The following is a 59,036-nucleotide window of genomic DNA, read 5'->3' as shown; positions in this document are numbered from 1 at the left end:
AAAAAAATTGCTCTTTAGTTTGGAAAATGCACTTGACAAAGGGGTTGCTAAAAGATATGTTCATAAGCACTTCTAACTTAAACCTAACTTTAATACGAACACAAACAAAAACAGAAATGTAATATTAAGGGGAGCTACAGTACATGATGTAACTGTTTCTCGACAAACAACAACAAATACGTCCATTTCCCAAAATATTTCTCTAAAATAACTTCTAGCACCTGTTTAGGATGTTTGATCAATGTATGATAAGATAGGGTTCAGTCATTATATTTAAACATTTGGTCCTTGGTGGGGATACTTTTTCTTTTTAATACAAAGTGCAGGTTTATTCCGATCATTCCGATCTTGAAGAACACACAGTTAATTAAGAGGCCACTGATTGCACCTGCAGGAAATCACTTGAATGAATCCGATCCTGGCTATTTTTTCCCCCCTTAAATCATAAAGAGTGTTGAAACATTTGCCGACGAACCTCCAAGTCAAAAAGCATAGGAAACAATACGACGTGTCAGATCACCCGCCGACTATCAACTGCTGGAAACAAGACATTTGGTCGAGCGAACGATGGACTCATTTTCTCCCGAGGTTCGGTTGCCACGGCAACTACACAAGAGCCTCGATTAATGAGGGCACAGGTGCGATCGTATTGAAGTGTGTGACGGCGAGCTCTTTGGTGACGCCACGCTATAGACAGACAGACGGAGGAGTCGTGGAGTTAAAACATCCACCCGGAAACAGAGAGCATGTTACATTCTCACGGAGGAGATAAGGGAGACAAAAACAAATTCACTGGCGCTCGGTCCGCTCGTCTGTTGACTTCCATGTGTTCCTGTTCTCCCTGGGCATTGTAAACAGCAGAATGGGGGAGGAGATGGAAGTCCCTCAAGATCAACTGCAAAATAATATCAGCAAATTACACACTTTGTCCAGCACAGCCAGCGAAAAGTGGAAGATGAGCATGAGCGCAGCCCTGCAGCCACTCTGCTTGACCCACGTTCCAGCTGGTCTGTTCATGAGCAGACTAACTGATTGCCCCCAGAGGCTGGAATTGGGAGAGAGCGGGGGATTTTGTAAAGTAGTGGATTCTTGTTTAAGACAGGGCATGCATCACCTGGAAGTAGGACATCGGAAAACGCCCGCTAGAGAAAGCTGAGATAGATTACAGAAAATGTGAGCGGAGGAAGGAGAAAGGAAGGGCGAGCCAGGAGCACTGGTAAACAAGATGTCCCAGGGTGCTGGTTTCCTGGTTGCCTCCAGTACCCAACAGGCTGCCTCTGTCCCAAAAGACTCCACTCGTGATTGCCTGAGTGAAAAGCGTGACGACGTCCCGGGTTAGATGCTTAGCACAGGAAAAAAGCGGAAAAAGCAATCTGGTCGTTGAATGGCACAGCAGATGATGGAGGCCGAGCTCTACATGACACACGGTTGTCCAGTATTATAGGGATTGATGCTTTAGAGTTTGTATGCTCTATTTTTAGGGAGTATAGGTCTGATATTGGTCTGATTTTTAAGACAGTATTTTTCTGTACGGGTACATTTTCTACTATCGTTTTAATCACGGTTGAGGTGCGCGCGGGGGCGTGAAGTGTGAAAAATCAATCAACACGACCCTGTTTTAACCCAGCGTGCCTCGCGTCTGCCCGAGCGCTGTGCCGTTTCACACTGTTCTTCATACACAGGCCCGGTTGTTAGGACTTGTCTCCCCCTCTGACTCAGAGTCATCTCTGGGTTGGTTTCAGGTTCGGTCCTGTAAAGTGTGTCTTTGTATTTACGAGGCAGGCAAGTGTGAAATCAGGCGCCGGTCTTAAGATGGCTTCCTAATTATGTCGCCTGCAAGTGGAAGGCGGTCACCAGGGAGTTGCACAGGTGACTGTGTGTGTGTGTGTGTGTGTGTGTGTGCGTGTGACCATTATCTGGCAAGGCAGAGGGCGATGAACGCATCCTAACATACTAAGAACCAGGAAAAGACCACATCAAGGAACTTGCTTTTAATCTGTGGTCGCCTCGTCTCAGCAACACCTCGTCCGTTTACCCTCCAACAATGCTCCTGGATTCACATTTATATATTTCACATTTATATATTCCACGTATCCACACAGAAGCTGACATGAAGGAACCACTAAAAACAAATTAAAAATGTTCTCTCTCCATTTTTCTCTCGAAGATGTTTTGATGGCTGAGCCGACTTATTTAGTTTCTGGTTCACAACATCTGCTTCTATTATTTATTTATCAAGTGTTCTTAGTCATTTATCATGTGTTCTTATTGATTTATTACGTGTTCTTATTAATTTATTACGTGTTCTTATTCATTTATCAAGTGTTCTAATTCATTTATCAAGTGTTCTAATTCCTTTATCAAATGTTCTTAATCATTTATCAAGTGTTCTAATTCATTCATCAAGTGTTCTTATGCATTTATCAAGTATTATGATGTATTTATCAAGTGTTCTTATGCATTTATCAAGTATTCTTATGCATTTATCAAGTGTTCTAATTCATTTATCAAGTGTTCTTATTCATTTATCAAGTGTTCTTATTCATTTATCAAGTGTTCTTAGTCATTTATCAAGTGTTCTTATTAATTTAACAAGTGTTATTATTCATTTATCAAGTGTTCTTATTCATTTATCAAGTGTTCTTATTCATTTATCAAGTGTTCTAATTCATTTAACAAGTGTTCTTATTCATTTATCAAGTGTTCTTATTCATTTATCAAGTGTTCTTAGTCATTTATCAAGTGTTCTTATTAATTTAACAAGTGTTATTATTCATTTATCAAGTGTTCTAATTAATTTATCAAGTGTTCTTAGTCATTTATCAAATGTTCTTAATCATTTATCAAGTGTTCTAATTCATTTATCAAGTGTTCTTATTCATTTATCAAGTGTTCTTATTCATTTAACAAGTGTTCTAATTAATTTATTAAGTGTTCTTATTCATTTATCAAGTGTTCTAATTCATTTAACAAGTGTTCTTATTCATTTATGAAGTGTTCTTATTCATTTATCAAGTGTTCTTAGTCATTTATCAAGTGTTCTTATTAATTTAACAAGTGTTATTATTCATTTATCAAGTGTTCTAATTAATTTATCAAGTGTTCTTAGTCATTTATCAAATGTTCTTAATCATTTATCAAGTGTTCTAATTCATTTAACAAGTGTTCTTAGTCATTTATCAAGTGTTCTAATTCATTTATCAAGTGTTCCTAATCATTTATTATGGGTTCTTATTCATTTATCAAGTGTTATTATTCATTTATCAAGTGTTCTAATTTATTTAACAAGTGTTCTTATCAAGTGTTCTAATTCATGTATCAAGTGTTCTAATTCATTTATCAAGTGTTCTAATTCCTTTATCAAATGTTCTTAATCATTTATCAAGTGTTCTAATTCATTTAACAAATGTTCTTATCAAGTGTTCTAATTTATTTATCAAGTGTTCTTATTCATTTATCAAGTGTTCTAATTCATTTAACAAGTGTTCTTATCAAGTGTTCTAATTTAGTTATCAAATGTTCTTAATCATTTATCAAGTGTTCTAATTCATTTAACAAGTGTTCTTATCAAGTGTTCTAATCTATTTATCAAGTGTTCTAATTCATTTATCAAGTGTTCTAATTCATTCATCAAGTGTAGTCCAATGTGAAAGCATTGGTACATTTATATGGAAAACTGAAGCTCAGGTAATGTCATGTATAAATGTATAAATGTGCAATATGTAAACATTCATTTAACTCTGTAAAGCATTGGACGTCACATCTGGGTCTTAATCCCTTATCCTGTGTTTTTGATTGTGTGTCTCTGTGTTTAATCTCATTTCAGTTATATTTATATGTAAAGACTTATAATGTTTAATATGATATTTTGTATTTTGTATGCTTGTTTTGTTGCTTTGGGATTTTGTTTAATGCCATCGTTCTAGTAATCAAGTTGAACATTACAACTTTTCAGCAACTCAGAAGCAAAATAGTAGACATTGCCAATGTCCATCTAACTTCTAAATCTGCATCTCCACCCAAACAGTCAGATGTGAATGTAACAATATAAAGCTGGGCCCTTTTTATCATACCTGGCTAACGTAGTTAGCAGGATAATTTTCCGGATGAGATTACACAAATCAGAGTTTTCGCTTCCATGAAGCAAATTTGGCAAAATCACCAACACAAATTTTTAACCTGCTTGCAGGCTCATTCAATCTATCTGGATAAAAAGGCCACTCCCCCGGAAGAAAATGGCAGCTCCCATCCTCAGAGATCCCATTGATGAAGGAGCGATATTAGTTAGATTAACGTTTTATAGGGAGAGAGTTCTTCGAGATCGTCAAGATCCGTTATCACGTGATGACTTCCTATACGATTCTGCCCACAAGAAATCATTTATTTATTGACTGTCTCACAGACTGTATGCAGAGCCTTGTGGAACATTGTTGTACAGTGTGGAACATTGTTGTACAGTGTCGGCGATGCAGAACTTTCGGGAAAGCCGCTGTATGCCGAGCTGTTCGTAAAGTTTATTTAGCGCTTAAGAAACTTATGGATGTGTTCATTATGTTCCCTGCCCATGTCCTAGTAAATGCAATACAAGTTCTATATGGTCTCCATATACATACATGTATATACACATACTGTATATATTATCTACTTGTTCTGAAAGAGTTGAGATAGTTATTTGAGATCTCATTGGATGATGCATGCCATTAAGCCGACTGCCAGCAGGCACATTTAAAGAAATATAATCGGATTGATTGGGGTGATGAGAACACTTATGCTGCGTTCACACCAAAAGCGTAGTAGATTTCATGAAAGTCAATGCACAGATGAATGGATGCGAATAAAGCACTTTTTCATCCAGTTATCTTGACATAGTCGGTGAAAGTTACCAAGCTGTGTGAGCCTACGGGTGATGTTATGTATAACTATATATATATATATATGATATTAATGTTATGAACCCAAACACGAGGGCATTAGATGTTTCCGACGTTTGTGGGATTTCCACAACAAGTATAAAGCAGAAATAGTGGTTATTTCTTCCATGGTGGATGGTGGAAGCTTATCTCCGTGGATGTTTCCAGGGAGATAAGCTACGCCCCCTCTCCAGCGCGAGTGAAGTGAATGAATTGATTAGATTTTGCCATGATTATGGTCTGGAATTCCTCATATACATTCATGATCACCTCCTGCTCGTCAGCGGAGAAAAAAGAGGCTCTTCCTTTGAATTTATTTGCCTTTGTGCTGTTAGAAAATCATGGATTCGGTGATCAACGCTTCCCCCTTTTGAAGTCGGACGAGCACGCGCAATTATCCTGAGTACTGACGTCTAGTTCAAATTACCGAGATAGTTTGATCAGCCTTTGAGAAACCGAGATTTCAATCATCATGTGATCATCATTAAGCTGGACAATAGGACATTTGATCGACTTAGTTGAACCACGTACGAGAAATAGGGCCCTGGTGGAGAACGTCATTCTGGGAAATGTGAAACAATACAAGTTCAGGAAAAGTGAAACAAACATGTACATTACAACGCTTTATGACACCAGAGACTGATCTGATAATATAATGGGTCATTTCTCCATTTTCAAAGTAAAAGCCTCAGCAAGGGGGTTTAATTCACATGCAGGTGCAGCACGTCCAAGACTTCCTCTTTCTACAGAGATCCAAGTGGCTCCCGACCCCGTTTTCCCCTTCTGTGTATGAAGCCAGAAACTATGTGACAAGAGACGATATAACATATATGAATGAACAGCCCGTCACATCGGCAATCCCCAGGAGCAGCAGCAGCATAAAGATTAATCTGTAGTGAAGATAATCTTGTTATTCCTGTGAGACGAGCTGATGTAACAGGTTGTCAAACGGGTGTTTCGTCAAAAAAAAGACAGGAATGCAGACGAAGGGCACATGAGTAGTAATGTAGGAAGGTAGGAGTATTTCTATGGGAATGCAATGGGATATTATATGTTTATGTTCATCAACCACACTAAAAGATTATTATGATTTTATGAAATACATCAATTGTTTGATATTTTACTTTTTTACTCTCAGTGGCAACCGAAGCAGAACCAGACATCACCTTTTTATTTTTGCACATATGTGACTTTTTGTTTGTTTGTTGTCACATGGAATCTGATCTTTTCAATTCAGGTCTCATTTATTGCAGTGGAACAATGGAATTAATGTGACTTTTACATTACATCAAGCTCCCACCACTACTGGCTCCATCTCTGCCTCCACGCACACCTACGTACAGAAGAAGCATCTATTGCTTTCTCATTATTATCCGCTCACTTATTCGCTGGCCTCCATGTGCATGCTGATGTAAACGTAAACGCTAAGTTTAGTGGCGCTGCGTGTGACATCTTTGTTATTGTTCTTTTGCGCGTTTGGATCAATGGACCCTTCACTAAGTCCCGCCCCTCGAATGCAGACCATCCATAAAAACCTTCTATGCTACGCTATCTCCATATGGTAGCTCTGAGACCATGACGGAGTAGCAGCCGAAAAAAATCAAATTGATCAGATTTGAGCTCGCTGTGTAAACATAGCCTTCGTTTTTCATGTTAGCGTGCTAACATTCGCTCGTGTCATGTCATTAAGCTATATACATATTTATCAGTAAAGCATATCCACATATATGGGACTCTATAAACATCACAGATTTATAGAGGTTAGAAGTAAATCAGTTTAACCTCATTAAAATGCTAACTTATGCAGCAAGGTGCCCGAAAATCTAATCACGCCGTCGACTCAAACGAGGGAAGCTGTGAGGAAAGTATGACCGCTCTGCCATGTACGGTTTCATGCACTCTGCGAAACTGCGGTTGTAGGACAGACAAAAAAGGGAATAGTCAGGGTATTCATTCTATTGTATATATAATGACACTGTAGGGCCATTACAGCACACACACTGTAATAGAAGACGATCCATCACACTGTGGAGTAGAAAAGATTTTGTCTACTTCAGGTACTTGAAATGAAGCTGACCTCCACAAAGCAGACTGTTGATTGTAAGCAGACGTTACTTGGGACAAAGCAGACACAAGATTAGAGAGGACAGCGTCTGAGAGTCTTCAGCGTGGAGGGGGGAGTGACGACAAAACAGAGAGACCTGGAGTTATCATGACGAGCATATACTATGCACTCCGACTGTGCATTAAACACCCACCAGCATGTGTGTACTCCCTATTGAGACGTCAAGCTGTTGTTTGAGCACTCTCTCCAGTCACCGCTTCATGTTGGAGACAAAAGGTCAAGGCAGAGCAAAACACTGGCAGGCCACCGCTCATCCTCAGCACAGCCTGGGAGAGCAACATACATCTACAATTACTATATTTGTGCACGCGCGCACACACACACACACACACACACACACACACACACACACACACACACACACACACACACAGTTGTACAACAGGACACCTGCTGACTCCAAGTGGTCTTGTAGTTGAATACACAGAGTACGAAAGTCTCATCTGGAGCAACGCTGGAGTGTTTTACAGTGTCGTAGATCGGGGGGATTAGTTTCCCTGCCAGCAGATGAAATGTTAAACAAATACGAATTGAATACAGATTTCCCCACTGAATCGGACTTAGATGGTTGTCTGCCTTGAGCACGCCAGCTCTTTGAGGCACGAGTCCGACCTTCAAATGCGAGGACAAATACCACCGAGACATCGTGTTCCCCGCTTTCAAGATTAGCATCATGAACATTCTCAATGCAAATAAATAGTTATATACTGCCAATGTGTCCATTTAAATCGTTAAATGGACGCACAACGAGAAACGGGCCTGCATGTAAATGTGAGGCCCTCTACTGGGACTGAGACAACACATTCTGAAATGATCTGTAGCAATTTAAGATGGTTGGTTGACAGAACCATCCCATCTCAAGGTCCACTCACTAGCTTTTTTTCTGGAGCTTGCAACCATATCACTCACTTCAACAGATGTATCTCCATGACAACTTAACCATCCACTGCCGATCATGGGAAGCTATTAAGTGGTCCTTGAGTTAAAATGACATTGTCCAATGTCAGGAATTAACATTGATGCTTATCTACCAGGACGAACGTGTGAACATATAGTTTGTATATAGTCGGATTGCTTTTTAGTGAACAATGCGAGTGTGTTGTCTGGCATTTAATAAAAGGTTAGATCAACTTCTCTTTGGGTGAAAACTAAAGATGTTAACCATCAGGTTGTAATACACCGCTCCAAAACATTAAGGGTACACGTAATCGGCGCAGTATAACACAGCGTTAGCGACTGTGAATCAATTTCACCTGCTTTGGTGCAAATGAAAGTGACGGGGGAGGCAACAGGAAGACCGCCCCCAAGAAGGGAATGGTTTTGCAGGTGTTGGCCACAGACCATTTCTCTTTCCTTATCCTCCCTGGCTGATTTGGCTCTAGTTTTTCATGTTGCCCTTGTCACTACTGGTAGCACGAGGCGGTAGCTGCAGTCCATTCAGGTTGCACAGGTCGTCCAGCACATCTATCGATGAGAAATGTTGCGAGAAGGTTTGCCGTGTCTCCCAGCACAGTCTCAAGAGCATGGAGGAGCAGGAGACGGGGCCACGGCCCATAGAAGGGCAACAAGCGGGGCCAGTATCTGCTCCTTTGTGCGAGGGGGAACAGGAGGAGCACTGCCAGAGCCCGACAACGTGACCTCCCTGGTTTCCTCCTGGTGCAGAACAATGGCCGGCCCCATGTGGCCAGAGTGTGGAGGCAGTTCCTGGATGAAGATAGCATTGATGCTCCTCTTTTTATTATTGCTATTGCATAATAGCTGTAGTATCAGTATAGTTTAGATTTCCTCCATGAAAAGTGAAGAGAATTCAAGTTTGACTCTTAAAAAAATAAAAAATTAAAATTAAGTTTCTAGTTCCAGACAATACAACACTGGCTGGTGATTAACACAAACAAACACATGCGCACTACGTAAGGACACTCTTAACCTCCATTGGTATGTTAGCAAGGGCACGGGCAGGGTCAGGGGTCAGGGGTCTGCTTCACTTTGATTGGTTTATTGACTCTGTCCAGGGTTTCCACTACCCTTAATTGTGGCTGTTATTAAAACGGCATCCATACTTCCAATACAGCAATCCAATAATCCTTTCAGTCCAAGTCATAAATATTTTTGGCTCATTTCATAATGGAGCAGATGGAAAAAGCCAGCAGGACGGCATGAAATATGGAGAAATACAGAAAGGGCTTTCAGGTAAAATATGAGGGAGAGTACAATCAAGCAAACGCTCAGCTTCTTCAGCAGGAGACTCATCTTTAATGTATTTATCTCTTCAAGTGACCGCTGAGGAGAAATCCGAGCAATAACTTGAGCGCTCGGCGAGTGCACCGAGTGCCATTTCACTGAAAATACACTATAATCCATTATTCAGACGTATTCTCTGAATGACGGGCAATTCAGGTTTGAGCAAAGCATCCAGGCTCTCACTGAGGACCTTTGTGTTGTCCTGTTGCCTGAATTATTTATTGCTGAGCTTGAAATATGGACCTCAAATATAGCCAACCATTTAAAGAACATAAGCTCGGTGGTGGTGGAAGAAGAAGAAGAAGGGGAAAAAAAGGGTGTTGCAGCTGAACAGAAAGCAGCTTGGTGAAGAAAACGAGGAGGTTACTTCCCTGCAGAAGGAGTCAATTAGAAGACAATTGAATAATGTGTGTGTGAGACGGAGAGGCAGACACACTCCCTGTCTTCATGTGTCCAGCAGGATTTGGTTTCCCTCCTTCATGTTCACAATCAAAGCCGTCCACAGCTGGCCGGCGTGGCAGAGATGCGGCTCAGACCCAAATGCTTTCATCAAGAAACCTCCACAACCACTTCCTGTGACTCCCCATCACGCCTGCTGAGTCTTACTCACTGCCTTTAGTTCCACTTTTACTGTCTTTATATTTGTCCCTCTGTACATCTCTCTTTTTTTAGTTGTTATTTGACAAAAACTGTTGCTTGTGTTGAAAAAAACCCGGCATGAGACAACACATGGGTTGTATGAGAGAGTCAATCTAAGTTATTTGATTCTGTGAGGATCTAAAACGCTCGGCAGCAGATTGTCCAATCTGTCAAAACTAACACTGTTCGCCTTCCCGGCCTGTCTAACCCCCAAAGGCTTTACCAAACACCATTAGTACTCAAACAATGCAGCAATAACTTTACGTTATCAACGTAATTAGTTTTTCAATTAATCATTTCGACTGAAACAAATTTAAGAAAATAGGGGGGAATGCCAGTCAACATTTCCCAGAACCCAAAGTGATGACTACAAATTGCTTGTTTTTGCAACCAACAGTCCAAAACCGAAAGAACGTAATCCAAAATACATAACAGAAGACCAGTAAATAATCACAGTTGATAAGCTGGAACCAGATGAATTGTTGATCGACAGGTTGATTATACTTGAAAACCACATTTTGGATGAAAGAAAACAAAATCCTTAGAATGTTTTTTCTAAAATGTTGTTTATAATAGTTTGACAGATAAATGGAAAGAACTACATTCTGCTCATCACGCAATATACAATATATCCTAAAGGTTTAATTATAGAGTATTTCATGTACGTTGACATTTTGATGATTCTTCCTAAGGATGGGCAGATAGACTGCCAAACAGTGACAAATATATCACGTTTGGCCCCGAGGGCGCTGGCGCACACAACAAAACACAAACGCACACCCCATCCACGCTTTGATGTGGTGCGCATGGTGAGACGTTTCCATCGGACTGCATTGAGGAGGAGTCCCTCAGGAGCGTGGGAGAAATACAGCCTCAGTGCCCGTAACTGTGTCAAGGACCTACTTCCCACATACAGCCCGTGGGTTCTGATAAAACCCGGATTCCTCTGCTCAATCGATATTTCGTGGGGCGCGTTGTGCCAAACAGCGCACGGAGCGTTGTGCTGTGCGCTGCACGGGAGGAACGCAAGCAGCCCACCCATCTATAGCATCAAACAAACACAGAGAGCGTGACATAATATATATATGCATTACCACAGTGTTTCCAGTTCGTAAGGATGTTGTTGATTATCCACGCGAAAAGGTTATGGATTGAAAATACGGTGCGTAAAAGTTGCGCTATAGCCGATAAGAAAGTTTCTTTTTTTATAAAACGGCATTTTGACGTGTGGAATTTCAGCGCATGTGCCTATCATATAGAAAATATTCAAAAGACTGAAGTTATTGCTGGACTGCATAGGTCCGCACTGCTTACCAAGCGGCTGCGCAATGTTACACTAAAATGTGTTTAGCGGACCAACAAAACATATATCGCAGAGTAAATGAAAAAAAACAAAAAACCCACTTGGATTATTTTTTGCAAAACTGCGCTCTTACCTCTTCGAGTCGGAGCCGTGCGCTCAGCCATTCACGTCCGCAGTATGTGTGCGTGTGTGTGTGTGTGTGTGTGTGTATGTTTTGATGGGAAGCGTCCCGTATGTCCCGTGGAGCCGAGAGTGGACTGCCTCTCTGCGGAGCAGCGGAGCGCATGCTCAGCAGCAGCAGCTCCACCAGGGGCCACTGACAACAAGCCCGCTCAGTGAGACGGAAGGACGGACAGCCGTCCGCAGGAAGAGCGCCTGCTGGATGCGCAGAGGACGCGGCCGCCAGGATGACTTCAACCGAGTGAGGTAGGAGGAGGAGGAGGAGGAGGAGGAGGAGGAGGAGGAGGAGGCGGCATCTATGTTTAAAGATTTAAAACTTCGAAACTTGTTTGTGCTGCGATGCTGGTTGAAACTTAAGCCCCACTCCTATTTGTTGTGTGCACTAAATGAACAGCCACAATATTAAATGCACATGTGGCTTCACAGGAAGCTGCACACAAACACGGATAGTGATCGGGGCTGGAGACTATATACACGTCTTAACTTACACTTTATTTTAAATAAATGTCACGCAGCATTCATACATAAATTAAATCTGCCCACTCCTGATCTCTGCTTAAGGCTGCTGGAGGCTACATTAGCTGCTTCCAGCCTAAACGCATATTGACGGTTGAGTTGCATTGTGGGTAATGCAGTCGCCATATTTCGACAAGGACGAAGAAGGTATGAAATGTAACAAAGAAGTCTGTATTAAATAAAAAAAACGGATCTCTCCATTTCTGCTGCATCAATTGTTGATTCTCCATCATCAGTCTGACATCATGACGAGTGTGATGGTAAAGCAGTGGACAACTCCTTTAGGAACTGAAGCCACACTTTGAATGTTTCTCAATGTTTCAACTGTCAGTTGTTTTGGAGCGACGACAGTGGGTTCCCATCTTGCTTCGTCTTTTTGGTGAAGCGAACCCTTTTGTTCACAAGTGGATCGATCGCAGGTTTACCTTTTTAATGGCTGCAGAATTTACACTAAAGCTATACATTTGACTCAAACTTCAAGGTCAACCATTAACAGCATGGTTGGGAATTTTCACTTGGTCCACCTGAACCCAGTGAAATGAAAGAAAAATCTAAACCTCTTGCCTACTCGGTTAAACAGGGCAGATGCTGTAGAACCCGATCTATATAGAGCCAATTGTATGGCTTCAATTCAACACAATAGTACCATCAGGAATACTGCGAAAACACAACACATGCAGATTAAAGCAAGAGACAGTAACCCCCGTGACTTCAGTTCAAATAAGAGCACTGACTCCGTGGTCAATCACTTTAATGTTGTTGGCGCCGTATGCAACTACTACTCATGCATTCATGAGATACAATTTAATGGAAAATAGCAAATTCTGGAGAATGTTTTGATTATCCCGTGATTCAGTATCTCATTACATTTACAACAAAATCCCTCAATACATTAGCAAACAATAAATCCACTAGTATTATGTGGGGTGTATAGTCTTTCATGTAAACGCTGACTGAATCCCAAATGATCAAATCTGTCGACGATACTATTATTTCCTGCAGACGGGACCAAAGGAAAGAAACCGGCAGCAGAGACCGGGGGAGTGAGACAACTCTTGACCTACTGATATGTACCTTACACATTAATCTTTCTCTCAGGCGGCCAATTTGGTTGAAAATCTGTCCGCTGCTTTTTGCCGCAACCTTTTACGACAAGATGGCAAAAGTGGCACTTCTGCCGCCAGCTGAAGCCATCATCTCTCTTCTCTCGCAGCATAATGGTTTGCTTCCGGCCTCTCGCCCTCTGCAGCTGCTCTTACTTCGTTCTCTTCCTCGGATTTTCTGAGGCAGGGGCCGGCTGCAGCTGACAGGACAGTGCAGACCAGGGGACAATTAGGGAAGCGTGGGAGAGACAGCTGGACCTGTTGCCAATTACACTGACTTTAACCAGGACCCCCCCCCCCACACACACACACACACACACACACGCAGCCAGCTTAATGGGCTTACACTGCACATCCAAGCTCACTTATAGACCACTGTATGTAGAAAGAAATGGATTTTTTGGGACAGGAAATAAAAGTGTTAGTTTTATTTATTCATTCAGCTCCATAGGATAAAGTTACAGTAATGAGTAAAAGTGCTTTCTGAGGAATAAGTTATGGTATCAGCTTGTACATATAGGGCAAACAAAAAAAGAAAAGTAACAGAACAAGAAAGTGACGGACTAAATTTTCCGCACAACTGCACAGGAAACTGACACTGTCACTACACTGTGTCCTAAACGTGGACGAGGTGTTTGCGCCGTCATTGGCAGCGCCATCATGAGTGGGTTATCTTTCCCAGGAGCATGCTATGCAGCTGCCTGATCCTGCTTTCCTGTGGCAGTGGCAGGTTCTTCTCTGGTCGCTCCTCCTCCTCCTCCTCCTCCAGCAGCTGCTCGATGTAGCAGGAGGATCCCAGCAGGATGTGGCCTGTGGCCTGCATGGAGAAGATGGTCCATCGCAGAGCCTCCCTGGAAGCACAGAGGGAGGGAGAGAGAGAGAGAGAGAGAGAGAGAGAGAGAAAGAAAGGGGTCATATGCAGCAACTTGAGATATTCATAGTTATGATATTACTATTTATTTATTTGTAATGAAATGTCATGTCATGAGAAATGTCATAGAAAATAACTACATGAGCTGCTGACTGACATGAAATAATCATTCCTCACATTAACCACATCTCATAAAAAAAAAACTTCTAAGAAACAAACCTCTTCTCCGTGCTCCCCTGTGAGCACAACAGAAACATATTTGACCAGTCTGCAAAATGTAATCCTCTCCGACTGAAGCTCCGATGACATAACATGAATTTAATCCCGGTAAAATCAAGCCGTTTGTTCTTCTGCAATCTGATCATTTAAGTAGATACATTTTCCTTTTTGATTGGATTAAACGCTTGAAAAGAAGAAACAAAACATCGATTCCATGACGGTTCAACACAAAAGCAGAATAATGACAGGAGGCGTCAGATATTCAGACACTCACTTCAGCATCTTTTTGGCGGCGTAACAGCGCACGTCATAGGACACGGAATAAGCGCCGTACAGGGTTGCCTTCACGTTCAGGCAGCCAATGAAATCCTTGGGGTGGTTTTTGTAGAGGTCAAAGGTCACCTTGGCCACGTCTGTCCGGTGGTGTGGCCGGCACTCGCTGAGCTGATCTCTGGAGGGGCCGTTCTGTGAGGCGACGGACCGGGCACACAGGTTGGGTCAAAGGGGGCACACGCACACACACATTTAGTTGGCGTGATGACAACAGCAAGCTCCACCAGCAGACATGACGGACTGAAGCAGCTGCTGCCAGCAATGATGGGAAAGGCACATGACAATGAAGCGAGGTCAACGTGAGGTCACCAGAGGAAACATGTCGGGGGGCGAATGCAAATCACTGCATGCCTCAATTTCTATGGAAATTAATTGCTTTTGGGAGAAACGCCATTTAAATTTAATAGCAGCTTTTGATTCTTCTCTGAAAATTCTGAAGGGGGAAACTAATCTCTGGTGTTCGCCCCAAGCTCAGCCTTTGCACAATAACTGACATATTCCTCCTCGATTTAGTTTAAGGATACGGTGGTGGAAATTAATGTTACGTTACCTTGTGAGAAGTCAAAAGTACTTTAAGCACGGTTGTCATATAACACTTTATTACCAGAACAAGTTTACAAGTAATCAACCATGAGCCAAAGTACAGACAAGTCCTGAAACATTCAGCTGAATGGAACAGGAATCTCTGAAATGTCAGAAATTACTGCTAACGTTTCAGTCCAAGATCTCCAGCCTTTATACGTTTACAGAAGCTCAGTAGACAAATAACTGATCTACATAATGATGACAAAGCTGTTTTTCTTTACCTCAACTGCCCAGGCCCTCTATAATCAATAATGTTTTGCTTGTGTCCACTAAGATGAACCCAGGACATGTCGGTCATCATTGGTGTCCTGAATTTGCAGTGAACCCTGTCCTGGTTCTTTAGACACATGCGACTTTAAATAGTATATTCAAAGAAGTTGCACAACCTACTGTTGCCCGAGGACAAGAGGGTTTTTGCCCCGACAGATACAATATTTGCTGATTAAATTTCACTTTATTACTCTTCAGTCCACAGGCCCCTGTAGCATCCATATTCATGGCGGCTTCATTGAAGAAACAGATATTCCCCTGTTTATTCAGGCAATACGTAAAAGAATCAAGCAGTCAGTCATGTGTATGTGAAACGGCACACTGCAGCGGATCAACAGTGCCACCTACTGGTTGATGTGGAAAAAGGGTCAGACACTATCATACCGTCTGTGGGGTCCACTTGTGGCCCTTCTCCAGGACCATGAGGACAGCGTTGTCAGGCAGCGTCTGGAAGAACTCCTCCGTGTCCACCCCTGTGCCGTCTTCATCCAGCACCAGGGCGCCGACACACGGCACACTCAGCGAGTCGCTGACCTGAGTAGAGCGGGCACAAGGAGGAGCGCTTCAGATAACGCACGTTACGCAAAGATAGAGCATTGTTTGTCGGGCGTGCACCTCGATCTTTAACCAGCATGAGCCTCACAGACAATAAGTGAGTCATGGGCCAATCGGTCTGTGGCCGTTTTAGTCACCGTTTCATCATCAGCTACTCTCGACTACTTCCCAATTCCCTCACAGCCCTTTTGAACACACACACACACACACACTCCTTGCCTTGTTCATCAGGTCTTCTAGCACGTCCGCCATGATGCCCTTCTTCACACTGCGGTCGGCATTTGTGACCCTGAAGGGCTTAGGCCGAGGAGCTCGACCCGACAGGAGCTGCTGGGTCATGGAGGCGCTGGCCGAGACACTGGCCGTCACACACCTGAGAAAAGACGGAAGACATACTACTGAAACTCCATGATGTTCAACCTCCTCCACTGTTAACTGCCGGTCGTTGACCATCCCATCCAGCCCACGGAGCAGTGCTCTTACTTGGAGAGGGAAGACGGAGTCAGAAGGCTGAGGGACTTCATAGCGTATTCCATCTGAGAGCACATCGACCTGCGATTGGAGGAAGCATCGGTTTAGCAGCTAGACTTTAACTGGAAGAAAACACATCACGTGCAAAGGGTAACATTCCCAACAGGGCAAAGAGAAGAAGCAGCTATGAGTGAATATTGCAGCTTGAAAGTTTAAACATTTTAAAGTCAAACGATAAAGAAGGATCTGAAGTACATTCTGGTTGTGCGTGCCCTATTTAGTGTGCATGTCTACATCTATGATATTTAACTCATCCGTAAAACCAGACCCCTTTTTGTGCTTCAATAAACTACACACATTTCACAATAATTCCCTAAGAAAAAAAAGAAAAACCAGAAACATCTGTAACATATATGACCTTATTGTTATAGAGAGGAGACGTGGTTGTCCTGGCCGTGTTTGAATGTAATCCTTATCGCTGTGGTCCTGAAGTGCTGCTCCTAACTCCACTAAACCTCTCTGACACTCTTCTGGCCGTGTCTTGCGCCACTCGGCGACTGAACTTTGTGCCGATGACCGTTGAGCTCGTTGCAAGCTGTGTTGAGTAACTCTCCATGAGCACTGCTCTGACCCTCCCCTGCGAAAGCCCCGGATTTCCTACTGAGGAAAGTGTCCCTCTCAAAATATGCCAACAGAGTGGTCTGTGAAAAGTTTCTCAGATTAACCCGGAGATTGTTATTGGAAAGATTTCTAAAGACATTACAAATCATATTTTTCAATACATGTGGAACAAACTAAATCATATTTAGCTCTATACTGTAGAAAACGATCCATCTATCTGCATGGCTAAATAGCGAGAACATGTGATTTGTATAATTTGGTGAATCAGCCCTTTAAAAGACAAAACAAAGAGGTTTGTTATATGAAAACCAGAAGTCTTGGTTAACTTAACATGTTTGCTTTGCGGCTCTTGGCGAGAGCAAATTTGTCACATTAGAGCTTGCGGGGAAATTTCTCATCTATAAAAAAAACACAATTTTCTAGTGAATCTGATTTCAAATGACATCAAGCTAGAATCAAATGATCTCAGAAAGACAACGAACAGGCGTCAGCTGCCATGTCCTAGTTGAATGTTCTACCTTCAATGCAGTCAAAGGAGGATTTGCTGATAAAAGAAAGATACAAACCTCCTCAAACTTCAACCTCTGACAAAAACTAAATGGCAATTTGCACTTTTTTCAAAGGTCGCAGAGAATATGTGACAGTTATGCAATTGCTAGAACATGAAGTATGTATTTGTTCAATGTTCAGAGTTATCTCACACATTGGCTTATGGAATACGTGTCCATACATCCCAGTGTTATCACATGATGGCACAACCCTACAGCTATAGTTAGGTAGTCTGAGGTCACAATAACTAAAACCCAGGGATTGATAAGAAAACTGTGACAAAAATCTTACCCGGGTACATTTTAAAAAATCTGCAGTTTCAGTAGGAAGAAACGCAAAGAGAGCGAGAGGGGGGGGGGGGATCAAAAGACCACATTCAACTGGTAATGTTCCTCAAATGACACACACACACAGACACGCGCACGCGCACAGAGACACGCACACACACACACACACACACACACACACACACACACACACACACAAACAGACGCGCGCACACACACGCACAATACTGAGGTTGACAACGGTACCACAGCGTAATGCTACATGTAAATGTTTAAATGTTTCTATGTGCACCTGCTTGTTTTTTTTATTTCACAGAACAAAGAGTGATACGATACCCAACCAAAGCACAACGTGGAACAACAGTAACAGATTCAGACTTACTTTCCGTCGCGCGTGCTTCCGGACGTAAAGTGCAGCCACGAGCAGCCCGTCGCTGCTCCAACGCTAATTAATAACACCTGGATGACACTGATTACCCGCTCCGGGTTGCGCCATTTTCGGCTTCTTTGTCCCCCTTCTGTGTGCGTGCTCTGTGTGCGCATTGAACCAACGCGCTGCTCAGAGAAGAAGTAGTGGATAACAAATTAATGTTGACGACGTGAGGAGCCGTCGTTTGCCAATCCGTAAACTAATAACTAATGATAGCCACAGCGAGACAATGAGGACACCATGCGGACAAACGAGGAACTGCCTCACTTTGAAAGACGTGGCCGAAGTCCATCGCAATGCTTTGCCGAGTCGTGAACATCTTTATAGTGAAAGTACCACAATATAGTAACGTTTTTCAATTTGTACTGAAGTAAAAGTACAGATGTAAACTATTAGCAACTAATTTACCCCCATATTGCCCGCATTTTGTGATATTACCCACGCCCAGATCTATATCATTTGTAGTACAATACTTGATTAAATGCAATAGCATTAAGCAGAAATACTCTTGTGGAGACCAATCCGTGAATAAAGTTTAAACTCAAACTGAAAAGAATAACTTAAAATTGTGATTTGTCAGAGAAGTGCAGTCATTACAAAAAACATTCATTGTGATAAGAGGGTTATGACGATGAGTGGAGTTTTTTTTAATTTTGTCACATTTCTACACTTTTTCAATAAGTAGCCTAAGAAAACCAGTGAGGCTTCCTTAATTAGATTATTGTTACATCATTCTGATGAAAACGTAACAAATCCTTGTGCTCTGTGAGTCCAGTTGGGGTAACAACCACATGGGTAATTTGTACATCTGCAGGGTGTGGAGGGTTTCTTTCATGCCCAGTAATGACTTCATATTGGCCTTACATATAAATATAAAGAACATCTATTTGCACTTGTGTTGGCTTTAACTACGGCGGCTTGAAATGGTACAAAGAAAACAATAATAATTCAAGGTAGCCAGGGTAAAACTGGACAAACTCCAATGTAAATCAGATGAGCAGTTTATTTCACTCTGTTGCTTCATATTTCATGCTCCCTGCAGGGGCACAGATGATTCATGCCACATATATTAGTGCAATGTAGAGCAGATAATGCATTAGACTTAAAATAGCTGCGACTTGTTTGCCAAATTCATCAAGTATCAGTGAACAAAGGTCTATAGAAAGGGTCTGTTCTATCTTCAGAGGTCAATATCCTGCCCACGTCTTTGTCCTGTTATCACATATCAGACCCTGTGACGCAGGCTCATTTAGCTCAGACCCATTCATTTGTGCTTTATGGGTTGCTGATGCTTGTAATTATACTAAGCATGGCTCATATCAATGCAGTGAGTGAAAAGAATTAGACTTGAGAAAGAAATATGATTATCATACTGGATTTAATTGAACAACTTTTTTTCTTTGAATCCAAGATTACACATGCAGACACAAGACACACATTTGGGATTTTTGAGACAAATCTTGGAGACAAAAGACCAGCTTCATCTTACTTTGTTTGACATTGTTTGCAGTGCCACCCATAGAGTGTGTTTTTGGGTGTAAAATGAGGTCATATAATCATTTAATGCAAGTACAAAAGTAAAGCAAATCTAAGCTCTAAAGGACAGATACTGACCGTAATGACGCAATTTCACCTGAACTAACGCTGTTTCTAACCAGGTGTAAGGAGTTAACTCCCCTGTGAGGTGAGATGTTGTCCATCGGGCCCCTGACAGCTCCCAGGCCCCCCACTGTGCTTCTTATTTCCTCTTGCCTATTCGTGCCATCAGTTCTGCATTGGCCGCAGCCTTGGTTCTCATGTCCTGGTTCTTAGCGAGGTCTATGAGGACACTGAGGATGCTGGTGGGAACATCGAGGGACAGGGCGAAGCGGGACCCCTGCTGGGCTCTCTTTGGCACCTGGGAGGCCGGGCCCCGTGGGGCTCGTTCTTGCCGGAGCAGTGAGTTCAACAAGCCGCTGCGGTTCAGGATGTTGACGGCCAGCTCGTCCCTCCACGTGTCCTCGTCGGGACCGCTCCTCTGGCTCTGGACGGTCCACGGCAGCAGCAGAGCCAAGCAGAAACACACTCGCACACTCCTCATGGTCAGGGCTCTGTCTGCAAGGAGAGAAGGAGAGAATTAACTGAATACTGAATTGCTCCCTGTAGCTGTGTCGACGGTGGATGAATGTAACATGATTGTAAGTCGCTTTGGATAAAAGTGTCAGCTAAATGACATGTAATGTAATGTAATGAGAAGGAGAGAAGGCACACAGATCAGCCAGCGGCTCTTGACTTCACTACTTTGACCCCGCAAGGCTTCTTTCTCTCCGTCGTCGTTCTGTACCGATTACATATGCAAATATGCTTTTAGAGGCTAATAGATGAGACAGTGATAATATTTTGTAAATATCCAGGAACATCTATAGATTAACATTTGAATAGTCCCTGTCGATGCAGAAATGGAGATAAATGATCTACTGTGCAGTAAATATAGACAAAAGACATAAAAGAATGTTGGAAAAGTACTTTGTTTATACCGTTTTCTGCACACATTCATTGTCCTATAAATACGTCTAATAATGAAAAGAAATCATGCGACGTGTTCTGACAAATAAAGGCTACAGATAAACCTGGGTATGCCTTTACAAATGTCATAATCTCCATCAATACTTACTCAGTCACCCCCGTGAAAAGTTAGTAACTGGACAAAAAGGCACTTCTCCTTCCTGTGGTCTCAAGCAGGGCTTTGGTATTGATCTCTTGTCTTAGACCCAATAATACTGTGTGCTGCCTCACAGCTTCTTCTTCTTCTTCTTCTTCTTCTTCTTCTTCTTCTTCTTCTTCCGGAGCTACAGGATGATCGACCTGTGTGACACGCAGTCGGATGTTCAAATGGACTTCTGCCTCTTCGTCCACAGAGTTTTTTTTGCAGTGGCACTACCCCTTCTTCCCCTCTCTGTTTATCTTTTTATATCTTTACACCCCATCACCCTCCCTTCCTCTCATCTCATTTCCTCTGCACTCATTGCCGTCTTTCTCTTTCTAAAAATAACACAATGTTCAATCACAATAGTTAGCCGAGAATGAATGGGAGAGTTGACCCGAGTCAAAGCACAACTGAAACCCACCACTTCTGTTCAAAAAGTTAAGTACCAACAAGCTGCAAAAAAACCAAAAAAAACAATTCCTTTCTTATCATGATGTTATGAGTTCCTGTCAATCATCCATGCAGACTGGGTGACCAAAGCCTCCTCAAGAGACAAACAATATTGAGATGGCCAATGTTCGTGCTATTGCAGATTGTTGTGATCATCTTTGTAGTTCCTGTGTGATTTTAATACCGTCTAGTTTCCAGACTCTGCTTCAAGGTAATGTGTTCACTGATTTACAAGGTGTGATACCACAAGGCCACAATAATTGGGAGCATGCTCTGTACGCTGGTTTGTTTTACTCAAATATATTTAAATCAACAGAACATTGTCTCATCAAAGATTACAGACAAATATCCAGGACGGAAAACAAGCGGCCTACGTCAAAAAGTCCTCATTTGGGAGTTCTACATGAAAGAGTAGCCACAAATTCTCCCACATTACTGTGACGGTGATTCAATTCTACAGGGAGCATTTAGTTGGGAGTAACAGCAGCTAAATGTGGTGTCATCAGTGAGAGAGTTTAGGGATGCAATTACATATCTTGAAATGGGATTAATGCGTTTCATAATAATTCAAGTGAAATAAGTGAAACTCCAAATTTGCTCCTTGGGTTCCCATTTTGAAATAATAGGCTTGCTTAAAGTCACAATAATCAGGGTGTTTTTTTTTTTTTACTCATGTTGTAGACTCAGATCGGATTTTGTGCAGTGACAGGCTATGTGCACGTGTGCACCTTTGTGCACGTGCGTTCTCGTGTGGTACCTTGAAATGTTTGGCATGACATGGAGACATTTAAATGCTGGACAATGCGCAGTTACTGTTTTTTTTTTTTTAAACGAACATTATGTACAGAAATCTCTATTTTAAGACCACAGAAGTGTGTGTGTGTTTGTGTCTGTGTGTGTGTGTGTGTGTTTGTGTGTCTGGATGACATCAAGGAGGAAGGGGCTGACCAACAAGACAAAGCCTACCTCCATTCCTGAGTCACCTCCAGTCCAGCCCATCAAGGGACTTATCCTCATCTGAGTAACGATATGGATATCACAAGAGCAGCCCCGTTACAGTTGGGCCCTTAGGGGCCTTCAGGGTTACAAGCCGTCTCAGATACCCTCCGATAAACAAACACGGGTCGCACAAATGTCATCCAGCAGCAAACAAACGTCCTGCAGGCTGAACCAATAGCGTCATCACAGATACTGTGTGACGCAGCAATACACACTATATATATACACACTATAATCTAAGACGATATATATACGTTGGATCTTGAATCACATACACACACACATTATAGTATGTGTGTATATATATATATATATATATATATATATATATATATATATATATATATATATATACACACACACATACACACACACATATATATAAATATGTGTGTGTATATATATATATATATATATATATATATATATATTTATGTTGGATCCTGAATGATAGATGACTGTCTTAGATTATAGTGTGTATGTATATACACACACATATGTACATACATATGTGTATATATATATATATATACACACACATATGTACATACACGTATATACAAATATATATGTGTAGAAATAGCACAGCAGGTCCCATTGTGTGGCTTACTTACTGACGTAGGTTCTGATCAGATAAACTCAACGTGTCAGAGCGCCTCATAACAATCACTTTGAGCAGTGACGTCAATCTGATGGTTGTGCACATTGAACTGCCATTCAAATTCTGAATAAATCTGAATTTGATTCCAAATTAGAAATTTAAAAAAACAATATAACAATTGGTTGAGTATATCGAGAATTGTATTTGTTGACATTTGTCACGTTAGTTCATCTTCTCTTAAAGTGGGCGACACCGCAGCCTCTGCATGGGTTGTACCATGCGAGGAAGTTCTCCCCTCCCAAATACAGTTGGTTCGGTCCGTAGCCCGTCTTTTCCAAAAAGTTTTCTCAGATAGGATACTGATACCTGGGCCCGCCCGACCGCAGCGATACACGTCAGGGAGGATGGACGGGAGGAAGAGGGCAGGAGGGGCTGAAAAAGCCAGGTTGAAAAAAAGAAAGGCATTGGAGGAGGAGGATGCCTAATGTGCCAAATTTACTGATTTATTTTCAAGAGGACAAACACAAGAGGCAACTGGTAAAGAGAGACAAAGGCCTAATGATTAGCAACGTAACTATTCGGCTAACGTTGTAGCCTTGATTAATAGCGTTGTAGCGTTGTCAACCTATTCCCAAGCAAAATATTAAATTGAATTAAAATATTAGCCTTTTTATATCACCCAAAATATGGCGATCCATAGACTTTGCAAATATCATGCAAATATTGATATATAATATTGATATTGAAGTATGCAGTAATATGACTTTCTTTGTAGCTTCGGAGCAGCAGATAAGACAGTATGTATACTGTACTGTGAGTTGAACTGTAAACATTAGTTCAATATGCCTCTTTGTTGAAGAGTGGAATATGTTTCAAATGTTTTATTTATTTATTTCTGCTTTTGTTAATTTATCAACCTATCCTTGTGGAATATTTTTTGTTAACTTCTCATCTTAAGTGGATTATTATTGTTGTATTTAACCGTTACATTATTTGTTGGACCATGGTAGTAATAATTTTAAAAAAAATACAGGATAGTAAGAGCTGAACTGTTGCTTCATTTATCCAATTTCCACTACCATGGAAAAAGTGGGCTGGTCTTGAGGCTAAATATAAAGGTGACATAAACATGTGTGCACATTCTCCTCTTGGACTTTCACTAAAATGGTGTAAAAGAGGTTCTAAAAGGTTTAATACAAAAACACACTGGGACAATCTTTTATAGTATTTTTATTTTTATTTTGTCGGAATGAGAGCTTCTGTTATGTACAATAGAGGACAGAAACAAATGTTACAGAAATTATAAATATACTCTTGCTCCGGACTGGTTGTATTCTGTGTGTCCAGTAGATGATTATTTACTATTCAAGTCTGCCCAAGTCTGTACCAGGTAATGAGGACCTACACAGTGCTGAATGGCTGGCTGCCCCCCCTCCCCCACACATAAGAGTGATCGGTGGGCAGGATTAGATAAGGGGACGGGGACAAGAGAGAGGATGAATGTGCCATCAAGCCAATGAGTGGACAGTCCTCAGGAGTCCGCTCTCACCGTGATGGTGGGAGGAAAACGGAGTACAGTTGAGGAGGAAGATGAGGAGCAAACGTGGGACACACGGAGCAACACAAGTACGCATCTTAAAACCTCAGCCAGTACATGGCACTGCGCATTCTGTTGTAGTCGGGTAGCTGCTCCACGGGACCTGTTGGAGGTAGCCAGGAAGGGCAGATTAGAGAGAAGTTACAAAGCTTGCTGCAAAAGGATTAAACCCCACAAAGAACTCACCGACACCTGCCACAGCAGGACACTTATCGTAGATGTATTTGGAGCAGATGTCTCGCACCATCTTGGGGGTCACGGCCTGAAAGGAAACATGCGGAGTGAAGTTAGCCCTGTTGTACGACAAGACTTCTGTTTAAATTGTACAAATGGCACGAATGGGCGAAACTCTTTTCTCAGAGCGTTAACTCACATCGATCCGAGCGTCCCACTCTGCAAGAGGAATACGGCGCCCGTAGTTCAGGGTGTGTCTGCCGATGTCGTCGCAAATTGGGGTTGTTCCTAAAAGACAAACGGGTGCCGTTGACTTGAGATCCAGGACGGGTTTGTTTGCGTGTTCGTGGAAGTGCGTAGCAACGTACCATTGAGCTGTCCGACCAGGCTGGCCTTCAGAGCGTTCTTGCCTCTGGCTACGTCGCTCTCCGTCACTGCGGTGCACAGGTTCATCCTGCACAGAAAGTGGAGGCAATGAGAAGAAATGCGTACATTGACCTACAATCCTAAACTGGCATAACATTACAGATATGTTGCGAGCGCGCGTCTCACTACTGACCAGGCATTCTGGCACAAGTGCATCATGTCTTCGATGTTGTGCTTATCGACCACAAAGTAAATGCCCAGCAGGCCGGTGTCGCAGTAGGAGGAGTGGAAGGCCTGGAAGCTGTGGCACAGGTTCTCCTCCGCTACCAGGTGAGCCAGACGGCTGCTCAGGTTCTGCAGGTGAGAGGAAGGAATGGCAGTTGATATCCGACTGGTCACATTTAAAGTGAGAGGACAAATCACACCAGCGTCAGGTAGCAAGTCATTATGAGCCAGGTCGTAGTCTATCCCTTCATAATGGCCACTGTAGAGTTGTAATCTTGACTTGCACATGTATATAAAGAATGTCTATGTTTAAATTACAATGCATAAGAAGGATATGATATTTAATAAGGGATATTATGAAGGATGGTATGAAGAATGTATTGGGAAAACATTGAAGAAAGTCACCGTTTGTTTATTGTAACTGTAAGATGATTCAGGTATGAATGGAATGTATTGATCATAGAGGGAGAGGATAGTCAAAATGGAGGCTGCACGTGGAGAGATCGTAAAAACAGCCGTTTCCCAGGAGGAACCATTTGTTGCTTCACAGGAAGTAGAGATGCTACCGGAAGTAGGACTATTTCCAAGTAGAACTGTTTACTTCAGGTGGGACTCGCAACCCGTGAAAACATTAGCATGCTGTGTCATTGACGGTTATTTGCATGTTACTGGAAACTAAGCAATGGAGAGGCCATGAGCCCAGTGGCTGAGAGGATTTAACCCACGCAAACCTTTGTTCAGGGCCATAGTTGTTCTTCCACGTGAATGCGGTAGACAGTAACTATTAGCAGAGAGATTGCTTTTAGCATGTGGACCCACAGCCACGTGGCGCCTTCGTATGAGAACCATAGATGCTGTTCATCATTTTTATTATAAATCTTTGGATTCTGAACTTTCTCCCCGCCTAAGTCGCCCAACATCAACAACCTCAAGTGGGCAAAGCTTAAAAGGGGACACAATTGCATAAAATGAATTAACTTTTATCGATGCGGTCTTTATGGTATAAACAAAATTACGCTTGTACAAATCTATTGTAACCAGCCTAGATTACATATTTAACCAACCTTTCCGCCACCGTAGGTGAGGTCATAGCTGCCGATGATGGAGTTGGCCACCATGAGTGGCACGATGTCCGGGCTGGAAGCACTGGCCCCCTCCACAGCAATGGCAATGTGGGCCAGAGGCAAAGCATCATCACGCATACGGATCTGGGAACAGATCAACAAAACAATTATCCATGAAAAAAATAAAACATATCGCCACCAATACATGCTCTTTCACAGGCCAAAATCACATATAATGCATCAAACACATCGATCTAAAATATAATATAAATAACTTAATTCTGTAACCAAGTGGACGTTTGTGGAAAATTAGAAGAAATTCCCTCAAGGTGTTCCTGAGATATCGCGGTGATGTGAATGGGATGGATGTCACGTCACAGTGACCTTTGACCCCTAAAAGCATAATTCCTAGAGTCCAACTGGATGATTGTGCCATATTTTCTCCAAATTCCCTTCAGATGTTCCTGAGACAAATGGTACGCTGTTGCCGGCGCGGAGGCATGAAAAATATTCCTGTAAAACATTCTCAACATGTCTCACCTCACTGCCTGTAAATCGGCAGGGTGACAACACGGGAACGGCATCGCCCTCGTACTCAAAAGACACGCCGCTGAAGTGAGACTTGGCCAAACCGACCAGCTCCTCGTGGTTCACACCTGCGAAGGAAGCGCATCAGATGGACGCCAAGTCATTCCAGGAAAAGTAGCAATTCACGGCTACCAGGATTCACCTCACATCACAGTGTGTGTGTGTGTGTGTGTGTGTGTGTGTGTGTGTCTGTTAGGACTAAGAGGGCCTACCTCCAGCAGCAGACAGCACCATGCGAGGGGCTTTGTAGTGGCTGTTGATGTAATCCACGAGGTCCTGGCGGGTCAGAGTCCTGGAAGAATTGCATACAATTATTGCTGGTAACTTACACGTTATATATATATAATATGGAATAAATATACTGAAAGGAAACGCAAACATTAAGTATTAAAGTGACGTCATGTTAAATTGTTGTTGTGCCTCTTTTGAAGGGAGAATTAGCATTGTCACAATAAGAGGTGCGGAAATTGATGCATCGCAATGCGGACGTGAGCGACTCTGTATCAATGGGACGTAGTGGGAGTTTGGTTACATCTCAGCTCAGTGTAAGTTGTTACTAATAATAATAATAATAATGCATTTAATTTATATAGCGCTTTTCGTGATACTCAAAGACACTTTACATAACATAATTATAACATTCTAAAAGCTACAAAAATAAGAATAACTAAAATTACAGGTAAAACAAATAGGGACTTTTTCAGTTGCTCGGATCAAGCAAACAAATCACACATTAAAAGCAGTTCTGAACAGGTGGGTTTTGATTTGAATATGGAAAGATCAGTGCAGTCCCGGATGAGTTTGCTTTCATTTGTCATGCTTCTTTCTCTCCTCGATGTGTTCCACTGAGGGCTGAGCTTATACACACACTGTGTACAGAGCAGAGACATGGCCCTCTGCGGTCTGCTAGCTTGTATATTAACTGCTCTGTTGTCAACAACGTTGGGATGAATAAAACGCGCACGCAGGCTCACATTCGCACTAACTTGAGTCAAGTGCAAGCAACAGTAGAAGAGATACAAGTAAGAAAAAGTCAGCTAGCTGCACGGCTAATTCAGTGGCGTAAAATGCCATAGTCTTAAAGATGCTCTGTGAAAACTTATTTTCCAGGTAATAGCACATTTGCGATGCAATGCAGAAGCATTTATGTTGTATTTTTGTAATGTTTATGTCCCGAGGTGGGTCACCATCAGATACTGGTATTTTCTACAGTCTATGTATATTGTAGACTCTTTAGATCAGATTTTTAAAGCTCTGAGAAAATAAAAAGGGAGTTCAGATTTATCATGCTGAATAATTCTTGAAAAAGTAGCCTTGTGCAGTATTAAAGAAATGTAATTGATGCATTGAGATGCCTCGAGAATTGTGCATTCGAATCGTTGACAGACGATTCGTAATCAAACCGAAATGAATTGCGAGGACAGTGAAGATTCAGACCTCGAATCACAACAACACGGCCCTGTTTTGACAGCCGTGTCCCTTTGATGATAGTCGTCCTGAGATTGTGACACATTTTGAAATGTGCGTGTGCGTGTGTGTGTGTGTGTGTGTGTGAGCATGTAGTTCCTCTTGCCTGGCATTTTTGGAGGGTCCCAGCACACTCTGTCCCAGAGGAGTGCCCTGGAAGGCGGTGGCATGCAGCAGGTCAAGGCAAACCTCCTGGGAGTTACCCTCGATTTCCTCGAGCTCGCGCAGCACCACACCCCTCTGCTGCTCGATCTCTGCCTCGTTCAGTGAGCAGCTCTGCACCACCTCCGACAGCAGCTCCACGGCTGAGAAAACAGAGAAGACAAAACGACTGAACTTAGCTACTGCCCCATGTAGTACAGAGCAAAGCACTAGGGGTTCTCAACTCATTAGGAATGTACATTAACGCCTTCATCTTATAAACAAGAATGGGTTTTATCGAATTAATATAAAATCTAGGGGATAATGTAATTGACTGCTTCACCAGGTCATCTCACCTTTGGGCAGGTCTTTGGCAAGAGTCTTCATGTAGTACGCAGTGTGCTCCCGAGAGGTATAAGCGCTCAGGTGAGCACCCATAGACTCAACCTGCTGCTCCAGGGCAGTCTGGGTGTGCTTCTTGGTTCCCTGGGGGGCGAAAAACAAAAGATGAGTAGAAGAAAACTGTGTCTTTGATTAATTCGTTTTATTTCAAGGGCTGCTCATCGAAATTATACGATCGCAGGAAAAGGATTGCCAATCACCAAATAGTATGCTGACAATACTTGCTGAGGTGAATAGTTCACCTTTCGCTCCGCTGCACAGTTTCATATCTAATGGCTTATTCTAAAACTGCTGTGGCCCAACCAAATGTACCAACAACGAAAGTTAATGTAGAAGGAGGTTTGATTTAATTTTTCAAAAGCTAATATGCAATCTGGAAACACAAAGCCAGTGTTAACCGTTTCTTCTTTGACGTCCAGACTGTGGTAGGGAGGCACAGTTAAGACTTTGTTTTGGCCTGCTAGGCTGAACATGACTCTCACATCAGGGTTACACTGTACATTTACTCCCACTAGGAAACCTCTAATTTCTTCTCTGCTACGGGCTTGGTCTATGTGTATGACAATGATAGACAGATGGTTCATATGCAAAATAATTTTATAAGGCGCCTGCCCTTTTCCAAGGTATCCAATGACTGCCTTTCAGATGGTTGTGTGACCAACCATCGGGCGATTCAGGGAAATGCATTCAACAGAGAACAGATCATAAACCCGAGGGATACACTCAATGTGCTACAGTGAAAAACACTCAATCCAAACCTGACTTCCATTTGTTTACAGGAAACCTCAACAGGTTACCTTTAAGGTCATAAAGTCTACTAATGTGTACCTTGAAAGCCATGTGCTCCAGGAAGAAGCCTACTCCATTGTTCTTCTCACTCTCATACCGACTACCAGCATTGATCCACAGTCCAACCTAGGACAGGGAGAAAATATGGGAAGAGTATGAGAAATGATTATCGGCAGCAACACAAACGACAGTGAAATGGCATGTCTATAAAGCGCTAAAACAACCTCATACATTGGTTCTAAATAGAGCGCCATTACTGTGTTCTTACAGTGCAAGTGGCATGTCCAGTCTCCTCAGATGCAACCCTCAAACCATTGTCTAGGGTAGTAAGGTGAGTTTCAGGGGCTCCTGCCAGGCTCTGGGCATAGCTGACAGAGGCATGGCTACGCCTCAGAGACAGCAGGATGGGCTGAAGGAGAATAGACAACAGAAGTCATTTAAAAATCCTGTACATTACAAAAAACCAACAACTTTAGAATAACATGCATTAGTGAAACTGAAAAAAACAGGCTCATATGTGCCCTGCTTGTCCAGCGATGCAGATAGAACATTTCTACAGGTTTTCTGGGAGTGCACGCCACAGATTTAAGCCATGTTTCTCTCACTAAAACCAGAGGGAAAGCTTAGAACAAACTGAATGCAGTAATAGAGTAACGAGAGGCTCGTGACAGGGTCCACTGGCTGTATGTCTGATCTGAACACTTCAAGTCGATCCGTTCACACACACACAATGTTTAGCACAGGACAACACTTTGCAGCTGTCATTGCCACCAATGACACCTTCTGCTAACTGTCAATGACTCAAATTAGAGGAAGCCAGAATACATCAGCACATATCAGTATAAATATACCAAATGTAATCAGATGTAAAACTTAAATAGCTTAAACTATCTAGTGTATCCATCACATTGCACTAGAAGGTGTTATTCTATAACCATTTTCATTTCAGACGGTAATTTATATATATGATTATTTTCTGAGAACAATCTCTGCTGATATCGACTGTAACGTTATTACAAATGTATAAAATAGCACACGCTGTGCAATGATTTAGGATCATTCTCAAAATCTGGAACGCCGCTAAAGCTAACGTTGATGTTAAAGTTGTTTCTCAATCTCCTCGTTACGTGAGTTATCTAAAAATCAGTCCGCAGAGTTAAAATGACTGTCGACATGATAACAAAACTAACGTATTCAACAATCATATCACATAACTATTGACGACCGACAAAACAGCGTTTCCAAAGTCACCGCGCTAACGCTGCTAGCAGGAGGCTTGACGAGGGCAGATGAGGGCAGGTGACACACGTAACAGCTGCTGACCTTGTAGAAGGCCGAAACCACGACCAGCCGGTCCGAATAACGCGTATTAAAAAGGACGTTTCAAGTCAAGTGTTTCAAGTGAGATGGACTGCCTCGTTTTGACAGGTGACCTTGCGTCCACCGCTGCTAACCGCTGCTAACCGGTCAGCTAACTGTCCCCGTCCCGTTTCAGCGCCTCGACGGGACAAGTAGAGACCCGGCAGCCTGCTTAGACTATCCGTGCTGCTCAAAGCTTTTCTGGTTTCAACCTTTAAATCTGTACTTACACTGCGGGTTTTGGCGAGGGCTCGACCCACAGTGCTCCCGACTCGGCACACGGACGCCGCCATTTCTTTAGCACGGTTACGGAAGGTAGGACAGGGGGGAAGTCTTCGGCTGTTGTCGCGGATTGCCTCTTCTTCGTCATCCTATGAAGATATGCTTTACCTCTTCCAAATGGGAATTGTCGCCCCCATCAGTCCATTGCGTGTTATTGCGGTTGACGTCGGTACTAAAAGTGGCCCTTATCATCTCCCCCTGTGCCTGCTCTCTACAAACCATGATGACGACTCTCAATCTAGATGAATAAATCCGCACACACATAAACCTGGCATATAATGTACCGGTAAATAGACTCAGTGTAGAAAGGCTGACAACTGCTTCAGAAATAAAGCTTGAGTGTAGACTGTATTGACATTTCTTTTGTATATACATAACTTAAATTTTTTTTTTTTTAAACACAAGTGCTTTGTGCTTTAAAAGTGGATTTTTCCCTTTTTCACCTTTTGTTTTTAATATCCTCGATTTCTTACTCCAACACAGTACACAGGTGATGAAGGGAATGTTGTTTCTGATGCTCGCAGCACTGAACACAGCTCACAGCAACATTCAGTTTCACTGTTACTCTGGATAATCCACACACTTAGCTGTGAACACGTATTGAAACTGCTAAATTTTTTTGTTAAATCACATTAAAACACATACAATTTGTGTCAGTAGTGAGTGAAAAACAAGACACGCTGAAAGAGTTTGCGAATGATGAACAAAAACCTTTATACACGCAAGGTGCTGCTTGTCTGGACTGTTTTGGAAAGAGACAAAGAGGTACAAGGTTGGACCTCCTCTGATACCTCTGGTGGCCTCTTCCACAAAAGAACAGAGGGAGACTTGGTGCTAATGGGCAGGTGGATGGATGTCACAGTCATTGGCAGGTAAAGTGAGAAGGTTTCAACAGGGGCTGATTGGGTCATCTCAGGAGGAAGCGGTGGTGGAACCCCACTGCTGATGTGTTTGAACCGAGTCTCTGCCCTCTTTAACAGCATCTTAGGCAGAGTCTTTACTTTTTCTGCTTTAGGTTCCTTCTCCTTGATGCTGCGTTTTGGTGCTGAACGGATGGAGGAGTGCAGTGGAGGAAGTGAGCAGTGGCGCCCGACGTTGTAGCCCTCAACAAGTAGGTTGACCCCGACATACTGTGGCACATCTACTGCTCCCTAAAGACAAACAAAGGGACATGTAAAGTAATGTATATCTCCCTCACAAAGCGGGCCACTTGAATGTGCACGACAACCTGTGGAGGAGGGATAACTCTTGTTTACCTGCCGATATATGAGCTGAAAGTCTCCCGTGCTTGCATTGCGGTCTGCCCTCTGGTCCAGGACGACGCGTAATGTGTCTTCCTGCACAGCAGTACAGAGACGGGCTGTCACTGGGGTGGAGTGAGCCATAGTGGGACTGGCATTGATTTCTATCAACCATGGACTGAGGTCGTGACCTCGGAAACACAGAACAAAATATCTCACATGTGATTATTCATTTGTTTTAATAAGTGTGTTTATTAAAATGTGATCTAAATTAGAATTGAATGCCATGTTTATTTGACTACTTATATATGTTGTTGTTTTTTTACTGCTCCTGAAAAAGCATTTTTAAAAGATAAGTTGATGCATGCTGAAACAGTCAGTACAACATATTCTGTAATATAGCATAATTTACAGTGATGCCATCCTACCAAACATGAAGTCGGCACCGTAGAGCTCAAATGTGTTTTTGCGTGACTCCATCAGATCTTGTGTTGTCTGTAACGCGTGGATCACGGCCTTCTTCATCCCGGGGACTGCCACTGTCTGCCACTGAGCTTCCCGGCCCTGGCTGGACAGAAATGTCCTGAACTGGTCATCCGACCACATGTTGTCTGCTGGGATACCACGATGGCGCTGTTGGGAGGGTGTCAGGTGTTTCTGGATGGAGTTATTGCACAGGTGGACAGAGCTGAAATAATGGGGGGAAATTGAGAGGGCACGATTAGAGAAATGATACAAGCCTCTCACTGCTTCTACTCTCCTCCTACGTTCTTTAGAAGTATCCCCGTCTCACCTGTCCAGTGTATCTAGAGAGTAAGGCTGCGTAGAGAAGCGCAAGTAGCACTTTGTATAAAACCACACAGTCAGAGGGTTCACGACGGTGACCAGGAACCACTGGCGCAGGTCAAATTTGGTGCCATGGACCAGCAAAGGACGCTCCAAGTACTTCTGCACTACCCACTTGCCTTCCTTCCTCAGGGTCGGATCCCCGTCCACCAGGCTGAGGATCTGATCCAGATGCCTGGCACATTTGATACCTGGAAGGCAGGTGTCACAGGTCAGCCAGGACTACGTCAGCTATTATGTGAACAGTTTGAGAGTGTCCGTTATTCTCACCTCTGCCCCTGGACTTTGCACCGGGTTTGATGATCCAGATGTTGTGTATGCCGTCTATTTCCAGCTGTGGACTGACCTCCGCCAGCTTCTGAAGCATGGCTTTGCAGCAGGACACAAAATGATAACTGTTCTCGATCTCCGCTCCTTTACTGGACGAGGAAACGGAAAGACAGTGAGATACCGACGAGCACTTTGGCTTGGCCAGTCGTCTCTCACACAGCACTCACTGAACAACAAGGTTGTAGCCGCTGATAAACTCGGCCCACTCCTCCTCTGTAAGTGTTTGTGGCGTCTCCAAGTGTATGTCAATGTCACGATGCTCCAGGCTCTCTAGAAACTGATGGCATACTTTGAGTGCGCTGTTAATCATTTGGGAAAGGACCACTGGGCTAGATTGCAGTTTGCTTCGTTTCCTCACAGACGGAATGTCATGGCTGGTTCCCTCTCCCGGAGCACCTTGCTCCCTCTCCACAATGTACTTCAACAAACTGGTGCAGGCTGTCCTCCTGTAGTCCTCTACACAAAGGACAGAGACAGGGAGGTATGTATTTCGATGGTTTTCTCTGCAAGTGAAAGTAGAAGGACGCTGGAAATACAATAAAAAGAGATGGGCGTAATCTTATGGGACATTAAGGTCGGGTCTGACCAATGAAAGCAGGCTTCTCATCTTTTGCTCCAAGTCTGTAACAGCGAGGGAAGAAGGTGTCCGGGTCAGCTGAATCAAACCAGTGCAGGTTCCTCAGGTTCACACACAATCCCACCTGACCAAGAAAAGACAAATATGGATGTTGGGGGTGACAGTAGTAGAATAGTATTATTATTATTATTTGTTCTGTAGCAAATGATTACAGCATATAAACCTTGGTGGTGAAGCTGCCTGCTTTTGCAAAATGATTGATAATCTGTTCTTTTTGCAAGCTGTTGGTGTCTATGGCGTCTCTACGGTTTGTCCAATGGAAATTAACCATTTCATTCTGCACCAGGCGACACTGTATGAGAAAGGGGACAGGGTGAACGATCGGGTAGCAACGATCTTTCACTTGCTGTGCCCATTCTTGCCCTTTTTCACATCACTTAAAGCCTCACGTTAGCCTACAACCATTAATGTAATTTTTACCATCAGATCATATAGTCCATCTCGATCCTGCTCTTTTTCGAGATTGTCTGAGAAGAGGGAGTAATGCAAATCAATGATGGGATATTCAGTGATAACGTGATTCATGAAACAGTGCAGGCTCTGCCCTCACTGCTGTGCCGCTGGTGAGCCGTGTGGTCGGGGCGGTGCGCGCGCTGCTCGACCCAGCCTCTGGCCTTCAATGCTGCCCTGACGACAGGGTAAGGGCCCTGGATAGAGAACACCTTCTGCATCTGAGAGGAATCAAAGCAGACACCAGTGATGGAGTGACCTTTGTGGGACAACCAGAATTGTATGTGACCGTGTAACTGTTGTATATATCCACCTTGACAACTTCTTCTGCGAGGGCTTTGGCTTTCCTCAATCTCACCGGGTTAAGAACGGGTACGCTGACAAAACTGCGGCAAACTTTGCCCTCAGGAAGTGAACCTGACGCGCACACACAAATCAAAATATGTTCTAATTCATACTGTTAGTTGTCTAGAAAGCTCTGTAGAGATGATGCTGTTCATGCAGTACACGGAGACTATCCCAAGGGAACCTATGTGACATGTTGGTTGTTCACCTGCAGGGTAAACAAACCTACTTGTTTGGGGACTTTTGCCTTCATCTCGGTTGCCTTGCTGGACCACCGCTATGACCTTCTGATCCTTTGCCGAACCTCCTGTTTCCCCTGCAGTAACAAGGGGGATTGTTACCGTACAATATACAGAATGGCACGACAGGCCAACATACAGCAGGCCAGTACATTCAAGAGGAGAGGCAGGAGAATATTTACACCATACAGTTTCTTTGAACATTCAAGAGAGCATATGTGCAATTGTAAAATATACAAAACAACATTACCACACATTTGCATATAGAGGCCTAAACTGGAGAGCACACAAATGTAATAAGTATACAAGGTATATAAACCACAGGGAGGGCAAAGCCAAGGAGACTAGTGCTTGACATCTTCAGCTTGCAGCAACACAAATGTTGAAGTCATGAAACTTTAATATGGGGCCTCTGAGTGTGACCTCATTATTAATTCAGCACTCATGATCTATACACAAACTCTATGAATGCAGTCCTTTGGAGGTGTAAAGTCATACAAGAGTTTACCTTTATGTTTCATTCTAGAAATTGTTCCAGGAAAAAAAAAGCAACAAAACCCAGAATTTCCTATATTGAAGGCCCAAGCTGTAATTCTCTTCACAATATGAAGTTCAAAAAAGTTGAAATTGAAAAATATGCCCATGTTATTGCCATTGGAAGGGGCAGATGGTTCAACAAACCATCCAGTGTTATGAATGATGGTGATTAACATTTGAAGAAAATACATCTTAGTGATTTCCAGCATTATTTGTCTGGTCCTTGTTCACATGGGGCCCAGGTCTCTCACCACTGTCTCGGCATGGTGCTTTGCATCTGTTGGTAGCCCGGTGGCCCTCGTGGCCCAGCTGGTCAGACGGTCTGGACCTGGTGGCCTCCATACTAACGTCAGCTCTCATTCTTCAGGCAAACCTTTTCTTTGGTTCTGCTTCGTGGTTCAGACAAGAACCGCTAAAGAAGGACAGTGACACAAATAATGTGATATGTAACATGATTAAACGGCTGTAAACCACCGCAGATCAGGGTCTACTCAAGTGCACTGGACCATCAAGTGGGTCAAATTGCAACAGACAGGTTGGCTCCACCTGTCGGACTCATGGTACCTAAGACAGGGTGTGATACTCATGATTTCCTCCAGTGACCTGTATAACCCAGACACATATCCCAACAACTGAAAAAGTCCTCTTTTATTTGATTTTTTTACTAACGTTAGCATCACTGTTACAACTTTCCGACTGTCACTCTTTTTAAAACTTACTGGCACAATAGCCAGCAGCAGCAGACACTGTGTTCTCGACCTTAAGCATGTTAAGCAACGCGTTGCCCTAATGGTTTAACGTTTGTGTTGCTCTTACCTGCTGAGGTCCACAAGTCGACCAACTCGATCGCAAAGTTTGACTCTCGACCGGTTTGTTGTCGCCATGGCACCCGCTGGATAGACAGCTCCCGATGATACCACTTTATCGGGACATAACTTGTGTGTGAGTGTGTGTGCATGTGTCTGTGCGTGCGTGTGTGTTACGTCATATCGTAGTCTTGTGGAATAACTGAATACGGTACGCTGTTTTGTTGTTATTATTTTTTTGATTTGATCTTCTTCGGTGTTCTGTCGCCATCTTGGGGCTGCCGCACGGTGTCACGTGACATCGCAGTCTGCCCGGGCAAATCCCCGCACTCCGTTCAAGCTAATATAACATAACACAGCTCAACTTTACGATAGCCTTCAGAACACACGGAGGCAGGTATCGCCAAGCCGAGCGGGTTACTGCAGCTATTTTAGTGGCTGTTTTCTCCATGAAATGAACTTAAGCTAAACCGCTAACCGTGTGTTAACTTAGTTAGCGTAACATAACCCCCCCACCTCCTCTTTCTCAGGCGGCTGAAAAGTGCTACATTCGCCCAAAGATGTGTGGAAGAACCGCGTGCACGCTTGCTTCCGACGAGGTGAGCCGAGCCTGCTCCTACAGAGACCGTGGAGGACAGCGGAGACAGCCCCGCTGGAGGGACGGAGATGCGGACAAATACCGACCCTCTTACAACAAGAGCCCCCAGTCCACGAGTCCCGTGCTGCTGTCCCAGAGGCATTTCGACACGGTGAGGTAACCGTGTGGGTGCCTGAGTGAGTTTCATACACCGTGGGATGGACGCCAAAGACGGAGGCCGTTATGTGAAGATATTATATTGCCCAATAACGTCTTTTAGTAGATGACAATACGGATACACAATAACAAACAGTGCAATAAAATGCAACAAGAATTGGACATTTAAATGAACCACATGTTCATTTTTAATGTTTTTGTGTACCCTCCTTGTGTGTCTGCAGAATGCTCCTGTCGATGAGTGTGTGCTGGCCTCCATGCGCTGGGGTCTGGTCCCTGCCTGGTTCAAGGAGAATGACCCGAGCAAGATGCAATACAGCACCAACAACTGCCGCAGTGAAAATATATTGGAGAAGAAAACATACAAGGTACATGCAGATTTAAGGCAACGCTGAGAGCTGTATTGTTTTACGCCTTGGTCTCTGTGCTTTGACGTGTGTGATCGCTTTGTCGTCTCCCTAAAGGATCCCCTGATAAAAGGGCAACGCTGTGTCATCCTGGCTGATGGCTTTTATGAGTGGAAGAGGCAGGCGAAAGACAAGCAGCCTTTCTTCATCTACTTTCCTCAGACGAAGGGAACCAGTCAGGAGAAAACAGATGATGAGGATGACCCTGCAACCTCAGCTGGCAATAAGGAGAATTCAGAGACAACGGGCCCTCCAGAGGAGGACTCCGCTGACTTGACACAGGTTCGTATTAGGGTTTCTGTAGCAATATAAAGCACCACCAACATTTACTTTCATCCAGATGAGAAGTAGAGAGAATGCAGCTGGGGCGGAAATTGCCATGATGGAAAATATCCTGTGTGGGAGACTAGCCAAAATGTACATGTGTCCCCCAGGTGTTTCTTTAGCATTCAAAATGTCATGCTAAGTACAAACTCATGCTTTGGTTTGATACTGGTGACAGTACTGGAGTGTACAAAAAAATATTACAAACATACCAACAAAGTCCAGCCCATTTTCATCAAATCTGCTCATTCTTGGGCTCTATGCTGTGTTGGTCAGGGAGAAGCACCAGGTGAGTGGACTGGATGGAAGTTGCTGACTATGGCTGGACTGTTTGACTGCTGGACACCTCCAGGTGGCGGAGAACCCCTTTACACATACAGTGTAATAACTGTGAACGCTTCCCTGAATCTGGAAAGCATCCATGATAGGTAAGGATAGCTAATGAGGACACACCATTTTTTCCATTGGTGTCTGTATGGAATCTTAAATTACTGTGTGGTTTAGGATGCCAGCAGTCCTGGATGGAGAGGAAGAAGTGAGAAGATGGCTGGATTTTGGGGAGGTGAAGTCTCAAGACGCCATGAAACTGCTCCAGTCTAAAAGCAGTTTGACTTTTCACCCCGTCTCTTCACTAGTAAACAACTCTCGCAACAACTCTCCAGAATGCCTTCAGCCAATAGATCTAAACAGCAAAAAGGTATCTGATTTACTGTGGCATTTTACTCTCTGTGGTTGAATAAGTAACAGTTGTCTGGTGAGGTTTAAGCTGACCAATCTGACCCATAGGAGCCCAAACCCACAGCCAGCAGTAAGATGATGATGAGCTGGCTGGCGAGCAGTGAACCTTCAAAGAGGAAGGAGCCCGCATGCGAGAGTAAAGAGCAAGAAAGCGAGGCAGCGGCTCAGTGCCAGTCGACAGGATTACTTCACCAGTGGCTTCATGGGGCCAAAAAACCAAGAACCAAATGAAGATATGAACTGGGACTGAAAACTCTGTAGTGTTAAAAGACCATTTAGGCATTATTTATTCCACTTAACTATTTTTGACAGTTGTGAGAAAAACATGCTTTTGCTTCGTAAGTAATGCTTTCTACGTAATAAAAAGAAAATGCTACAGATTGGAATTTATTTCAAAAATGCTATCAATAAATGTCAGAAATAAAGACCGCATGCTTTAATCAACATTTTTTATTACCCTTATTACTTGAAACGCGAAGACATTTCGAAACAATGTAGATGCTATGCATTTATCATATTAATGATATAATAATGATGAATGCCAATACTTCCCCAGACTTCTTTTTTTTCTTCTTTCAAAAGTTACAATATGTATGCTATCTTGTAATCTATAATGCATTTCAAAGTTTTAACATAATACGAACAGACAGTTAAAGATCTGATCGGTTAAAAGAAATGTCAAGCACTTAAATTGTTTGCCAACATGAGCAACTGGCAAAATCGGATATGGAGATTTACAACACAACTTTTTGCCTTCCCCACACAGTGATTGAGAGGTTTGCAAATATACAAAGTCTTGCAATAGTTTGACAGTAAAAACAAATCTACTAACTAATAGTACTCCGTTATTATTATATTTATACTTGAGAAAAATATCTCCTCCGGGGCTATCGGGTAGAATGACATGCTATCGTCGTTTGGTTCATTCCCACGGCAGATGTTGTACCAAGAATAACTGATTACGAGATGAACCCTCATTTTCCCAATAGAGGGACAGCACTTACATCAAGGAGCCAAGTCTGGAATAACTATGTCCTCAACCTGAGCTACAATAGCATTTATTGCAGCTCCAAAGTGAGATTCTTAAGAGAGTCGTAAGTATTTGTGGCTGACAGCAAAGTGCAAAAAAATAAAAAATAAAACCTGTCACCAAATGGGATTTTTTCGATTATGTGCCAATCAATGAGAATCAGCAGGCAGCACATGATTGTGACCCACATGCAAATTCACATTTCTGATCCTTTACTACTTCAGCTGAGTTCTTTTTTAAAAATTTTTTATAGACTGTATGAGGTAAAGTGAAACCATGGCCACGACTGTTTTTGATAATAACAAATTTAAGCCACAACACAAATGAGGGGGGGGGGCGGGGGGGCACGTTTCCTCTCAACACAAACATGAAGATATAATGTTTCTATTTACCAAATAAAAAAAAAGGAGTTGGAACCAAAACTGAGCATGAAAACAGTGATCTATATGGAACCAAAAACCAGGTTAGTCCAAACCACCACCGTCATGAAAAAGTATGTGCGGAAACACTGGGAAGGAAATAAGCATCGTACGAGTGAATTCCATAATATTTTTCTTTAAGATGCTCTTTGGGCTAGGAGACTCATATTTGATAGAAAATGTGTGTTTTGGATACATAAGAAGGTGAGTGCAGCACATTAGTTTGTAGTACTCGGATGAGTGGGGTGCTGCTTGTATGTTGGGCTTTCAGGATTAACACAGTGGGCCATGGGATAAGGGATATATAGACAAGGCAGGAAAGGTTAGTGAGGGCAGAGACAGCCCCCCAACACCCCTCCAAAGATCTTCAGAGCCCTCAGCAGCTGCAGGTCTCCGCTGACGGCTTGGCTCGCTCGTTCCTGTCCAGCTTTATCGGCTCGGGAAACTCGTTGTACAACTCCACTTCGGTCTCCTGAAATCAGACAAAAACAGTTGCATCTCCCAAGTTTTCAATGTACAAATGCCGGAAACAAATGGCATTCCTCGACATTCGAGAGACTCTGGGTCAAACTGTCTGACAGGATTTCCTGCCGGCCCGTTACCTGTTTGAGGGCGTTGCGTGCGATAGTCTGGAAGGCCTGCTCCACATTGATCGCCTCCTTGGCGCTGGTTTCGAAATATGGAATGTTGTTCTTGCTTTGGCACCAAGCCTGTGCTCGCTTGGTTGTCACCTGAAATGCAAAAGAGCGATTGTTAAACTTAAGAAACATAAGCGCATGACATGTTCTAAACTAAATTCCAAAGCCTCAAAAACTACCAACTATAACTGTACATTTTCCTTGAAAAACAAAAACGGTGCACATAACAATGCCCCTTGCAAAACATAAATCATGACTATCTGGACCCACCTGTCTGTTCTCCAAGTCTATCTTGTTGCCCAGCACCACAAAGGGGAAATTCTCCGGGTCTCGAGGACTGGCCTGGATCAAGAACTCGTCCCTCCAGCTGTCGAGAGTCTTGAAGGTGTTGGGTGCCGTCACGTCAAACACCAGGACGCAGCAATCTGCTCCACGGTAGAACGCCACGCCTAAGGACTGGAATCTCTCCTGACCCGCCGTGTCCCAAATCTGAGATATAGAAACAATCACACGCGGTGTGTCACTAAATAATCAGATCGCTGTCGCATTCTTTGCGTGTGTCATCTCCTCAGTACCTGCATCGTGACAAGTCTGTCATCCACCATGACTTCTTTCGTCAGGAAATCAGCGCCTATTGTGGCTTTGTACTGGTTACTGAACTTCTTATTCACATACTGGTTCATCAATGAGGTCTTCCCAACTCTAGGAGAGAAAAGAAATTCACAGGAGACATTCAGAAACAAATGACACAGTCATTGAGATGCATCGATTGGTAAAAGTACAAAATGGGTTCCTTGCTTGTTAAATAGAAGTGAGCGTATTATTACCAGATCAGAATAAATACCCCAATTAAGTGTTTTCTTTACAATAAACCATCCATCTTTATCGTTGTTCTCACTGCCTTAGCTTTTAGGCTTTGGCTCAACAACACTCACCCAGAGTCTCCGAGGATGATGACTTTGAGTAGTACTTTCTTCCTTGATGTCATTGTGCCACAGCTGTAAAGTCAAAAAAAGAAGAAGAAAAAAGGGAGGAGATTAGAGGGGAGGAGAAAATCCACAATATAAGCAGACCAATGCTGGAATTGCTCAAACAAGATGAATACAGGAGTCCTGCCCCATGAAGTTGACCCTTCCGATATGAGCCAACAGGTTTCACAGAAAGATGAGGCCTGTGTGTGCGTCTCAAAATACACTCCAAATAAATTGGGCTGTTCTTGGAATGAAACCCAGCACAGTGTCTCCAAGACATATGTTTCCTTCACTTCACAAAGGCAAATACAGTAACAGGGGGTAAACAATATACTGCACCGCATTGTACCATAACACGTTGCTCGAAATACAACTCATGAAACACAACAATTCACTCCACTTGTTTTCGCTTTCCAAAAATATAATGGCAGCGCTAGGGCCATTGACACTTACTATTTTTAGCACACACAGCTGTTTTTTTTAATTATTGTTATACTGTAAAGCGTTGATTTTGTGATATTTATATTTTGCTTATACAAACCATTCAATGGGAAATTTAACAACATTGTTTCATTCCCAAGATACAATTATTGCATCTTTTTAAAAAAAAGCTGGACAGTACAGCAAAAATGGAACAAGCCCCCTGTGACTCCAAAACATTCTGAATACTGAACCGTGAATCATGTTAATGATTAAATGTGCTGTATTGCATCATAACTTCTCAGCTAATAACTGTATGTGTCCTACCAAACAGGTGGTGCACTTCAATCATCATCCACACAGACACAACAGTTTTTTCATAAAACTACTTGGAAACTAAGCTTAACTTGGGAAAAGAAAGAGCAATCTTTGCTCAGCTCTTCTTCAGACGGACTTGTACATAAATGAATAACTCTATATTGGCTTGTTATAAAATCTCTGATAAACATCTCAAAATTATATCTCCCAATTTTTTAACATCATGTCATGCTGAAATGTGTCTTATTTATTGAAAACGGCAACCATATTACTGGTAACGAATGATACAGATTTATTTGTTGGTTCTAAAACCCATGGCTGATGCTGATTGAGATCAAGACATCAATCAAGCATTTCTCACTTTGACCGAATGTGCTTTCTAACAATAAAACTCCCCATATTGCTGTAACGACCAAAGTCCAGACTCTATTAACGATACACTTCAACTCAGCAATCCACTCTGATTAAACCTGGATGACATCATTATTAACATCTGGAAGAAGTTTACTCCACGCGTAATTTTTACGTTAACAGACAGCTAAATGAATGACAATCCACGGCTTGAGTCCACATCGGCGCTATTGTGAGGCAAAACTATTCCGGAGCTATTGCTGCGGCTCTCATAATCTGCACCCCATGACACTGTGTCAGGGATTGATCACATGGTTATAAAACACAGGACTAACGGAACCATGACTTGGCACGCGTGATTAGCACAGCAAACGCTGCAGTTGCATACAATACAGACACACAGACACAGACACACACACAGCGGTATAATCCATAGTTGGGATCAATCTGTGGACCTCCCTGGTCGATTCCACTAAATAAACTGAAAGCAGAGAGTCCTGTCTCACATGTTTTACCCAAACAGCCATAAAGACATCAAACACACTATTGTATACGTTGCAGTCTGGGATCAAAATGCTAGTAGTATAAAACAACGGTTGAACGTAGGTTGGGATAACGGTATCACTATTAAACACAGACTCAACGATACATTAGCCACATCGGTGACACTTCTTAATGTAAGCTAACGTTTAGTTAGCTAACGTTAAATAAAGCTATAAGGTATATTAACCAACGTAAAACGTAGTTGCAGCTAACGTTATATATCGTGAATGTATAATATATACATAGTCAGTGAAAGCAATAACTAGAGTCACCAGAAACTAACCTGGGCGAGGATCCTGGGGTAAAAAAAAAATCAAAAATCAAAAATCAAAACTGGACTTTTCTTCTGGTTGAAACGTCGGCTAGCGAACAGGCTAGCTAACAGGCTAACGGCTCCTGTGCGAAAACAAGACGTTTTAAAAAGTCGACAGCGAAGCAACCTCCGACAGTTAGCTTCGCAGCTACCTCGATGTGTCCAACTCAACACTGCGGGCGCCGATGTCTATCGCTGTTCGTCTAACGGAGGCCACTTGGTACAATGGTCTGTTTCGCCCCGTTACCGTTGACGCTCGCCTTTCCTGTCGAGCTAACGCGCTATCTGCTAGCCGAGATCTGTTCACTTCCTCCAAAACAAGCTCGGTCCGACGTCACGCGCTGGACACGCCTAGTTCAACAGAAACCCGAGAAGTCACAACAACACATGTGTCATAACTTATAATATATATTTAATTAAGTATAGTGTGAAGGAACAGAAGAGCCAGTGAACACGAGACTACCTGAGCCTTAAATTGTATGCTTCCCCTTCATTTTCATAGTTTTAGTTAACAATTGTCACAATTAATTAATCAATTAATATACAGAACAACAACACTTGGGGCTACACACTATCCACATCGAAGTGAAATGTGTCTTTTCTTTTAGCAATGTATGGTTGACCAGAATAACCTGCGAGGGAGCCTGGGATAAAAGTGTGACCTACTCCCCCCTATGATGTTATGACTACTGCCTCCAGACCTTTTCCAGCCACTGGTAGGACATCATTATGTCAGCCATCTTTGCTGTTTGCCATTGGTGCCACCAAATGAGGGTGTTGGCCATAAGCCTTGAATTGTCATGGCTATGCCATTTTTAGGGGTTAGGGCTCTCAGGAGTTAACACTTTGGGACCCAGTTCACTGTTTTTTTTTAATGAAAGACCGTGGCCCTGACCTAACTTAATCCCAGTTCATTTCCAGTGGTTGCACAGTGACTATGTGCTGGACTTTTGGGTGTAATCATGATTTTGAGGAAGACTTTTAAGGTCTCCAGCAGAATCAGCTCAATGTCATCTGCAGTCGTTCATGAATCCCTAGTAAAATTTAAGACAGGCTAAAAGTACAGTGCTCTAGAAATAAATAGTCTTTTTAACTGTGTCCTAAACAGCCTCTGTGTGTAATTTTGAGTGTTATTCATCACATTTGATTTACAGAACAGTCAAATACTGTGATTTGGGTGTGACCAGTATTCTTGACTGAAGTCATATGACTCGCAGAGTCCATGGACTAGATCCTACAAAGACATTAACAGCAAACAGGTATTTGTCCATGAACCCCATTCAATAACAACTTTGTCAGAATGCTAAAAATCCTATTGCAATTTCTAAAAATTACACCTGATGCCGAAACCAGGGATCGAACCAGGGACCTTTAGATCTTCAGTCTAACGCTCTCCCAACTGAGCTATTTCGGCCTGCCTGCTAACTCAAAAGATAAATAATTAAACAATATAAAGTCCCACTGAAATAATGTTATTTTGTGTTATTTAGTTTTCCATTTGGAACACTGACATTAGAAGGCATAAATCCCTGACTACCACAAATATTTAATGGTCAGTAAGTCCATCAGTGTCCAACATTTAGAGTCAACAAGTTTCAAGGGTTATTTCAGTGTGGTTGTCTTCTGACAAAAAACCCTTGTAACACAAGTATAACGTTTCTGCTTGTGCCACAATCGCTTCCGACGCACGGCGCGTTGTAAAGTGCGCGCCGTGACGCCATCACGTCGGACGGAATGAAGCGTCATCATTTCTGATGTAGAGCGGCACGGCGGCCTTTCTTCGCTGCTCTACGTTTCCCCTCGAGCTGTCTGTTCTTATCCAGGTTTTTTTTGTCTTTCTTCCCAGCTCTGAATTTCTCTCACAATGACTCGAAAGTCGCCACTTCTCGCCGCTTGCCTGCTGCTTCTGGCTGCAGTGAGCTCGAAGGTTTCGGCGGACGGTTTGGTGAACGAAGAAGTGAAGAGGACAGTGGACCTGGGCACTCATCTGGCCAAAATCACCGCGGAGATCGTCTTGTCCAACCAGGGACACTCTGCCGTCCAGAGCTTCATATTGGCGGTCGAGGCTGAGCTGGCCCCGCACCTGGCGTACGTCGGAGCCTCGGTGAGCAGAGCACCAGTGAATTAACGTTAAATACCGCTAGCATCTCTGTAACACTTTCTCACGAGCCTTTAGCCTGTTAGCTAACCACTTCATAGTACGCTACTCGTGTCTTGGCTCTGCAACTCTCAAATAATGCATTCGTCTCCCCCTAAATTGACAGCAGCAACATCGGACGGGTTAATAACGACGTGACTGTGCGTTCATTGAATGTATGGATTTGCAGCTAACTTACTCCCTAGGCTCGTGCGATTCAGTGTGGGTAACGTCAACGTTAGCTAGCATTTCAACATGTCGCTAGCTAACGTTGTATTGCTTCGTGCAAACATATTGGCACGAGCTCATTTGCTAATATTGCAGAAATGTGCCGAACACGGATTAATTCATTTTGAGTTACTAAAGAAGTGGGTTGTAGGACGTTAACTTCCGCAGCGCTGCACGCTCTGTCAGTGGCTGAATGACACGTATGAGCTGTGCAGCTCACTTCCGTGTGTGACTGCGCAGGACTGCCCCCACCCCTTTCTATTATTTGTGAAGCTGTAAAAGTGCTCTGTTTTTAATACCTGTATTTAGATTGAAAGTGTTTTTTTTCTTGCATCGAGAGTATGCTCAAAGCACAATGTTTCCACAGGTGAAGGGTGATGAGGAGGAGGATGGCACACTTGAACTTCAACAGACAACAATTCAGGGCCAAAGGTATGAGATCAGACTCATCAGATCGTTGTTATCCAGCATTGCTTCCACGCTTTCCTGTGCAACTGTCAGTCCATTGACTTTTAATATGAAAACAAATGGGTTTGGTTATAATACTATAATTGGCAACTTGGTAAATTAGTTATTCATAAATATTGAGGGTAATTTTGGCAGCATTTTACATCAACAATGTTACGTAATGAAAACCAGTCTGTCTCATTAAAAAAACAAAATCCTTTCAAGAATCCAAACTTGATTTCCTGAAAACAAGTTTGCGTTGCGTAGTTCCTGAGAAGCTGATCTTTTACAGAATTATGTAAATGTCTCTTACCGGTGCTCTTCTCTGTCTCATCTGATCCCATACAGTGGTTTATTTTACAAAGTGCACCTGCCCTCCAGTCTGGCAGCAGGCGCTCAGCTGAAAACGAAGGTGGAGATGACTTTGAGCCACGTCTTGAGGCCCTTCCCCACACACATCACACAGGCTGAGCGCCAGCTGGTGGTCTTTCAGGGGAACCACTACCTGTACTCCCCTTATCCCACTCGCAGCCAGACTACACGTGTTCGCCTGGCCTCCAAGACTGTGGAGACCTACACCAAACTGGGTAACCCCAGCAAGAACGATGAGATCCTTGAGTACGGACCTTTCCGTGATGTGGCGCCGTTCAGCGAGGTATGGCTGTGACCAGATCGGATGAGCTTCTAGTGAAGCTGCAAAAAAGTGTTTGTAAAACGTTCTGTGTGTTCTTTTCCAGGATGCAATGAAGATCCATTACGAAAACAACTCGCCCTTCCTCACCATCAGTAACATCATTCGGACCATAGAAGTCTCTCACTGGGGGAACATTGCTGTGGAAGAGACTATCGACCTGAGGCACACAGGCGCCGTCCTAAAGGGGCCTTTTTCACGCTACGATTATCAGCGTCAGTCAGACAGCGGCATCTCATCTGTCAAATCCTTCAAGGTGTTGTATTAAACATAAACCACTGTTGTTTTCACTATTAAGATGATGATGATGACTATATACTTTCTGCCCAACAGACTATCCTTCCTGCCTCGGCTCAGGACGTCTACTACAGAGATGAGATTGGCAACATTTCCACCTCCCATCTGCAGGTTCTGGATGATTCAGTGGAGGTGGAGGTCAGGCCTCGCTTCCCCTTGTTCGGAGGCTGGAAGACCCACTACATGATCGGCTACAATCTGCCCAGCTATGAGTACCTCTACACCCTGGGTGAGTTCTAAAAACTTAACTAACCCAGACATAGTAGAACACTTTGATTCCCACCCCTATTCAAAAGAGAACCACCACAAATAGAAGAAGAGTAGAAGTGGATAATTGAGACAAAAGTAGTTGACCACCTCAGCAGGTCAGAGTCACTGGTGCTTGCTGTTATCCTGATTTATACCCAGGCTCCTTATTTAGACTGAATCCCACGGTGTGTTGTTTATCTTCTAGGGGACCAGTATGCACTGAAGATTAGACTAGTTGACCATGTGTATGATGACCAGGTGATTGACTCCCTGACTGTTAAAATCATCCTGCCAGAGGGTGCCAGGTCAGTGACTGCAAGCAAATCTTCAGTATGTTTCGGTTTAGCAGGGATTTCTGCAGTATTTGATGCTGAGTTCTCATATTTTCCCTCTAATGTCCTCTCAGAAACATCCACGTGGATACACCTTACAAGATTGATCGCAGGCCAAACCAGCTGCACTATACATATCTGGATACGTTTGGCCGACCAGTGCTGATCGCCACCAAGAATAACCTGGTGGAGCATCACATTCAGGATGTTGTGGTAAGACGAACAGTAGAAAGAGATGGGAACATGGACATTCTATATTACATGCATATATTTGAGATTGCTTAGACTAATGTAACATGTTGGAGTGTTATTAGGCGAATTAAGATAAGATGCAGAGCTTGTAGTAGTATACACTTGTTTTGATTCTTACCTATTGAGCCATCCTTTGCACCCTGAGGAACACATTGTGGAACACTGCTTAGGAAAGCCTCTAAGAACAGCAAAATGACCCGGAGGTTTTTGTTTGTGGTATTTATCTATATCAGTCATGCGGTGCTGTGAATGTATTATGAAGATCTCTGGCTAGACTGTACTTTCACATTGCATTCTTCTTAGTGCTGTATAATCTCACAGCATCAACAGTCAAAGCAAGGTCTTCAATTTGCAATATGTTAGAGAGATAAGCAATGCCTCATCTCTGAGAAGCTTCAGTCGGCATAGGTTTTATTGAAGGCATTAGCAGCGTAGTATTGTGATAATATATTGTTTCAGCAGGGTGCACCATGGCGTGTGGGTAAGAAAGACCTTTGATGGCAATGTTTAGTATGGCTGGGGACATTAGTTGCATTTTTCTCACATCTCTCTACTTTAGCTTTCTAATAATAGCATACAATAACCCCCCAAAATGAATCCTTTATGATATGAGCTGTGAAAATGTATACAAATTTTGAGTTAATAAACCTCTTTTGTAATTACCAGGTTCATTATAACTTCAACCGGATCCTGATGCTGCAGGAGCCTCTTTTGGTTGTCGCGGCCTTCTACATCCTCTTCTTCACGGTCATCATCTATGTCCGCCTGGACTTTGCCATCACAAAGGTATGACGGGTGTCTCTAAAGAGAGCCTGGTTTCTGCTGGCCTAGTTTTCCCATATGCTTCCCTCCCTTTGGCAGATATTCTGCATAATTCTATATCTGTGTTGATGTCTTGTCTTTTTTGTTCAGGACCCTGCAGCTGAGGTGCGTATGAAGGTGGCCTCCATCACCGAGCAAGTGCTGACTCTGGTCAACAAGCGCCTGGGTCTGTACCGACACATGGACGAGGTGGTCAATCGCTACAAGCAGTCCCGCGACACCGGGGCGCTCAACAGTGGTCGGAAGACCCTGGAGGCCGACCACCGCACTCTCACCAACGAAATCAGCTCGCTGCAGTCGCGCCTCAAAGCGGAGGGCTCCGACTTGGCCGATAAGGTGAGAGGCTTGTTTTCGAGAGCGTGGGCCGAAATGGCGCGAGTGAAATGATCTAAAAGTACAGCGGCGTTTAACCCCTCCTCTGTGTTCTTAGGTCGGGGAGGTGCAGAAGCTGGACGGCCAGGTGAAAGAGCTGGTGTGTCGCTCCTGCCAGGAGGCAGAGCGGCTGGTGGCGGGCAAGGTCAAGAAGGAAGCGTACATCGAGAGCGAGAAGACCCTGACCGTCAAGAGGCAGGAGCTCGTCGGCCGCATCGACAGTCTGCTGGATGCCCTCTAAGCTACTCCTGACACACTAGCGCACACAAGTAGACACACAGCACCACCACCTGCTACGATATACAACCGACTATTTGTATGAATGAGAGAAAATGTGACACAAATACTTTTTTTTATTTTTATTTTTTACCATCTTTGAACCCATACATGGACAATTAATATCTCATCTACTGGTCGTGGTTTATCCAAACATGTGTGCCTTGTGATAAACGTGAGGTCACTGTCCTCGGCTCTACAGCAGCTACGTCACAACTTTTGGCTTCTTTTTTTTTGGTTTGTCTGTTTTTGAGTTTTGTTGAGCTACATTCAAATGTTGTCACACTGACTTGACACCTGATTTTTATGTTCAAATCTGAAATTGTTTTTTTTTTTTTTTTCTTCCCCCTCTTAAAAGTATGTGTGGTTATGGGACTTTTTATTTTGAAAACTAATAGGAGAAGGGCCCAGGTCTCATGTCTTTACTCGCATATGCCATATTCTAAGGTTGAGTCATCTCTAGCAAGTATTAAGGTGATCTTTATCCAATCATGTCTCTTTTGCACTTACAACTTTTTTCTACTTGCCCATGACTGACGTTTATTTCTTAACAATTTTGAAGCTCTGATTCGGCATCGTCTCAAAAGTTTGTTTTCGATGTTCCTCAGTCATATTTTCTACATTTTGTATGATTTTTCTCTTGTTTTGTAAGTGGTGTTTTTCGACCATGAGATTAGTGAATACATGAGATTAGGTTGTATGCGAGAAAAGACATGGGAGATGGAACACCGAGGTTAGCGAAATGGGCGATGATATGGAAAGTTGTCAAATTTCAAATAAAGTTTTGAGAAACTCATCATTTAGCACGTTGTTTGTTTTATATTGCAAAGCAGTTGTATAAAGATGGACATTGGACTTCTGGTTTACAGCTGGTGTATTGGTTCATTTGGGAAAGCAGTACCCTTGTTTAATCATAAGAGGGCGCACCTGTATCGACAAGCACCAGTTAACCATATTGGAGGCTTTCTTCTGTTGAGCAACTACTCTGCATTTCTGACCCTGACATTTAATACTCCTCTAATAAAATGTCGTCCTATAATAAAAATATGGGCTGTATGCACTATGACTGGTGGCCCTTTTTAAACAGGCACCTCAGAGGGAATTTCCAGCACATTGTTGCATTCCTTGTTTCAGTGAAATCCCCCCACCCCCTCTATCGCCCTCTCCTCCCCAGACCTGCCCCGATAGAATTCGGAGCCCAGGACAAACATACGGGTCAGTCTGAGGTCACTGCTTTCCCTCTGAGGTCACCAGGGGTCCTGGGAGGTCACTTCCTGCTCCATAATAACAGGCCCCGCTCCCCTCACAATGATAATGTTAACATATTGTATGTGCCATACAATAATCATTCTGAAAATACACAGCAGGGGGAAAAGCAAAGACAATGTCTGTTCGCACTGATGCTCGGTGCTGGTGAAAGGCCACACAATGGCGTTTTTTGTTTGGGTGTTCGTACGCCAGTGGAGATTTGGAGCGGTGAGAGTTCGGAGAGCCGCAGAGTCTCATTCTCACAGCAGAACACAGCCGGCCGCTGCTCGCTCACATCCACCTCAACGCCGGCGACTGTGGAGCAAAGCGCTGAGCTCACGTCTGCCTGCTGCTTTGTAAAGATGCTATCGGGCCTGGACTGACGGGTCTGAAGGATTTCTCTGGGGACTGAAAGTTCATTTCAAATGTGTGAATTAGAGAGGTTTTATAGAATGAATTAATGGCCTTGTGAATATACATTTGTGTGTTTGTAAATGTCAGAAAAGGTTCAGAGGAAATAATAAAGTGAACATTGCATTGTATTTGTGCAATATTGTTATTTAAACACTTAATTTAGTGCCCATAAAAAGACATTTAGATGCTTCACTGTGAGTTTGGACAAACATGTTATTGATCTTAAAGCAAATACATAACATTTGATTTAAAGGAAGCATAAAACATTAAATCACATGAATTCCACCAAAGTAAAACACTTTCCTGCTGAGCTCAGACAGGTTTTTCTGGTACTTTCTTTCTCCATCAGGATTACATTTTGCTTGTGTTTTGTCTCAATATATAATTTCTTTGTTGGGGCATTATTAGTCAATACATTGAAACAGGAAAATTACACTAAACTAGCTTTAGGGAATCTCAGTCACTGCAGTTTGTTGTTTTATCTCTGTTTTCTGGGGTTTTCTAACAAGCTGTTTTGTTGTTTTGTTAAAAAATGACTCACTTCTATGGCATTATACTTTCTATATGTCTGATTCTGGTCTTCACTTACTTGTAGCCCACTATGATGTGGCTTTGTAGGGCAGAATAGTAGGCAATTGCCTCTCAGACTGGCCATTCACTCTCACAGCATACCTGATTAGTCATGTGATCATCCGGAGTAAGTCTCTTGATAAATGCCTGTTATTCTTCAAAGTGTCTTTGAATTTGATGTTAGAACGATGCTGTGAGCCAGTATCACGCTGCTGGACTCTTCCCTGCCTCATGAAGGGCATCACTGAATGAGCCTCATGTTCTGTTGACGCATGTGCTTCCCTGTTTGACTTACATTATGTCATTGGCAGAGCATTGTCTTGTGCGGTCTCTCTGTGTTTTTGGTTGATTGGCCTTTCAGTCTTTTCAGTTCCAGCTCTGTCCTCTGGCCCAGGATGTGATTACCGGTCGCAGAAGAACTGCGGTTTATCTGTTGGCGTACGCCGAGCAGAATACTGTTTGAACCGGAATTCATGTGCAGCACTGTATCCTGATGTGGCAAACCGTGTGTGTGTGTGTGTGTGTGTGTGTGTGTGTGTGTGTGTGTGTGTGTGTATGTGTGTGTGTGAGGTGGATGAGGGGGTTTGTGGACGGGTTGGGCCATGTGGTTGAGCTGTCATGGTCCTCCCCCCCCCCTCAAGCATGGAGTTGATTATTATCTTCCTTTCCTGGAGTATAGTAAAGATGCAGAATGTGTTCTTTCTTTATCTGCCAGAAAAAATAATGAATATGCAAAAAGAATGTGGAGTTAAACTACGTATCAGTTGAAGGGGTAATCCACAAACCCTGGGCCTTGTGACGTGGTGGTGATTGATTACATTGAGGGCTCACCTGCACTACTCTCCTTCTTAATCTTTCTTGCTCTGAAATACACACACACACACACACACACACACACACACACACACACACAAAGAAGGAGGCAGAAGTCACCAGTCAGGGAACAATATCCTGCTCAGAAGACCCTTCACAGCACACTCTCATAAATCACTGAGACAGAGCCACCACCCTCACTGTCAGTATGTTATTATGCACACACACACACACTCTCTGACACACACACAGACACACACACACTGAGGTCCACGTTCCTCACGATATACACTCGTTCAATTTCAGTCAATCCTGTTACCCAGCCATAAAAGGATGTCATCGAAAAGAAGAAATATGACTCGAATCTAAAACTCAGAACTTGCCCTCAAAAACCCGCCTCACCTGCGCTGATTCCCTCTGGCTCTGGTTAAAACACACGTCTTCACAACAGCAGCTCTGTGTCCCGCTCTGCCCTGGCCCTCTGCACCGGCCATTCCTCAGTGACAGGGTGCCGGGATGAGGGGATGAGAGGCTCTGAAGGGCGAGGTGAGGGATGGATGAAAGCCCCCGGGGGTAAGGTCCCGGGGCCCTGCGTCCTGTGCAGGTGGCAGGTGTGATCTGGCCGGGTGCAGAAGCGTGAGGGCAAGGAAGAGAAGGACAATGAAGGCGTCTGTGGCCCTCGTCGCAGCTGCAGCAGACAGGGAGGAGCGGGGCTGACAGATCAGACAGTCAGACGGACAGAAGGACGGAGGAAGGGAAGGACAGCGTCGGACACGCAAAGATGGAGATGGGACTTCAAACAGAGGATTGGGCCCTGGGTGCAGAGAGATGCATTCTTGTCTGGCATGGAGGAGGCGGGGAAGGAGGGAGGGCCGGGAAGACGGATGACTCAAAAAAGTCCGAGCATCAAAGTCCACGGTCGTCCTCCTCTCGTGCAGATGTTTACATCGTGCACACTTTTGCTCAAAGCCCCTGTGCTCTGCCTATATACGTGCGCATATTGATGTCAACCTCCCTCTCCTATAGGATTTGTATCGATGAGACAGTAATCCTCTTCCCTTGCCGCCCTTGTGTGCAACTGTCCACAGCTCCCACTAAGACCCACTGATCTCTGCCACATGGCGCTCCATCAAAGCACTGATGGTCATGCCTATCAGGGCAAGTTTTTGCCAGAAAATAAAAAAGCTGCAGCCGCAGGGGGCTCATACATGAGCGGCGAATGAAGGTCTAACGCTACTTTAGACTTTGTATCATCTTGGATGACATGAAGGCGAGTGAAACAAAGCTGCTCTCTGTTAAAAAGCACTCTTGTGTGAGCGTGTGCACAGACACACGCACGTGTTTCCTACTTTCTCTATCGGACCTGATTAGAGTGACAGGGGCACTTCCCATTGGCTGTGAGAGTGGCCCTCTCCTTCCCAGGGCAGCCAATTTCCCCTACTCCAGAGCTGATAGGAAACTTTGATTGTCCACTGAGCTCAGGAGAGACAAAGAGATTTTTCCTCTTGCAATCCACATATCGCTCCATCACATCTCTACAATCTCCCCCACTTGCTCTCTCTCTCCTCCTCTCCTCCACCATCAACTCCCTCTTGAATTCTCTTGACTTATTTCCATGATCACCTCTGTTGTGGGCTGCTGAATGTGAGTCCATTAAACTGGCACTGACTGCTTTGATGGGCAGGAAGTGTCACTTCATATGGTGACATCTGCATCCTGTGACACAACACTACCCTGCGTACATGATCGACTCTTACCACTGTCCTCTCGTAGCCATCCTATCATTTTATTCTGTGAGCAAGAGGATGCTGCTAAAACCATTTGTATACTGGTTTGTACTCTAGTTGGGTGTGAAGTGGATCAAGAGCGGGGGGTGGGGGGCAAAGTAAGTGGGGCCTCTAAACATGTGGAGAGAGCCAACAGGAAACAGCGCTCCCACTCTTTCTCTCTCTCTCTCCACCCGGTGGCTGGCCCTCCCTGAGAACACACTTCCTGTCAGAGCTCCTCTAACTTCCTGTCCAGCCACCAGGAATCCCAGCTGGAACATTCCAGCTGTGCAATAGTCTCCCTCCCTCTCTCTGGGCCGCTTGATTATTACAATGTCTTTTCTTGCTCAGGCAACTCAGAGTGACTTGTGCAAATATACAGTGAAGTAGCACGCACGCACACACCCACACACACACACACACACACGCACACGCACACACACACACACACACACACACACACACACACACACACACACGTACACACATGCACACACTCACACACACGCACACACACACACACGCACACACACACGCGCACAGAAGACTCAGAGGCTCTTATAGTTCTATTGCATCCTCTCCTCGCCAGGGGGCGCTACATAACAGCACATTCTCTCCTGCAGTGTGAACGTCGCCGCCTCAGTGCTGGGGACACTGGGCTCTTCTATCTCCTCAGAAGGCTCTGATTTTGTTGTTTTTGTTTTTTAGGGCATGGAAATGCGCAGTGCCATTAGTCTAATGGCATTACATGAAAAGGCACATGCATGTTAATAAATGTGCCCTCACGCGGGGTCCATATGGGGTGGAAAAAAAGCAGGTTTGGTGACTTTGTGTATGACCTTTTCGGAAAGAGAGCTAATCCCGAGCTATAATAGACTCCGAGACCGATATGGAAAACTGCTGCACCGTTATCTCGGTTGTCTAGGAGACCATCAGAGCACCGGGGCCGGTGGAGATGCCACGGTATTAAAAGTGTGTGTGTGTGTGTGTGTGTGTGTGTGTGTGTGTGTGTGTGTGTGTGTGTGTGTGTGTGTGTGTGTGTGTGTGGGTGTGTGTGTGTGTGTGTGCGTGAAAATGTTCTTTTTTTCTTTTCACTCATAAATACTGCATTATAGAATCCGTTTTTTGTTGTTGTCACGTTTGGCCAGCAGCATTCTTATTTGTTATGTTGAAATGTTGAAATGATTCATTCGGTTTGAAGACATGCGAAAACACATAGGAAAAGGTCAGTCATGGAAACGTGTCTCGTTAGTCGTTCAATTAAACTGCGCGCGCCTGACATCGATTTATAAAATGTGGCCTGCTGTAGGTCTTCTGTTTCCCCAACGGTTTATTTAAAGGATAACGCGGGCCTAATGTGAGGCCCGTGTGCTCTGCAGACCAGACACAAGCAACTCAGAGCCAACCAACGGTGCGTGTTACGCGGCTGAGCTGGTTGTGAAACTGAGCATAATGCTATCACGTTGCGACGTGTTTATTAGGAGGGAATCGTTTTCACAAGCGCAATCATGGTGGGGAAATTGAGCTCATCGCGCTATCTGCATCTTGAGCTGTTATCTTGAGATATAGCCTCGAAATATCAAAATCATATACTTACTATATAAATGTGGCATGCATCTTAAACCAACACGTGAGTTTTTATAAGATCGTAAACGTGTGACACAATCGTCTTATTTTGAGAAAAAAAAAAATGAATACAAAATAAACTGATGAGCCGCAAACATAGCCCAGAATGTGATTTCCCAAAAGATGGCGTAAATACAAAGAATTTTTTTTTTTTTTTTAAAGGAGCTCTACATCCTAGGGCAGCAATGGGACTAATCAGACAGATAGGCATCATATCGCAGTGATGTTTAATACAGCTGGCATTGATATGTAAAGTGTCGTGTGTGTGCCAATGGTCTCGCCAATAAACTCCCTCTAAAGCTAAACAGAGCCTATATTGGCTGTACCGCTGCTGCTGCGCGTAAATATGTCTCGCCTATCTGTCTCTATCAACCTGCGCCCCCCCCCCCCCCCCCACCCCCCAACACACACACACACACACACACACACACACACACACACTCACACACACACAAATGATGCATTAGATGCATTGAATGTATTTGTTGTGCAAGTTTGAAAAGGCGGCGATAATCTGGGAGTGAGAGATAAGGAACACCAATTTATTCAGCAGCACTTTGGACCCCGCTCCCAGCCTCGGTCGGTGCTGACACCCCCAGCAGTTTGCTGATAACGATTAGGCCATTTATTATCTTCACAGAGAACAAAGATTGCGTGGTGCCGATGAAATATTACCCCCGGTAATAATCAGAAGGAGAAGGGCCCTGGCATCTAATGCAGTCTGCATATAATATCGTCCCTGACGAAAACCGTACACGCGCGCGCGCACACACACACACACACACACACACACACACACACACGCACGCATACAAGCGTAGTCTCGTGCAGAACGTGCAGAAAATGTATTCACAATGCAAGTGCAAGGAGACACAAATATAACATTATGCCATAATGTTGTCAAGTAGATTATTGATATCGGTCTATTTTCAATAATAAAATAATAATAATAATCAGGATAATAATAAGAAGAAGAAGAAAAACATTTGGCTGTTATCATTTCAAGACGCCATTATTTCCGGACAGCTTCTAAATAAAGTAGTTGATTTAACACTTGTATAAACTTTGAGCTCTCTCCTTGACCATCTGCTTCTGAATTGATTGACGTCCCGTCCCATTGTCACAATTCTCCATTAATTCTATTCTAATTAGGCCAAATACTGTTAAAAGGCATACTATTGACTACTTATATTAATATTGAATATATATATATATATATATATATATATATATATATATATATATATATATATATCTAAAGCTGCAGTACATGGCACCTTTTACACCAACCACCCCCTCCTCCCCCCACCTCGGTCTCTCTCTCTTCTTACCTGTGCTGTAGTGCGTGATGCTTAATTTGTGCATGAAACATCTAATATATACACATGTAGACTATAATACACATTGCTCATACAGTAAATATACAAAATTACCAAAAGTAATAGTGCTGTTTTTATATCACAGTCCAGATAATAACAACATACGGACACACTTTAAAAAGAGAGATGGGTTTTATGAGTCAAACATTTTGAGAAACCATTAAGAACAAAGTTACAATTCTGTGGACAAAACTGGATATCATGGAGCTATCTTTGCTCTGGTGATTTTAAACATTGAAACAAATGTGATTTATTCACTCAGACTTGACACTTCTTTTTTCTTTTTTTTCTTCTTTTCTTTCCCTTCTTTTTGTGTTGCGTGTGTACTCTGGGGAGCACGAGCTCCGAGTTGCAGAGGACCTCGCGCCCCTTGCACCTGCCTGGCTCCAGCGCCACGCACGAGCCCGTGGTCGCGTGCAGGAGATTTTAGGGGCTTTGCATGTTTTACAAAGTTGTTGTTACTGTGTGGGATTTAAAGCACCCAAAAAAAGAGGAGGGGAGGGGGGGGATCTTTCTTTTTAACACATTTTACTGGGCAGGGGAGGACCGGGGAGGGGGGGGGGGGGGGGGGTACGAAGCAAAGTCTCGGTCAGTCAATTAGACTTGTCAGTTTTAGTGACAGCACATAAGTAAATACCATTAACAACATAGTCTTGCCTTACATCTGTCCTGACGTACACGTGAACGACATTCAACACGGAACAGTTCTGCTCAGTTTACCAAATGCAGTCAAACTTCTTTTTGTTTCCTTCTTTTCTTTTGGCCACAAGATGCGAATGTTGGTCGTTTACAACTTGCTTCCAAACTCCCAGAGATTGAGCATGCGTATCATGTGTCACCTGGCTGGGACAGGTGGGGGCCATGGGACATCCACTGGCCCTTGAAAGACCACATGTCCTCACCACAAAATGCATTTATTTAGTTCCTTTATCATTTTAGAAGTGAAATAGCCCATTGTTCTTACATCAGACCTCACAGACCATGGGGGCCCTTGAGATAAAAGGATAACCCGCTATAGGATCACGAGTAAGGGGCCAGTTCTACGCCATTGAGCGCCTCTTG

At 43.4% G+C, this 59,036-nt stretch overlaps 7 protein-coding genes and 1 non-coding gene across 14 annotated transcripts; 2 read left to right on the top strand and 6 right to left on the bottom strand.

Moving 5' to 3' along the window:
• Positions 1-13,430: 13,430 nt before the first annotated feature.
• LOC117731344 (cell death activator CIDE-3-like) lies at positions 13,431-18,396 on the bottom strand. 4 transcript variants are annotated; one of them, XM_034533633.1, is made up of 7 exons: positions 18,161-18,396; positions 16,334-16,402; positions 16,070-16,223; positions 15,680-15,829; positions 14,382-14,572; positions 14,108-14,245; positions 13,431-13,868 (listed from the first exon to the last, which is right to left on the bottom strand). In XM_034533633.1, exons 1-7 carry the CDS (start codon positions 18,319-18,321, stop codon positions 13,676-13,678), a joined length of 1,056 nt encoding a protein of 351 aa, XP_034389524.1. In that variant the 5' UTR covers positions 18,322-18,396; the 3' UTR covers positions 13,431-13,675. The 4 variants fall into 4 exon arrangements, with proteins under 4 accessions (XP_034389524.1, XP_034389526.1, XP_034389525.1 ...); XM_034533635.1 differs by lacking the exon at positions 18,161-18,396 and adding an exon at positions 16,740-16,926; XM_034533634.1 differs by lacking the exon at positions 14,108-14,245.
• A 1,171-nt stretch (positions 18,397-19,567) lies between these two features.
• LOC117731345 (urocortin-3-like) lies at positions 19,568-21,108 on the bottom strand. Its single transcript, XM_034533637.1, has 2 exons — positions 20,862-21,108; positions 19,568-20,302 (listed from the first exon to the last, which is right to left on the bottom strand). Exon 2 carries the CDS (start codon positions 20,286-20,288, stop codon positions 19,947-19,949), a length of 342 nt encoding a protein of 113 aa, XP_034389528.1. The 5' UTR covers positions 20,289-20,302; positions 20,862-21,108; the 3' UTR covers positions 19,568-19,946.
• Positions 21,109-24,157: 3,049 nt separating this feature from the next.
• LOC117731296 (cytochrome b-c1 complex subunit 1, mitochondrial) lies at positions 24,158-31,613 on the bottom strand. Its single transcript, XM_034533551.1, has 13 exons — positions 31,347-31,613; positions 30,026-30,166; positions 29,797-29,883; positions 28,923-29,052; positions 28,532-28,730; positions 27,171-27,250; positions 26,911-27,026; positions 26,371-26,514; positions 25,275-25,435; positions 25,084-25,169; positions 24,915-25,003; positions 24,728-24,803; positions 24,158-24,644 (listed from the first exon to the last, which is right to left on the bottom strand). The coding sequence occupies exons 1-13, from the start codon at positions 31,407-31,409 to the stop codon at positions 24,580-24,582; spliced, it is 1,437 nt and encodes a 478-aa protein (XP_034389442.1). The 5' UTR covers positions 31,410-31,613; the 3' UTR covers positions 24,158-24,579.
• Positions 31,614-32,092: 479 nt separating this feature from the next.
• Positions 32,093-37,577, bottom strand: LOC117730345 (tubulin monoglycylase TTLL3-like). 2 transcript variants are annotated; one of them, XM_034532002.1, is made up of 14 exons: positions 36,840-37,577; positions 36,275-36,435; positions 35,477-35,563; positions 35,216-35,319; positions 35,003-35,123; positions 34,873-34,919; positions 34,616-34,744; positions 34,402-34,516; positions 33,983-34,271; positions 33,756-33,904; positions 33,433-33,676; positions 33,068-33,327; positions 32,655-32,830; positions 32,093-32,549 (listed from the first exon to the last, which is right to left on the bottom strand). In XM_034532002.1, exons 2-14 carry the CDS (start codon positions 36,381-36,383, stop codon positions 32,112-32,114), a joined length of 2,268 nt encoding a protein of 755 aa, XP_034387893.1. In that variant the 5' UTR covers positions 36,384-36,435; positions 36,840-37,577; the 3' UTR covers positions 32,093-32,111. The 2 variants fall into 2 exon arrangements, with proteins under 2 accessions (XP_034387893.1, XP_034387894.1); XM_034532003.1 differs by lacking the exon at positions 34,616-34,744 and having other exon boundaries at positions 36,840-37,148.
• On the top strand, positions 36,897-39,496 carry hmces (5-hydroxymethylcytosine binding, ES cell specific). 3 transcript variants are annotated; one of them, XM_034532007.1, is made up of 7 exons: positions 36,897-37,040; positions 37,360-37,578; positions 37,808-37,951; positions 38,048-38,272; positions 38,591-38,742; positions 38,819-39,011; positions 39,101-39,496. In XM_034532007.1, exons 2-7 carry the CDS (start codon positions 37,390-37,392, stop codon positions 39,281-39,283), a joined length of 1,086 nt encoding a protein of 361 aa, XP_034387898.1. In that variant the 5' UTR covers positions 36,897-37,040; positions 37,360-37,389; the 3' UTR covers positions 39,284-39,496. The 3 variants fall into 3 exon arrangements, with proteins under 3 accessions (XP_034387898.1, XP_034387895.1, XP_034387897.1); XM_034532004.1 differs by lacking the exon at positions 36,897-37,040 and adding an exon at positions 37,104-37,222; XM_034532006.1 differs by lacking the exon at positions 36,897-37,040 and adding an exon at positions 37,132-37,226.
• Positions 39,488-44,373, bottom strand: LOC117730347 (ras-related protein rab7). The gene is made up of 6 exons (XM_034532008.1): positions 44,026-44,373; positions 42,075-42,137; positions 41,715-41,841; positions 41,410-41,628; positions 41,104-41,232; positions 39,488-40,973 (listed from the first exon to the last, which is right to left on the bottom strand). The coding sequence occupies exons 2-6, from the start codon at positions 42,125-42,127 to the stop codon at positions 40,878-40,880; spliced, it is 624 nt and encodes a 207-aa protein (XP_034387899.1). The 5' UTR covers positions 42,128-42,137; positions 44,026-44,373; the 3' UTR covers positions 39,488-40,877.
• Positions 44,374-45,396: 1,023 nt separating this feature from the next.
• On the bottom strand, positions 45,397-45,469 carry trnaf-gaa. Its single transcript has one exon. It is a non-coding gene; the product is annotated as a tRNA-Phe (tRNA).
• Positions 45,470-45,747: 278 nt separating this feature from the next.
• On the top strand, positions 45,748-50,961 carry rpn1 (ribophorin I). The gene is made up of 10 exons (XM_034533253.1): positions 45,748-46,159; positions 46,788-46,852; positions 47,216-47,522; positions 47,605-47,814; positions 47,892-48,084; positions 48,310-48,409; positions 48,511-48,649; positions 49,355-49,474; positions 49,601-49,846; positions 49,941-50,961. The coding sequence occupies exons 1-10, from the start codon at positions 45,920-45,922 to the stop codon at positions 50,121-50,123; spliced, it is 1,803 nt and encodes a 600-aa protein (XP_034389144.1). The 5' UTR covers positions 45,748-45,919; the 3' UTR covers positions 50,124-50,961.
• The last annotated feature ends 8,075 nt before the right edge of the window (positions 50,962-59,036 follow it).

Source organism: Cyclopterus lumpus, chromosome 5 (assembly GCF_009769545.1).
Source record: "Cyclopterus lumpus isolate fCycLum1 chromosome 5, fCycLum1.pri, whole genome shotgun sequence".
In the NCBI taxonomy this organism is placed as follows: domain Eukaryota; kingdom Metazoa; phylum Chordata; class Actinopteri; order Perciformes; family Cyclopteridae; genus Cyclopterus; species Cyclopterus lumpus.
The sequence above is the reverse complement of the archived record's forward strand: the minus strand, read 5'-3'. Positions and strand labels throughout refer to the sequence as shown.

What these genes read in the sequence shown, in the direction of transcription:
- LOC117731344 (XM_034533633.1), bottom strand. Translation starts at nt 18,321, where the DNA reads ATGCGCACACAGAGCACGCACACAGAAGGGGGACAAAGAAGCCGAAAA. An exon ending in ACAAGTGGACCCCACAGACG is followed by an intron (nt 14,573 to 15,679) that starts GTATGATAGTGT and finishes GTCGCCTCACAG; the next exon opens with AACGGCCCCTCCAGAGATCA. An exon ending in CAGGGGAGCACGGAGAAGAG is followed by an intron (nt 13,869 to 14,107) that starts GTTTGTTTCTTA and finishes CTGTGCTTCCAG; the next exon opens with GGAGGCTCTGCGATGGACCA.
- LOC117731345 (XM_034533637.1), bottom strand. Translation starts at nt 20,288, where the DNA reads ATGAGGAGTGTGCGAGTGTGTTTCTGCTTGGCTCTGCTGCTGCCGTGG.
- LOC117731296 (XM_034533551.1), bottom strand. Translation starts at nt 31,409, where the DNA reads ATGGCGGCGTCCGTGTGCCGAGTCGGGAGCACTGTGGGTCGAGCCCTC. An exon ending in TGGAGCACATGGCTTTCAAG is followed by an intron (nt 29,053 to 29,796) that starts GTACACATTAGT and finishes TTCGCCCCCCAG; the next exon opens with GGAACCAAGAAGCACACCCA. An exon ending in CACTTGTGCCAGAATGCCTG is followed by an intron (nt 25,170 to 25,274) that starts GTCAGTAGTGAG and finishes CTTTCTGTGCAG; the next exon opens with GATGAACCTGTGCACCGCAG.
- LOC117730345 (XM_034532002.1), bottom strand. Translation starts at nt 36,383, where the DNA reads ATGAGAGCTGACGTTAGTATGGAGGCCACCAGGTCCAGACCGTCTGAC. An exon ending in AGCACCATGCCGAGACAGTG is followed by an intron (nt 35,564 to 36,274) that starts GTGAGAGACCTG and finishes TTGTTACTGCAG; the next exon opens with GGGAAACAGGAGGTTCGGCA. An exon ending in CGGTGCCGACTTCATGTTTG is followed by an intron (nt 32,831 to 33,067) that starts GTAGGATGGCAT and finishes TGTGTTTCCGAG; the next exon opens with GTCACGACCTCAGTCCATGG.
- hmces (XM_034532007.1), top strand. Translation starts at nt 37,390, where the DNA reads ATGTGTGGAAGAACCGCGTGCACGCTTGCTTCCGACGAGGTGAGCCGA. An exon ending in TGGAGAAGAAAACATACAAG is followed by an intron (nt 37,952 to 38,047) that starts GTACATGCAGAT and finishes GTCTCCCTAAAG; the next exon opens with GATCCCCTGATAAAAGGGCA. An exon ending in ACTCCGCTGACTTGACACAG is followed by an intron (nt 38,273 to 38,590) that starts GTTCGTATTAGG and finishes TGTGTTGGTCAG; the next exon opens with GGAGAAGCACCAGGTGAGTG.
- LOC117730347 (XM_034532008.1), bottom strand. Translation starts at nt 42,127, where the DNA reads ATGACATCAAGGAAGAAAGTACTACTCAAAGTCATCATCCTCGGAGAC. An exon ending in ATCATCCTCGGAGACTCTGG is followed by an intron (nt 41,842 to 42,074) that starts GTGAGTGTTGTT and finishes TTTCTCTCCTAG; the next exon opens with AGTTGGGAAGACCTCATTGA. An exon ending in TAGACTTGGAGAACAGACAG is followed by an intron (nt 41,233 to 41,409) that starts GTGGGTCCAGAT and finishes TTTGCATTTCAG; the next exon opens with GTGACAACCAAGCGAGCACA.
- rpn1 (XM_034533253.1), top strand. Translation starts at nt 45,920, where the DNA reads ATGACTCGAAAGTCGCCACTTCTCGCCGCTTGCCTGCTGCTTCTGGCT. An exon ending in CATCTGTCAAATCCTTCAAG is followed by an intron (nt 47,815 to 47,891) that starts GTGTTGTATTAA and finishes TCTGCCCAACAG; the next exon opens with ACTATCCTTCCTGCCTCGGC. An exon ending in ATCACATTCAGGATGTTGTG is followed by an intron (nt 48,650 to 49,354) that starts GTAAGACGAACA and finishes TGTAATTACCAG; the next exon opens with GTTCATTATAACTTCAACCG.